Consider the following 58,872-nt stretch of genomic DNA (forward strand, 5'->3'; position numbering starts at 1 on the left):
GTCAGTTGGACGTGCACCCCATACTGAACTGTCAAAAGCCACCCACACTCGTTTTCCGGATGAGCGCACACACAGCATTGCTAGATCATTAATAATATATCTACTCACATGTTCAGGGTTTCTTTTATATTCCAGTATTGCGTGACTGTCCTGGTCAGTAAAAGTTAAAATCTCAAATTGTATCCATCACCTTTGTTGGTGGCATATGTAATTAGTACAACAAGCTTTGACATACCAAACGTGTGCTCAATGTGTCTGCTTCAGTGCCATCATTACATGAATGCGGAAAAAACTGTTTTGCATGACTTCCACCAACCCCCGTGGTCTAGATGATTAGTATCTATGCGGATCAAAGTTGCCATGTGAGGGTGTATTAGGACAGTACAACCACGTCAACACTAGATCTTATTCCTGTCAATGTCCATCCATGCAATTTTTTTGTATTTGTAAGTAAATGACAGTGAAAATGATTATGATAATGTTTGCACAAGATAAAATCAACATTGATTATATCCTATATTATAGAATAACTGAAAAGGATTATGATCATATGTTTGAAAATGTCAGTATTAATTATTATCATCCATGACAGAATAGAATCATTAGGATGCAGGTCCCTGATTATTTGATCTGTTTATTTCAGTTGAGTTTGAGGGCCACATTCCAACAAAGATTCCTGATCTACCCCCTTTAACTGAAGTCACAGTGTCAACACTATCTGAAGAAATAGAGAACCAGTGGGTGGTCTCTGACAGGTAATAATTTAATGTAATTCAAACAATTTCAGTGCTGCATTTCACATTTATTCTTATAACAAGACATAGGCTACTTGTCAAACAGTATGTAATGTGACTGATGCAGAACCTACATCTCTATGTAAATGCAACTGGTATCTTAGTGGAAGACACACAAAGGATGCAGTTTCAACTTTGTTACACTGTCAGTAATTACACTGCTCTTGAGTCTGATTGGTTAGATCAACTAGAAAGACATGGATAAGAAACATTTCAAACAAGTTTTTAAACAATGGGACCTGTTGGCAGGTCTAAAACTACTGTTCTATAGTCAGCTGATATTGATTTCCTTAATAATAAATTGAACTACAATGCAAGAATTCAGGGACACCTACTCTTCAATCAAATGTTTCAGGCCTAGATAATTACACATCCAGCACATCTTATTTCACTACCAGCATGCGAACCGTGAAGATCCCTCAACTACAACAGCTCTAGTTGTTTTAACTGATCAATGGCTCAGGTCACTTGACCAAAATAAACTTATGGTTGAGCTGCTTCTTGATTTTAGTGCAACATTTGACCTTGTTGATCATATGGCTAATAGCTGAGGCCATTGAGGAGAGATGTTTTCTTGAACACTCACTGAGGTGTCACAGTCTACAGAAGACCTGTTTTACTGTATGTAGTAAGGTAGCCTATATATTTTATTAATGATGAAGATTTTGATGAGCAACACTGACATTAGCGGAAGGCTAAGGTCAAACAAATAACCTAAGTAAACCTGGATGCTAGTTGTGAAATCTAAAACATATCGACTTGGAATTAGGCAAAACACCTGTACTATGAATGGTCAACAATTTGATAAGAGGTAGAGCATTTTATTTTAATAAAACATTTGGTTACATGGATTCAATGTAACTATTACATATGACTGTGCTCAACAGGTAAAAAAAAGTGAATTGTTCCAGCATTTGATTACACATGAGAGCTTCTGTGGGTAGTCATAGCAATGGGGCCTTCATTGTGACATCACAAGATTCTGATTCTGGGAGGTTAGCTGTTGCACAGACAAACAGAACAGTGTAAAGAGACTGATTCAACTAACCACTGACAGATTATTCATGTCCTATTTTATTAGCAAGAGAACACGCTGCTTACTTGAGAGGTAGGTTGTAATATAACTTACTGTTTAACTATGTTTCTGAAGAATAACTACTTTTTAAATGACTTGTGTACTAACATGACCCTTTAAGTAGGCCTGACATGCAACCATGGTGAAAAGTGAAACTATTGACTAGAGACAGTTTGCTTGAATCCATTTTTTGTGAGAAAATTGTTCATCCTGACAACTGAGATGGCATGTTACAGTTGTTGTAGTCAGCCAGCCTAAAGGCAAATACATTCTATTGATGAAAGAAAACCGCATCTCTGTGTTAATCCCCAACATACATTGTAATCAATTATCTCTATAAATATGTAACACAAGGGTAGGTTGTGTAAAAAACAAGTAGGCGAACTTGGCTAACTTGTAGTTGCTCATTTAAAAATCTAATTTAAAAATCTGATTTTCTTGAATGAATGGTTATCCATTTCAAATGGTTGAATTGATAAACCTCATTAAATTGAGTTGCACTCAGAGGCACTCAAAGAGAAGACTAGAGAGATTAAAATAGATGAAACTGTACAACAAGTTAGGTCCATGATGGATATAGAGTCACTTTCTTCCCCCAAAACCTTTTTGAGTGATATTATATAAGTGATTAGTGTGGTTTGTGAGAACCAGGACCAATATGGAGTGGCGTTACATGAGGGGGTTGAATAAGGCTCAATAGTAAGGTACAGAGAGAGCCTGAAGTTTGATTTTTTAAAGTCTATGATGTGCTTTGTCATCTCCAATGGCAACGCCTTGCATCACAATGAAGATGTCATAAAGGATATTGTGCACATAATGATAGGAACAGCCAAAATCGATTCATTTGAACTTGGTCGCTTTTCTAGTAGCCAACAATTTACTAGTAATTTAGATAGGCCTATTGCGTAATCATCTCTGGATTGGGATCGTCACTTGCTTAATTGTAAGTAAAGGGGAAGAAATGTGAGCACATCGTAAAGAGATGTATTATTCTTTGGTTAGCAACACACCACTTACTACAACGTTATGTATTTTCCAGACTTATTGTTAGCTAGGAGGAAGACATGGACGGTTCAACGCTGACACAGAGGAGGGCTGAGTGTCAGTTGAAGGAAAGGGAGATCCAGACAGACTACATGATGGAGCTGGGAGCCAGGTTGGCTCTGGTGAGACAGATCCAGAGGGAGCAGGAGAAGGAGATAAAGAGGATTTGGTTTGAGACAAGGATAATGCCAAGCCTGATTGAGGAGGTAACAAGACCAACTTTGACAAAGTCAACTAGAGTTCTGTTGAACAATATTGATTAAATCAATATACGGGCAAAATGTGTCATATGCCATGGAATGTAAGCTAACAGTATTTTGTCTGATAACTTTTATTGTGTTGTATTCTGTCTGTCTCTGAGTATTGTTATGTACACAGTCCTCAGTTCTTATGGTTGCCTTGTCTTTAAAAATAAATAAATAAATAACAAGACCAAGCGATCTCTCGTAGACCTTCATATCAGGATAATGTAGTTGTCCCACCTAGTTACCTTAAGTTGAATGCACTAACTGTAAATCATTCTGGACAAAAGCGTCTGCTAAATGTCTAAAATATCAAATGTTATGCTGGGTGTAGTGCATGTATTTTTACACTTAGTTGACCCGTTAGCTAGAAGACCCAGGGTTGGTACAGACTGGTGCAGAGCATCTGAGAGGACACTAGATATATACAGTGTCTTAGGAAAGTATTCAGACACCTTTACTTATTCCACCTGTTGTTACGTTACATCCTCATTCCAAAATGGATTAAATCAAATTAAAATTCTCTGCAATTTACACACAAAACCCCATAATGACAAAGTGAGCAAACTGTTTTACATGTTTTTGTTGCTTATGTATTAAACTTAAAAACAGAAATACCTTATTTACATAAGAATTGCTATGAGTCTCGAAATTGAGCTCAGGTGCATCCTGTTTCCATTGATCGTCCTTGAGATGTTCCTAAAACTTGATTGGACATGTGGAAAGGCACACACCTGTCTATGTAAGGTCCCACAGTTGACAGTGCATGTCAGAGCAAATACCAAACCATGAGGTCGAAGGAATTGTCCGTAGAGTTCCCGAGACAAGATTGTGTCGAGAAACAGATCTAGGGAAGGGTACCAAAAAAATCTCTGCACCATTGAAGGTCCCCAAGAACACAGTGGTCTCCATCATACTTAAATGGAAGAAATTTGGAACCACCAAGACTCTTCCTAGAGCTGGCCGCCCGGCCAAGCTGAGCATTCAGAGAAGAAGGGTCTTGGTCAGGGAGGTGACCAAGAACTTGATGGTGACTCTGACAGCGCTCAAGAGTTCCTCTGTGGAGATAGGAGAACCTTCCAGAAGGACAACCATCTCTGCAGCACTTCACCAATCAGGCCTTTAGGGTAGGGTGACCAGATGGAAGCCACTCATCAGTAAAAGGCGAATGACAGCCCGCTTGGAGTTTGCCAACAGGCACCTAAAGACTCTCAGACCATGAGAAACAAGATGCTCTGGTCTGATGAAACCAAGATTGAACTCTTTGGCCTGATTGCAAAGCGTCAAGTCTGGAGGAAATCTGGCAGCTATGGCACAGTGAAGCACGGTGGTGTCAGCGTCATGCTGTGGGGATGTTTTTCAGTGGCGTGGACTAGGAGACTAGTCAGGATCGAGGCAAAGATGAACGGAGCACAGAGAGATCCTTGATGAAAATCTGCTCCAGAGCGCCCAGGACCTCAGACTGGGGGCGATGGGTCACCTTACAACAGAACAACGACCCTAAGCACAAAGACAAGACACCGCAGGAGTGACTTTGGGACAAGTCTCTGAATGTCCTTGAATGGCCTTGCCAGAGCCCGGACTTGAACCAGATCGAACATCTCTGGAGAGACCTGAAAATAGCTGTGCAACAACTCTCTCCATCCAACCTAACAGAGCTTGAGAGGATCTGCAGAGAAGAATGGGAGAAACTCCCCAAACACAAGCATGCCAAGCTTGTAGAGTAAAACCCAAGAAGATTCTATGCTGTAATCGCTGCCAAAGGTGCTTCAACAAAGTACTGAATACTTATGTAAATACCCATTATTTATATTTGAAATGAATTTGGAACGATTCTGTTGTTGCTTTGTCAATATGGGGTATTGTGTGTAGATTGATGAGCGAAAAAAATTATTTAATCCATTTTAGAAGAAGGCTGTGAGGTAACAAAATGTGGAAAAAGTGAAATGGTCTGAATACTTTCCGAAGGCATTGTATCTGTGATGTATAAGTACATAGTGTTCACTCATAAAGAATGTATGTACTGGATGTGATCACTTTCATCATGTCTGTTTCTTTTCTCCTGCAGAATGTGAGAGATGTGATCAACCGTCCACTCACTGAGTTCATGGCTCCCTGTATTGACTCCCTCCCACCACTGGCTTTCACCAATCGGAGGCCTATACCAACCATGTTGCATCCCCCCTCTCCATTGGCCATACGCACTCAGGATGCACAGCGGTTCATTGTATTTTCCTACTTTGTCCCTGCTGAGTGCCCAGTTTCCACAGAGGCCACTGCAGATGTTTCTACTGGTAAAAGAGAGGAATTATCGACAGATACACATCTATCCCCAATGCTGCATCGATACCTGCCACACTTCTTTAACGATGACTCCATTCCACCACAGCAGACAGTAGAGGGAACCACTGAGGACTCAGATGCTCCAGTGGCAATATCTAATATCAAGGTAGAGGACAGATTCTATCCTTTCTCCCTCCCACCACTGGCTCAGCGGGTCAGCGGCAATTCATTCAATGTCCCGGAAACATCCCAGCCTGCTGTTTCAGCCACGGAGTGCCGAGTTGCCACAGTGGACACTGCAGGTACAGCAACTGTCAAGAGAGAGAACCGATGGGCAGCTAGAATTCTTCCTTCAGTGCTGCCTCCATGCCTGCCACCAGTCGTTGACGATGACTTCATGCCTCCAGAGCACACAGTAGAGGATGCCTATGAGGTCTCATTTGCTACAGAGGCCACTTCAGGCACAGCTACTGTTGATGGAGTGGACAGATCAGCAGCTAAATGCCCTGTCCCAATGCTGCCTCCAAGTCTGCCACGTGTCTTTGACATGGACTACAAACTGCCAGGGGCGGCAGTAGAGGGAACCAACAAGTGTCCAGTTGCCAGTGAAACAACCAATGATGTGTCCACTCACCTCAAAGAGGACATGGCAGCTGATCAAAGCCCTCCTGACCCTGCAGCACTGCCTCCAAGCTCACCATGTATCTGTGACTCTGACCACAAACTGACCAAGGAGGAAAAAGAGGATGTACCCGAGTCCTACGTTGCCACAGAGATCACTGTAGGCACATCCTTTGTCCAGGGAGAGGACCTGGATAAAAGCCTTGCTCCAAGGCTGGCATGCATCCATGACAAGGACCACAAGCAGCCAGATCAGAAAGGAAGGGGCACTACTGTGGAGGTGGATATCTGCCCTCATGCTCAACAGCTGGTCCCAAATGCTAAATTAACTCTGGCAACCCGCAATGATGAGCTGCCCACCCCTCTGATCTGCGTGGTCACTAAGATGCCTGTTAGAGTTGGAGCATCCACATGCAGTTCAGAGGATGAGGAACCCAGGCCCTGGACCCTGGAAGAGGCAAAGGTAGGTGTCGTATTTCACCCTGCTACTTTACAGGGATGGTGGTCAGTTCCATTTCAATTCAATGCGTTGAAGAGAATTTGAATTTTAGAGAACTTCCTGAATTGATCGGAATTGAAATGGAATTGACCCCAACCCTGCTGCTCTTTGCTCATAGTATAAAACATCACCCCTCACTAGGGTTATTAGGCCATCATTGTATGTTGATCACTCAATTGTGTATTGAATGTGCCACATTGGAACAATTTTACATCTAGAGTCAATGTCTTCCTGTTAGGATTATTGGATAGGCATTGAAATTGAGAGTGAAGAGAGGAGCGTCACTGAGGAGGTGAGCCCGAGGGAGGGATTGAAGAGTGAGGCGGATTGTGCCCATTCCAAGTGCTCCAATGGGATGGTTTCATCAGAGAGAGCAGAGACCATCCTGGGAAGAGTGGGCTTTCTGCTCATGAACCACATGCAGAAAATCCCGTGTTTGAAGATGGAGGAAAAAGAGAAAAATAAGAAACTGAATAAGAAGTTGAAAGATGAAGAGAGAAAGGAGATGAAACAGAAGGAGGAGGAGCAAAAAAAGAGGGAGAAGAAAGAGATGAAGGAGAGAGAGAAAGAGCAGAAGAAAGTCATGAAGGCTGAGAAGAAGAGGGAGAAGTTAGAACAGAAAATGAGAGAGAAGGAAAGAAAAGAGAAGGAAAAGGCAGAGAAAAGGAGGTTAGAGGGGCTGATGAAGATACATAATGACATGATGAAAGACAGGATTAAGAAAGAGAAGAAGTGTTATGAGCAGCTGAAACTGAGAGAGAAAGCTCAAGCTGCATTATTGGAGATGGAGAGAAAGATTCAAGAAAAGGAGGAGAAGAAGAGAGAAAAGATGAGGAAAGAGGAGAGGAAGAGACTGGAGAAGAAGAGGAAGAGGGAGCCAGCTGGAGGTGGAACTGAGACGGTGATAGAAGAGCGGGGAAGGGATGAAAGCTTGAAGATGGATGAGTAGACTGGGTAATAGAGAGTAGGGAGGGAGGAATATGGTATTTTTGCATGCAATGAAAGAACTAAGCATTTAAAAATAAAATAAAAAATGTTTTCTCTGTTTGATTTTTGTTAAGGCATACTGTACAACACTGTATAAACACAAAATGTTGACTTTTCACAAACCTGGGGAGTGTTTAAATGTTCGACACGATGTAGAGGGGCTACGCTGAGATGAGATGAGGAGGATGAAAAGGGAGGGTGGAGAGGAATATGATAGAAAGGAATATGATAGAGAGGAATATGATAGAGAGGAACATGATAGAAAGGAATATGATAGAGAGGAATATGATGGAGAGGAATGGAGAGGAATATGATGGAGAGGAATATGATAGAGAGGAATATGATGGAGAGGAATATGATAGAGAGGAATATGATAGAGAGGAATATGATAGAAAGGAATATGATGGAGAGGAATATGATGGAGAGGAATATGATAGAGAGGAATATGATAGAAAGAAAATGATAGAGAGGAATATGATAGAAAGGAATATGATGGAGAGGAATATGATAGAGAGGAATATGATAGAGAGGAACATGATAGAAAGGAATATGATAGAGAGGAATATGATAGAAAGGAATATGATGGAGAGGAATATGATAGAGAGGAATATGATAGAGAGGAATATGATGGAGAGGAATATGATAGAGAGGAATATGATAGAGAGGAATATGATAGAGAGGAATATGATAGAAAGAAAATTATATTTTCTTTTATTTATTTTATTTTATTTAACTAGGCAAGTCAGTTCAGTACAAATTCTTATTTCCAATGACGGCCTACCAAAAGGCAAAAGGCCTCCTGCGGGGATGGGGGCTGGGATTGAAAATAAATTAATCAAATTAAAATATAGGACAAAACACACATCACGACAAGAGAGACAACACAACACTTTAACCAGGTAGGCCAGTTGAGAACAAGTTCTCACTTACAAATGTGACCTGGCCAAGATAAAGCAAAGAGGTGTGACAAAAACATCAACACATGGGATAAACAAACGTACAGTCTTTAACACAATAGAAAAATCTATGTACAGTGTATGCAAATGTAGTAAGACTAGGGAGGTAAGGCAATTAATAGTCCATAGAGGCGAAATAGCTACAATTTAGCATTAACACAGGAGTGATAGATGTGCAGAAGATGATGTGCAAGTAGAAATACTGGGGTGCAAATTAGCAAAAATAAATAAATAATATGTGGATGAGGTTGGGTGAGTTGGGTGTGCGATGAGTTGGGTGTGCGATTTACAGATGGGCTGTGTACAGGTAGAGTAAGCTGCTCTGACAGCTGATGCTTAAAGTTAGAGAGGGAGATATTAGTCTCCAGCTTCAGTGATTTTTGCAATTTGTTCCAGTTATTGCCAGCAGAGAACTCTTCACTCTCAATTTCAACTGGCCAAAGGAGGTGTTGGCTTTGGGGATGAACAGTGAAATATACCTGGTTGTAACGTGTCCCATGGGTGGGTGTTGTTATGGTGACCAGTGAGCTGAAATAAGGCGGAGCTTTACCTAGCAAAGACTTATAGATGACCTGGAGCCAGTGAGTTTGGCCACGAATATGTAGCGAGGGCCAGCCAAAGAGAGCACACAGGTCGCAGTGGTGGGTAGTATATGGGGCTTTGGTGACAAAATGGATGGTACTGTGATAGACTGCATCCAATTTGCTGAGTAGACTGTCGGAGGCTAATTTGTAAATGACATCGCCGAAGTCAAGGATCGGTAGGATAGTCAGTTTTACGAGGGTATGTTGGCAGAATGAGTGAAGGAGGCTTTGTTGCGAATTAGGAAGCCAATTCTAGATTTTGTTTGGATAGGAGATGCTTAATGTGAGTCTGGAAGGAAAGTTTAGGTTTGTTAACACAGTGTCCAAAGAAGAGCCAGATGTATACAGAATGGTGCCGTCTGCGTAGAGGTGGATCAGAGAATCACCCGCAGCAAGAGCGACATCATTGATATGTACAGAGAAAAGAGTTGGCCCGAGAGTTGAACCCTGTGGCACCCCCATAGAGACTGCCAGAGGTCCTTACAACAGAACCTCCGATTTGACACACTGAACTCTATCTGAGAAGTAGTTGGTGAACCAGACGAGGCAGTCATTTGAGAAACCAAGGCTATTGAGTCTGCCAATGAGAATGTGGTGATTGACAAAGTCGAAAGCCTTGGCCAGGTCGATGAAGATGGCTGCACAGTACTGTCTTTTATCGATGATATCGTTTAGGACCTTGAGCGTGGCTGAGGTGCACCAATGACCAGCTCGGAAATTAGATTGCGTAGTGGAGAAGGTACGATGGGACTCGAAATGGTCGTTGATGTGTTTGTTAACTTGGCTTTCAAAGATATTAGAAAGGCAGGGCAGGATGGATATAGGTCTATAACAGTTTGGGTCTAGAGTGTCTCCCCCTTTGAAGAGGGGGATGACCGCGGCGGCAGCTTTCCAATCTATGGGGATCTCAGACGATACGAAAGAGATGTTGAACAGGCTTGTAATAGTTGCAACAATTTCGGCAGATAATTTTAGAAAGAGAGGGTCCAGATTGTCTAACCCCGCTGATTTGTAGGGATCCAGATTTTGCAGCTTTTTCAGAACATCAGCTGTCTGGATTTGGGTGAAGGAGAAGCGGGGGAAGGGGGCTTGAGCCCGTTGCTGCGGGGGGTGCAGAGCTGTTGGCCGGTGGTAGGGGTAAACAGGTGGAAACCATGGCCAGATGTAGAAAAATGCTTCTTGAAATGATTGGTTATCGTTGATTTATCGGTGGTGACAGTGTTTCCTAGCCTCAGTGCAGTGGGCAGCTGGGAGGAGATGCTTTTATTCTCCATGGAATTTACAGTATCCCAAATCTTTTGGAAATAGTGCTACAGGATTCACATTTCTGTTTGAAAAAGCTAGCCTTAGCTCTCCGAACTGACTGTGTATATTGGTTCCTGATTTCCCTGAAAAGTTGCATATCTCAGGGGCTTTCGATGCTAATGCTGTACATCACAGGATGTTTTTGTGCTATCAAGGACAGTCAAGTCTGGGGTGAACCAAGGCCTATATCTGTTATTAGTTGTACATTTTTTGAATGGGGCATGCTTATTTAAGATGGTGAGGAAAGCACTTTTAAAGAACAACCAGGCATCCTCTACTGACGGGATGAGGTCAATATCCTTCCAGGATACCCGGGCCAGGTCGATTAGAAAGGCCTGCTCGCTGAAGTGTTTTACGGAGTGTTTGACAGTGATGAGGGGTGGTAGTTTCATCATGGACCCATTACGGACGCAGGCAATGAGGCAGTGATCGCTGAGTTCCTGGTTGAAGACAGCAGAGGTGTATTTAGAGGGCTAGTTGGTCAGGATGATATCTATGAGGGTGCCCATGGTTAAGAATTTAGGGTTGTACCTGGTAGGTTTCTTGATCATTTGTGTTAGATTGAGGGCATCAGCTTAAATTGTAGGATGGCTGGGGTGTTAAGCATATCCCAGTTTACGTCTAATAACAGTATGAACTCTGACGATAGATAGTGTAACGAATCTCTTCGTCATCTGAGGAGGAGTAGGAAGGATCGGACCAATATGCAGCGTGGTAAGTGTCCATGTTAATTTATTAGACTGAACACATAAAACAAAATAACAAAGCGAATGGAAGAAACAAAACAGTTCTGTAAGGTGACATACACTAAACAGAAAACAACTACTCACAACTCAAGGGGGAAACCAGGCTGCCTAAGTATGGTTCTCAATCAGAGACAACGATTGACAGCTTCAATCCATGCACATATGGTGTCCAGGGGTATTGCTGGGGGCTGAGGGGGGTTTTAAAAGTAGAAGCTTGAATTGTTTGGGGGTCAGACCTGGATAGTATGACAGAACTCTGCAGGCTATCTCTGCAGTAGATTGCAACTCCTCCCCCTTTGGCAGGTCTATCTTGTCGGAAAATGTTGTAGTTGGGGAATTTTTGGTGGCCTTCCTAAGCAAGGGTTCAGACGCGGCAAGGACCTCAGGGTTGGTGGAGTGTGCTAAAGCAGTGAATAAAACAAACTTAAGAGGAGACTTCTGATGTTAACATGCATTAAACCAAGGCTTTTACGGTTACGGAAGTCAACAAATAAGAGCGCCTGGGGAATAGGTGTAGTGCTGGGGACTACATGGCCTGGATTAACCTGTTCATCACCAGAGGAACAGAGGAGGAGTAGGATAAGGGTACGGCTAAAGGCTATAAGAACTGGTCGTTCTAGTGCGTTGGGAACAGAGAATAAAAGGAGCAGATTTCTGGGCGTGGTATAAAAGATTCAGCGAATAATGTACAGACAAGGGCATGGTAGGATGTGAGTACAGTGGGGGTAAACCTAGGCATTGAGTGACAATGAGATAGGTATGTCTCTGGAGGCACCAGTTAAGCCAGGTGAGGTCTCTGCATGTGTGGGGTGTGGGACAAAAGAGCTATCTAAGGCATGTAGGGCAGGGCTGGTGGGTTCTACAGTGAAATAAAACAATAATAACAAACCCGGTCCTTACAATATGATAGAGGAAATATGATAGAGGGGAAAATGATAGAGGAAATGTGACAGAATATGACAGCAACTCATCCCAAACCATCTCAATTGGGTTGAGGTCGGGTGATTGTGGAGGCCAGGTCATCTGATGCAGAACTCCATCACTCTCCTTCTTGTTCAAATCGCCCTTACACAGCCTGTAGGTGTGTTGGGTCATTGTCCAGTTGAAAAACGATTTATAGTTCCACTAAGTGCAAACCAGATGGGATGGAGGATAGCTGCAGAATGCTGTGGTAGCCATGCTGGTTAAGTGTGCTTGAATTCTAAATAAATCACAGACAGTGTCACCAACAAAGCAACCCCACACCATCACATCACCTCCTCCATGATTCCCGCTGGGAACTACACACTCTTGGCGTTCTCTTAACCAGCTTCATGAGGTAGTCATCTGGAATGCATTTGAATTAACAGGTGTTTCTTGTTGAAAGTTAATTTGTGGAATTTCCTTCCTTCTTAATGCGTTTGAGTCAATCAATTGTGTTGTGACAAGGTAGGGGTTGTTTACAGAATATAGCCCTATTTGGAGAAAATTAACAAGTCCATATAATGGCAAGAACAGCTCAAATAAAGCAAAGAGAAACGACAGTCCATCATTACCTTAAGACATGAAGATTAGTCAATCAGGAAAGTTTCAAGAACTTTGAAAGTTTCCTCAAGTGCAGTCGCAAGAACCATCAAGCGCTATGATGAAACTGGCTCTCATGAGGACCGCCACAGGAAAGGAAGACCCAGAGTTACCTCTGCTGCAGAGGATAGGTTCATTAGAGTTACCAGCCTCAAAAATTGCAGCCCAAATAAATGCTTCACAGAGTTCAAGTAACAGACACATCTCAACATCAACTTGCGTGAATCAGGCCTTCATGGTCAAAATTCTGCAAAGAAACCACTACTAAAGGACCCCAATAATAAGAAAAGACTTGCTTGGGCCAAGAAACACAAGAAATAGACATTAGACTGGTGGAAATCTGTGCTTTGGTCTGATCAGTCCAAATTTGAGATGTTGGTTCCAACCTCCGTGTCTTTGTGAGATGCAGAGTAGGTGAACGGATGAGCTCCGCATATGTAGTTCCCAGCGTGAATCATGGAGGAGGAGGAGCGAGGAGAGGGATGGAAGCTATACTGTTACACTGGCAATACTAAAGTGCCTATAAGAACATCCAATAGTCAAAGGTTAATGAAATACAAATGGTATAGAAGGAAATAGTCCTATAATTCCTATAATAACTACATCCTAAAACGTCTTACCTGGGAATATTGAAGACTCATGTTAAAAAAGGAACCACCAGCTATCATATGTTCTCATGTTCTGAGCAAGGAACTGAAACGTTAGCTTTCTTACATAGCACATATTGCACTTTTTCTTTCTTCTCCAACACTTTGTTTTTGCATTATTTAAACCAAATTGAAGATGTTTCATTATTTATTTTGAGGCTAAATTGATTTTATTTATGTATTATATTAAGTTAAAATAAGTGTTCATTCAGTATTGTTGTAATTGTCATTATTACAAAAAAACAAAAAAACAATTGGCCGATTAATCGGCATCGGCTTTTTTGGCCCTCCAATAATCGGTATCGGTGTTGAAAAATCATAATCGGTCGACCTCTATTCTGTATACATCTGGCCCTTCTTTGGACACTGTGTTATCAAACCTAAACTCTCCTTCCAGACTCACATTAAGCATCTCTAATCCAAAATTAAATCTAGAATCGGCTTCCTATTTCGCACAAGGCCTCCTTCACTCATGCTACATTGACTTCGGCGATGTGATTTACAAAATTGCCTCCAACACTCTCTTCAGCAAATTGGATGTAGTCTATCACAGTGCCATCCGTTTTGTCACCAAAGCCCCATATAATAACCACCTCTGCGACCTGTATGCTCTCGTTTGGCTGGCCCTCACTACATATCCGTTGCCAAAACCACTGGCTCATCTGTAAATAGCACACCCAACTACCTCATCCCCATATTGTTATTTTTTTATTTTTTCACTTCACTTTTGTACCCCAGTATCGCTTACCTTTGATGATCTTTGGATGTTTTCACTCACGGGACTCCCAGTTACACAATAAATGTTCCTTTTGTTCCATAAAGATAATTTTTATATCCAAAATACCTCCGTTTGTTTGGCGCATTGTGTTCAGAAATCCGCAGGCTCGAGCGGTCACAACAACGCAGACAAATCCCAAATCAAATCAAATCAAATTTTATTTGTCACATACACATGGTTAGCAGATGTTAATGCGAGTGTAGCGAAATGCTTGTGCTTCTAGTTCCGACAATGCAGTAATAACCAACAAGTAATCTAACTAACAATTTCAAAACTACTGTCTTATACACAGTGTAAGGGGATAAAGAATATGTACATAAAGATATATGAATGAGTGATGGTACAGAGCAGCATAGGCAAGATACAGTAGATGGTATCGAGTACAGTATATACATATGAGATGAGTATGTAAACAAAGTGGCATAGTTAAAGTGGCTAGTGATACATGTATTACATAAGGATGCAGTAGATGATATAGAGTACAGTATAGACGTATGCATATGAGATTAATAATGTAGGGTATGTAACATTATATTAGGTAGCATTGTTTAAAGTGGCTAGTGATATATTTTACATCATTTCCCATCAATTCCCATCATTAAAGTGGCTGGAGTTGAGTCAGTGTCAGTGTGTTGGCAGCAGCCACTCAATGTTAGTGGTGGCTGTTTAACAGTCTGATGGCCTTGAGATAGAAGCTGTTTTTCAGTCTCTCGGTCCCAGCTTTGATGCACCTGTACTGACCTCGCCTTCTGGATGATAGCGGGGTGAACAGGCAGTGGCTTGGGTGGTTGTTGTCCTTGATGATCTTTATGGCCTTCCTGTGACATCGGGTGGTGTAGGTGTCCTGGAGGGCAGGTAGTTTGCCCCCGGTGATGCGTTGTGCAGACCTCACTACCCTCTGGAGAGCCTTAAGGTTGTGGGCGGAGCAGTTGCCGTACCAGGCGGTGATGCAGCCCGCCAGGATGCTCTCGATTGTGCATCTGTAGAAGTTTGTGAGTGCTTTTGGTGGCAAGCCGAATTTCTTCAGCCTCCTGAGGTTGAAGAGGCGCTGCTGCGCCTTCTTCACGATGCTGTCTGTGTGAGTGGACCAATTCAGTTTGTCTGTGATGTGTATGCCGAGGAACTTAAAACTTGCTACCCTCTCCACTACTGTTCCATCGATGTGGATAGGGGGGTGTTCCCTCTGCTGTTTCCTGAAGTCCACAATCATCTCCTTAGTTTTGTTGACGTTGAGTGTGAGGTTATTTTCCTGACACCACACTCCAAGGGCCCTCACCTCCTCCCTGTCTTTCTTTGCTCCTTGTCTTTCATCTCCTTTCTCTTCATCTTTCAACTTCTTATTCAGTTTCTTATTTTTCTCTTTTTCCTCCATCTTCAAAAATGGGATTTTCTGCATTTGGTTCATGAGCAGAAAGCCCACTCTTCCCAGGATGGTCTCTGCTCTCTCTGATGAAACCATCCCATTGGAGCACTTGGAATGGGCACAATCCGCCTCACTCTTCAATCCCTCCCTCGGGCTCACCTCCTCAGTGACGCTCCTCTCTTCACTCTCATTTTCAATGCCTATCCAATAATCCTAACAGGAAGACATTGACTTAAGATGTAATATTGTTCCAATGTGGCAAATTCAATAAACATTTGAGTTATCAACATACAATGATGGCCAATTAACCCTAGTGAGGGGTGATGTTTTATACTATGAGCAAAGAGCAGCAGGGTTGGGGTCAATTCCATTTCAATTCCGATCAAAAGACTCTAAGATTCCAATTCTCTTCAAGGCTTTGAGTTGAAATGGAACTGACCACCATCCCTGTGAAGTTTTAGTGTGAAATATGACACCTACCGTTACCTCTTCCAGGGTCCAGGGCCTGGGTTCCTCATCCTCTGACCTGCATATGAGGCTCCAACTCTAACAGGCATCTTAGTGACCACGCAGATCAGAGGGGTGGGCGGCTCATCATTGCAGGTTGCCAGAGTTAATTTATCATCTGGGACCAGCTGGTGAGCGTGAGGGCAGATATCCACCTCCTCAGTAGTGCCCCTCCCTTTCTGATCTGGCTGCTTGTGGTCCTTGTCATGGATGCATGCCAGGCTTGGAGGAAGTGCATGGACAGGGCTTTTATCACCCATGAGTTCCTCGCTCTTGACAGTGGATGCAACTGCACATGCCTCTATGTCAACTGAGCACTCTGTGGTGTTTTCAACTGTCTCCTCTGGCTGTTTGTGGTCAATATTGTGGGTGCAGGGCTTCCTTAGAGGCAGTGCTGTGGGTGCAGGAGGACTTTTATCAGCCAAAAACTCCTCTTGGAGGACAGTGGACACGGAAGCGGCTGCTTCACTGGCAACTGGACACTTGCAGGTGCCCTCTACTGCCTCCTCTGTCCGTTTGTAGTCATTGTCAAAGACAAGTTTTAGGCTTGAAGGCAGCACTGAGGGAAGACCTGTAGCTGCTGATGGATCCTCTTTATTAGCAACTGATGCCTCTGCGGCGACTGAGCACTCAGTGGCGCCCTCTATCGTCTCCTCTGGCTGCTTATGGTCATTGTCCAAAACGTGTAACAAGCTTGGAGGCAGCCTTGGAGCAGGGCTTTTATCCAAGTCCTCTCCCTGGGCAAGGGATGTGCCTACAGTGATCTCTGTGGCAACGTAGGACTCGGGTACATCCTCTTTTTCCCCCTTGGTCAGTTTGTGGTCAGAGTCACAGATACATGGTGAGCTTGGGGGCAGTGCTGCAGGGTCAGGAGGGCTTTGATCAGCTGCTATGTCCTCTTTGAGGTGAGTGGACACATCATTGGTCGTTTCACTGGCAACTGGACACTTGTTGGTTCCCTCTACTGCCGCCCCTGGCAGTTTGTAGTCAATGTCAAAGACACGTGGCAGACTTGGAGGCAGCACTGAAGGAAGAATTCTAGCTGCCCATCGGTTCTCTCTCTTGACAGTTGCTATACCTGCAGTGGCCACTTTGGCAACTCGACACTCCGTGGCTGAAACAGTAGGCTGGGAGGTTTCCGGGATATTGAATGAATTGCCAATGAACCGCTGAGCCAGTGGTGGGAGGGAGAAAGGATAGAATCTGTCCTCTTCCTTGATATTAGATATTGCCACTGGAGCAACTGAGACCTCAGTGGTTCCCTCTACTCTCTGCTGTGGTGGAATGGAGTCATCGTTAAAGAAGTGTGGCAGGTATCGATGCAGCAGGGTACATATTTGGTACATATTTATTGAGATAATTGATTGCAATGTATGTTGGGGATTAACACAGAGATGCGGTTTTCTTTCATCAATAGAATGTATTTGCCTTTAGGCTGGCTGACTACAACAACTGTAACATGCCATCTCAGTTGTCAGGATGAACATTTTTCTCACAAAAAACTGATTCAAGCAAACTGTCTCTCGTCAATAGTTTCACTTGTCACCATGATTGCATGTCAGGCCTACTTAAAGGGTCATGTTAGTACACAAGTCATTTGAAAAGTAGTTATTCTTCAGAATCATAGTTAAACAGTAAGTTATATTACAACCTACCTCTGAAGTAAGCAGCGTGTTCTCTTGCTAATAAAATAGGACATGAATAATCTGTCAGTGGTTAGTTGAATCAGTCTCTTTGCACTGTTCTGTTTGTCTGTGCAACAGCTAACCTCCCAGAATCAGAATCTTGTGATGTCACAATGAAGGCCCCATTGCTATGACTACCCACAGAAGCTCTCATGTGTAATCAAATGCTGGAACAATTCACTTTTTAAACCTGTTGAGCACAGTCACATGTAATATTTACATTGAATCCATGTAACCAAATGTTTTATTAAAATAAAATGCTCTACCTCTTATCAAATTGTTGACCATTCATAGTACAGGTGTTTTGCTTAATTCAAATATGTTTTAGATTTCACAACTAGCATCCAGGTTTACTTAGGTTATTTGTTTGATCTCAGCCTACCACTAATGTCCATTTTTTTCATCATCCTCATCATTATTAATTAAATACATGCTGTAAGTTACCTTACTACACTAAAACAAGTCTTCCATAGTCTATGCCACCTCAGTATCACAGTCCCAAGAAATGAGGTTTCAAGAAAACATCTCTCCTCAATGGCCTCAGCTATTAGCCATATGATCAACAAGGTCAAATGTTGCACTAAAATCAAGAAGCAGCTCAACCATAAGTTTATTTTGGTCAAGTGACCTGAGCCATTGATCAGTTAAATCAACTAGAGCTGTTGCAGTCGAGGGATTTTCACGGTTCGCATGCTGGTAGAGAAATAAGATGTGCTGGGTGTGTAATTATCTAGGCCTGAAACATTTGATTGAAGAGTAGGTGTCCCTGAAGTCTTGCATTGTAGTTCAATATATTATTAATTAAAGAAATCAATATCAACTGACTATAGAACAGTAGTTTTAGACCTGCCAACAGGTCCCATAGTTTAAAAACGTGTTTGAAATGTTTCTTATCCATGTCTTTCCAGTTGATCTAACCAATCAGACGCAAGAGCATAACACATTCCTCCATTCATTCTCGATCATATTCCTATCTATCATATCAAACAGATACAATTACATTCAAAGCAGAAAATATATACAGATTGAACACATACATTTCACAATGAACAGTTGATCTGACCCCCATTTTGCACTGTTTCACTATGGCTTTAGTCATCAGTCAAGAGGGAAACATTTTATTAAGGTAGTAGTGTTTCAGGGACTGTCAGTTTAAGAGGTTTTAAATCTTAAAGTGATCTAATCAAACAAATCCTCTCTGTTACATTCCTCTCTATAATATTTCTCTGCCATATTCCCCTCCATCTTATTCCTTTCCATCATATTCCTCTTTATCATATTCCCCTCTATCAGGTTCTTCTCCACCCTCCATCCACTGCCCCTCCTTCCTCCTCACCCTCATCTAAATGCAGCCCCTCTCCATCCACCAGAGCACGATTACTGTCTTGTCAACCAGGCAACCTTCCTTTTCCACATATTTGATTGCCTCCTCTTTAACTCTAAGTTGCTCTTTATTGATCCTCAAAATCCCCCCTGACCTGGGCTTTGAGATTTTATTTTATTTATTTATTTTACCTTTATTTAACCAGGTAGGCAAGTTGAGAACAAGTTCTCATTTACAATTGCGACCTGGCCAAGATAAAGCAAAGCAGTTCGACAGATAAAACGACACAGAGTTACACATGGAGTAAAAACAAACATACAGTCAATAATGCAGTATAAACAAGTCTATATACAATGTGAGCAAATGAGGTGAGAAGGGAGGTAAAGGCAAAAAAGGCCATGATGGCAAAGTAAATACAATATAGCAAGTAAAATACTGGAATGGTAGTTTTGCAATGGAAGAATGTGCAAAGTAGAAATAAAAAAATAATGGGGTGCAAAGGAGCAAAATAAATAAATAAATAAAAATTAAATACAGTTGGGAAAGAGGTAGTTGTTTGGGCTAAATTTTAGGTGGGCTATGTACAGGTGCAGTAATCTGTGAGCTGCTCTGACAGTTGGTGCTTAAAGCTAGTGAGGGAGATAAGTGTTTCCAGTTTCAGAGATTTTTGTAGTTCGTTCCAGTCATTGGCAGCAGAGAACTGGAAGGAGAGGCGGCCAAAGAAAGAATTGGTCTTGGGGGTGACTAGAGAGATATACCTGCTGGAGCGTGTGCTACAGGTGGGAGATGCTATGGTGACCAGCGAGCTGAGATAAGGGGGGACTTTACCTAGCAGGGTCTTGTAGATGACATGGAGCCAGTGGGTTTGGCGACGAGTATGAAGCGAGGGCCAGCCAACGAGAGCGTACAGGTCGCAATGGTGGGTAGTATATGGGGCTTTGGTGATAAAACGGATTGCACTGTGATAGACTGCATCCAATTTGTTGAGTAGGGTATTGGAGGCTATTTTGTAAATGACATCGCCAAAGTCGAGGATTGGTAGGATGGTCAGTTTTACAAGGGTATGTTTGGCAGCATGAGTGAAGGATGCTTTGTTGCGAAATAGGAAGCCAATTCTAGATTTAACTTTGGATTGGAGATGTTTGATATGGGTCTGGAAGGAGAGTTTACAGTCTAACCAGACACCTAAGTATTTGTAGTTGTCCACGTATTCTAAGTCAGAGCCGTCCAGAGTAGTGATGTTGGACAGGCGGGTAGGTGCAGGTAGCGATCGGTTGAAGAGCATGCATTTAGTTTTACTTGTATTTAAGAGCAATTGGAGGCCACGGAAGGAGAGTTGTATGGCATTGAAGCTTGCCTGGAGGGTTGTTAACACAGTGTCCAAAGAAGGGCCGGAAGTATACAGAATGGTGTCGTCTGCGTAGAGGTGGATCAGGGACTCACCAGCAGCAAGAGCGACCTCATTGATGTATACAGAGAAGAGAGTCGGTCCAAGAATTGAACCCTGTGGCACCCCCATAGAGACTGCCAGAGGTCCGGACAGCAGACCCTCCGACTTGACACACTGAACTCTATCAGAGAAGTAGTTGGTGAACCAGGCGAGGCAATCATTTGAGAAACCAAGGCTGTCGAGTCTGCCGATGAGGATATGGTGATTGACAGAGTCGAAAGCCTTGGCCAGATCAATGAATACGGCTGCACAGTAATGTTTCTTATCGATGGCGGTTAAGATATCGTTTAGGACCTTGAGCGTGGCTGAGGTGCACCCATGACCAGCTCTGAAACCAGATTGCATAGCAGAGAAGGTATGGTGAGATTCGAAATGGTCGGTAATCTGTTTGTTGACTTGGCTTTCGAAGACCTTAGAAAGGCACGGTAGGATAGATATAGGTCTGTAGCAGTTTGGGTCAAGAGTGTCCCCCCCTTTGAAGAGGGGGATGACCGCAGCTGCTTTCCAATCTTTGGGAATCTCAGACGACACGAAAGAGAGGTTGAACAGGCTAGTAATAGGGGTGGCAACAATTTCGGCAGATAATTTTAGAAAGAAAGGGTCCAGATTGTCTAGCCCGGCTGATTTGTAGGGGTCCAGATTTTGCAGCTCTTTCAGAACATCAGCTGAATGGATTTGGGAGAAGGAGAAATGGGGAAGGCTTGGGCGAGTTGCTGTTGGGGGTGCAGTGCTGTTGTCCGGGGTAGGAGTAGCCAGGTGGAAAGCATGGCCAGCCGTAGAAAAATGCTTATTGAAATTCTCAATTATGGTGGATTTATCAGTGGTGACAGTGTTTCCTATCTTCAGTGCAGTGGGCAGCTGGGAGGAGGTGTTCTTATTCTCCATGGACTTTACAGTGTCCCAGAACTTTTTTGAGTTAGTGTTGCAGGAAGCAAATTTCTGCTTGAAAAAGCTAGCCTTGGCTTTTCTAACTGCCTGTGTATAATGATTTCTAGCTTCCCTGAACAGCTGCATATCACGGGGGCTGTTCGATGCTAATGCAGAACGCCATAGGATGTTTTTGTGTTGGTTAAGGGCAGTCAGGTCTGGGGAGAACCAAGGGCTATATCTGTTCCTGGTTCTAAATTTCTTGAATGGGGCATGTTTATTTAAGATGGTTAGGAAGGCATTTTTAAAAAATATCCAGGCATCCTCTACTGACGGGATGAGATCAATATCCTTCCAGGATACCCCGGCCAGGTCGATTAGAAAGGCCTGCTCGCAGAAGTGTTTCAGGGAGCGTTTTACAGTGATGAGTGGAGGTCGTTTGACCGCTGACCCATTACGGATGCAGGCAATGAGGCAGTGATCGCTGAGATCTTGGTTGAAGACAGCAGAGGTGTATTTAGAGGGGAAGTTGGTTAGGATGATATCTATGAGGGTGCCCGTGTTTAAGGTTTTGGGGAGGTACCTGGTAGGTTCATTGATTATTTGTGTGAGATTGAGGGCATCAAGTTTAGATTGTAGGATGGCTGGGGTGTTAAGCATGTTCCAGTTTAGGTCGCCTAGCAGCACGAACTCTGAAGATAGATGGGGGGCAATCAGTTCACATATGGTGTCCAGAGCACAGCTGGGGGCAGATGGTGGTCTATAGCAGGCGGCAACGGTGAGAGACTTGTTTTTAGAGAGGTGGATTTTTAAAAGTAGAAGTTCAAATTGTTTGGGTACAGACCTGGATAGTAGGACAGAACTCTGCAGGCTATCTTTGCAGTAGATTGCAACACCGCCCCCTTTGGCAGTTCTATCTTGTCTGAAAATGTTGTAGTTTGGAATTAAAACTTCAGAATTTTTGGTGGTCTTCCTAAGCCAGGATTCAGACACAGCTAGAACATCCGGGTTGGCAGAGTGTGCTAAAGCAGTGAATAGAACAAACTTAGGGAGGAGGCTTCTAATGTTAACATGCATGAAACCAAGGCTATTACGGTTACAGAAGTCGTCAAAAGAGAGCGCCTGGGGAATAGGAGTGGAGCTAGGCACTGCAGGGCCTGGATTCACCTCTACATCGCCAGAGGAACATAGGAGGAGTAGAATAAGGGTACGGCTAAAAGCTATGAGAATTGGTCGTCTAGAACGTCTGGAACATAGAGTAAAAGGAGGTTTCTGGGGGCGATAAAATAGCATCAAGGTATAATGTACAGACAGATGTATGGCAGGATGTGAATACAGTGGAGGTAAACCTAGGTATTGAGTGATGAAGAGAGAGATATTGTCTCTAGAAACATCGTTGAAACCAGGAGATGTCATTGCATGTGTGGGTGGTGGAACTAATAGGTTGGATAAGGTATAGTGAGCAGGACTAGAGGCTCTACAGTGAAATAAGCCAATAAACACTAACCAGAACAGAAATGGACAAGACATATTGACATTAAGGATAGGCATGCTTAGTCGAGTGATCAAAAGGGTCCGGTGAGTGGAGAGGTTGGTTGGTGATTTAGACAGCTAGCCAGGGCATCGGTAGCAAGCTAGCATAGGATGGAGGTCTGTTAGCCACCCCTTACGTTCCGTCAGTAGATTAGTGGGGTTCCGTGTGGTAGAGGGGATTAATCCAAATCACACAACAACAACAAAAATAAAAACAATAGATATAGTTATAGAGGCCCAAGAAGAAAATATAATAATAATAATTTAAAAAATAATTTAAAAAAAATAATAATAAAAAAATTGTCCGATTGTCTATTCAGATAGCAGCCGGTAAGACAGCTAACGGTTAGCAGGCCGCAGATGGGCGTTCAGGTAACGTCGCGACGGAGGAGCCGGCCGAATAACTCCTTCGGGTAGATAACGTCGGCAGTCCAGTTGTGAAGGCCCGGTGGGGCTCCGCGAAGGCAGTAAAACGGGTCCGGATAGGTGACTGCAGCCCAGGTGTGATTGATGGAACTCAGGAGTGATTGACGGAGCTTGCTAGCTCCGATGGTCACACGGATAGCAGCTAGCTAGCTGTGAGATCCGGGTATGAATGTCCAGGGACATGGAGAGAAAAATTGGTCCGGTATGTTCCGTTCCGAGCCGCGCTGCGCCGTACAGAACTGGCGATAGATTTTCGAGCTAAAGGATAGCTGATGACCACAAAACGATTTGCCAGTAAAGGAGCTAACTAGCTTCTGAACTAGCTTCTGGATTAGCTTCTGGCTAGTTTCAGGCTAGCTTCTTGGAGTTTCTGGCTAGCTTCTTGGAGGATTACAGATCTGAGGTAAATAATACTTTTTTATAAATATACATTGGTGAGGCGGGTTGCAGGAGAGTGTTTTGAAGATGAGTTGATGGAAAATAAAAATAAAATGTATGTGAAAAAGTTGTAAATATATATATATACAGGACACGACAAGACGAGGACAAAAGACGTCTGAACTGCTATGCCACCTTGGAGATGATCTGACGTCTCGTTTGTTTGAGACATTTCTCGTTGCTGCTCATCCTATTCCAGCACACTAATGTCCTTCTTGAAGTAGCATACATCTGAGGCTACCTCTTTTTTTCCAGATCCTTATGTGCTTCTCTTCTAGGTTGGAATGTGTGTCCTCTGTCGTCTCTCCCATCTCCGCAGATCCCAGAGATCAGATTACTGTCCGTCTCCCGGGCCTCTCCATGTTCACCACGTTCATCTTCTCTGCTGTTTCCTCTCTCGGCTGTGGCGCTCTATCTTTTAGGATCTTCCTCCAGTTTCAGCTGGTAGGCCACATTCCTGAGGCTGGGCAACTCCAGTCCTCGGGTGCCTGATTGATGTCACACTTTTTCTCCATCCCTAGCAAACACAGCTGATTCATCAAATTGCATTCTAAAATGAAGATCATGATTAGGTGATTATTGGAGTCAGGTGTGTGAGCTGGGGCAAAACTGTGACACCAATCAGGCCCTCATGGACTGGAATTGCCCACCCCTGTTACGAGATCAAATGCCAAAATTAGTACATACCCTAATCTAACTGCATGTAGCTCAGGATCTAAAGCAAGGATATGTATATTCTTGATACCATTTGAAAGGAAACACTTTGAAGTTTGTGTTAATGTGAAATTAATGTAGGAGAATATAACACATTAAATCTGGTGAAAGACAAAAACAACCGTTTTTTTGTACCATCATCTTTGAAATGCAAGAGAAAGACCAAAATGAATTATTCTAGCCCAGGTGCAATTTAGACTTTGGCCACTAAATGACAGCAGTGTATGTGCAAAGTTTTAAAGTGATCCAATGAACTATTGCATATCTATTTAAAATGTTTTATCAAGACTGCCCAAATGTGCCTAATTGGTTAATTCATACATTTTCAAGTTCATAATTATGCACTCTCCTCAAATAGCATGGTATTCCTTCACTGTAATATAGCTACTGCAAATTGGACAGTGCAGTTAGATTAGCAAGAATTTAAGCTTTCTGCCCATATCAGATATGTCCTGCGATTTGTTTTTGTTTCTTACAACCTCATGCTAATCACATTAGCCTACATTAGCTCAACCATCCCGTTGACAAAGTACACAGTCAAATTAACATTTGCTTTAAAGCCCTCACTAAGAATACTGACTAACTTCTTGTAAAGGTAGGGGCATGTGACTATCATAAAGCAAGACAGACTAAAGTTCAGTGACAGCTTTCAGTGTGGGGAAAAGGCTACAACACAAGTGAATAAAGGATGGATTTTATATCCATTCAGTATAAATAGGAAATATCTAATAAACAAATGATTCCAACTAATTCTTTGGATTGGAGATTACTGCTTTAGACTGTTGATATGAAAGCACACATTCAGGTCAGCAAGCACTAAATAAGTGTCCAGCATGCTCTAGAGGTTATTACAAGTAACTACACATATCACACCACAACAGCTAACATAGGGTCTCACTCCCGCTCCTCCTTTCCTCCTCTCCCTCTTATCTCCTCTGTTCTTCCTCTATTCCTCCTCCTCTCCTCCTCTCCTCTCAGCGGCTCCAGCTGGATAGAGTGACGTCGAGGTGGCCTCTCACTGGAGGGAGGGGGAACAAAGGAGGACGAGGAGGTGGAGGAGAGGGGTAGAGGAGGCAGAAAGCCCGGTCTAAATATTGTTTTAAAGGGAAGAGCGGTGGAGGAGGAGAGAGTGCGAGAAAGGGGCGGAGTGAGAGAAAGAGGGGAGGAGGGGGAGGGCAGCTGCGTCCGACACACCATGCCTACACCTGCAACAGGTAGGCCAAGGGGCGGGACCTGTAGGTGAGACTCATAACACGATAGGGGAGGCAGGTGAAGAAGGGGTGGAGCTGGAGTCAAGGAAGGGAGGGTGTTCCTACGAGCTCCCTGCCAGCGAGAGGGAGAGCAGGGAGGTAGTCTGTCCACAGAGCACTTCCGGGTCATTGGGTCGCCTCCGATGACATTAGATCCCCCTCTACAATGTAAAGCAGTTTGAGTACTGGGGTGTTCTCTGTATAAATCCAAGGTGGAACCTCCAGGGGCTAGCCTCCTCTCAGGGGACAGTCTGCTCTGGGCTGCCTGGGAAAGGTGCTCCTCTGTGGGAAAGAGGAGAGAACAAGAGGCCCCGGAAGAGATCTCCTTATGGTAGAGATGGACAGATCGACTCTCCTTGTCATCTCCCACCTCTTCCTCTAGCTCGGCCTTCTCCCTCCTTTCCTTCTTAAAGTCGTGATGAAGAGAACCTTTTTCTCCCTTTCCTTCTTCCTCTCCTCCCTCTACCTTCCTTTCCCTCCGTCCCTCTTGGTAGACCTTGTTAAGTCGAGCCAGATTGTGAATAGCTAGCCATGGTTCAGACCACTGTCGCTGTCTGGGAGGGGTGACACAGGACTGGTCCACTGGACTCAGCTCACATGGGGAGAATCTGCTGCTGCTTCCACTCCCCCTCTTACCTGGGATGAGATAAGAAAGTATGAGACAGGTTCCTGAGATGTTTAACACCTTCCCTCCCTCGCTCTAACCTGATCCTCTGAAATTGAACACGTTCTCTCCCTCAAGTGAGTTGGGTGAGCCCGTCTTGATGATGATGTCAGAGGGTGACATGCAGGTGACAGGTGATGCATCGGGAGACGGCAGAACGTTCAGGTAGCGCCTCGTCACCGGTCCTCCGCTCACACCCATCTCCGTGGTGATGATGATGATGTCACGGCCTTTAGCGCGGCATGCGTCCAGTAGCACCTGGGGTATGTAATGGTCAGTTATAATCATTTCACCACACACACGTTCTTGTATAACTAACCTTTTGGGGACACACTATTCAATCCCATTCAAAACACTATTTTCCCTAACCCATACCCTTAACTGAACCTTAACCCAAAAATCTAACCCTAAACCCCCTAGAAATAGCGTTTGACCTTGTGGGGACCAACAAAATGTCCCCAGTTGGTCAAATGTTTGTTTGTTTACTATTCTTGTGGGGACTACTGGTCCCCACAAGTATAGTTAACCACACACACCCTCCTCCTCCCTCCTGACCTGTAGTGTAGGCTGGTGCTGTGCGTTGATAGCGTAGACCATAGCTGAAGCTCCAGAGTAGTCCTCCATACTGGGGTCAGCTCCAGCTGAGAGGAGAGTAGAGGCTAGCTGAGCTCCAGCCCTCTCCATACAGGAATACATCAGAGCTGTACGGCCTGACCGGTCCTGGGCATTAGGGTCTGCCTGGGTCAGGAAAGATAGGATGGGGTTAGGATGTAGGTAGGCACACACACACACACACACACAGTGGGCCTGTTTAGAATAGAATAGGATAGAATCCCACAAGGGAAAATTAAACCTACAGAGCTCTCCTTTAAAAGCAGACACAGACCTGGTTGTCTAGTAGGTATCTGAGCAGTTTCAGGGTTCCAGGTCCAGTAGGTTCCCCTCTCAGGGCTTTACACGCTGCCAGGAGAGGAGTCTCTCCTCCTGGGTTTCTCTCGTTGACCTGGGCACCCCCCTCCAGGAGCAGCCTAACGAGTCGAAGCTTCCCCAGCCTCGCTGCTCCAATCAGGGGACTGCCGTCTGGCAGGAGGTCCTGAGGGACCGACATGGTCTGGAGGAGAGGAAAAGGTAGAGATGGTAAGAAAAAGAGAGAGGCAGTCAAACAGGCGAAAGTCAAATAGTGAGTTAGCATCCAAACGTACCTGGGTTGTCTGAGGTCCTGGGTTGTTAAGGTTTCACTCCAGACCAAGTGGAGATCCACACATCACATATTGGCAGCAGACAATATATCAGTGTTCAGCCGACTGGACACTGATACACATCCTCTTCGCTCAATCTCCCTCCATTCTACCTCTCTCCTGTACGAGGAGCGTGGGTCCTGTCTCAGGTGAAGGGCAGGCGTGGGTAGCGGTGAGCGTTCAAAGTTGTCAATGGTTTTCAGCTCTAAAGGTCACCTGTTGCTGAGTCTCCACACTACAAAAGGCTCTGGGAAGGACTGATAGAAGTCAGCTTTGAACAGCCTTCATCTGGCAGACCACCGCCTGAGTTCAAACAGCCTAGAGGGGTGTGTGTGCAGAAACTGCACTCTAAAACACATTTCATTGGTCATATACACATTTAGCAGATGTTATTGCGGGTGCAGCGAAATGCTTGTCACAAAAACCAAAAAATAAATACTGCAAAGTTGCTTAGGAGCTAGAAGCAGAGCTGCCATGTCTGCCAACGCCATCTTGTCAGAACACAGAATGGTGATAAGAAAGACCTGTGGATAAGGAGGAATGTTTTCTGGCTGTTCCGCCTATAGATAGGCCTGTAAACACACACACACACACACACACGCATCCTTTGCCCTCATCGTCAGCAGTGCAAGAGAGCACAAACTAATTGAGGTGATGGGAACTAGAAGCCTCTAAAAGGTGTTGAAAGAACTAAACGTCTTGGCAAAAGTAGTGAATTCACTTTATTCGTTTTTTGATGAATCTACAACAACGAGAAGGACACAGGGGTGAAATAAACAGATGACTCTGAAAAACCCAAAACAACTGACATTTATTGTTGATGCAAGATCTCCCCCTTTTTTCTCCCCAATAAGCAACTTTATCAGTCTCTAAAGAAACTTTATTACAACAAAGAAAACGTACAAATAGGAAACGTTTTATTACTACACAAGACATTTAGGAGTAGAAACTAGCCTATCAGGAAATACAAAGCAAACCCAGGAAGCAGTTCTTCACCATGTTTAATCCAGATTGGCATGATACCATGTTGGCCCCTTAGATTATGTTCACGCTGCTTTCGAAAAGAACCTGAATATGGCAATATTCCAACCAAATGTCATGGGATCATGTATATTACACAGCACTGCAAGAGATGGGTAAAAGTTCTTTCAGTTGGATCTTCAAATCAAGGTGGCACCCAATCTAAAAAAGGGGTTAACAGAATTTAAAAACACAGGATCATTGTAATGGACTAAATGTTCTGGAAAAACAAACTGCCTCGTATCCAATGCTGCTTTGTCGTCAGAGAAAAACATGGACTGTGGCTCAAATGTAAAGTGTTTTCCTCTCCTCACGTCATCTCCTTCGTCTGCACAGATCCATCTTCCACGTCAGTGCAGGTGAAGGGAGAGGAGGACGCTACTTAAACTAGAGAGATAGACAAACCCAAGGAACAGTCAAATGTGTCCTCACCCGCTGTCCCCTCCTTTCAACCAAGAATGAAACAGTATTATACGTCACCACAGAAAGACAGAAATGACCAACAATGTGACAAACGTTGATTTTTCATACAGGAGAGGCATTTGCACCGGTGCAGAGTTTGACACCACTAGGGCCAGGAGGTTTCCCTGAACAGGTCACAGTCAGGAAACAACTTGAAAAAAGGTAGAGCCATAGAGAATAATAGTGGCCAAAATGCCGTTTTAGCCTGGGCAGCTCCATTGAGGACTTCCGCCATTTTAAAGTAGTCAACCGGATGGGGGTTACTATGGGTTGTAGCCTCAATGGTAGTGCCCATGTGGTCACAGATAAGAGGCATCCTCTTCCGTATGGGTAGAGTGGAAAGGTCAAAAGAAGGTCACGAGTAGGGCCATGAGTTTTTCCAGAGCACATGAAATGACAAGGACCACAGGAGGTCGGTGCACCTTAATTGGGGACGGAGGCTTGTGCTAATGGCTGGAGCCCGAATCAATGAAATGTTACATACAAACATGGTTCCACGCTCCAGTCCAGACATTATGAGCCATCCTCCCCTCAGCAGCCTCCACTGACAAGGGCACATAAAACACTCCTAGCCCTAGTTATGGTAAGTAAATATATCTCACATTTTAAAAACTAAACAGTTTCACGGTTCGTTTCCCAATAATTATCCTCTTCCAACAATAAACACTTTGCACTGGTGCAAACTAGGGCACGTTCCAAATGGCACCCAATTTCCCTATGTAGTGCACTACTTTTGGCTTCAGTAGGGCACTATATATAGGGAATTGGGTGCATTTCCGATTTGCCCTTCGTGAATATGGTTCAGAGTTGAATCTATACAGCAGTATCTCAAACTACACCAGAAGCCTCCCCCCCTTAACTCTCTCCATATTATTAAGAACCTGTGATTTAACATCTTTTCTCAATTAAAATACAGAAAAATCCTTAATAGAAAACAATCATTTTCTTTTCATCTATCGTTACGAGAGACAGGAGATATCCCTAACAGCTTGACCTGGCCAGGAAACACTCTGGACTCTAACGTTAGTTGTAGTTCCTAACTACATAATGATCCAATAAAGAGGGTCCCTCCTGGCCCTAGTTGTGTCTGAGTTGAACAGTGAGGTACTGTAAAAACACACACCGTCTCTTTTCAAACCAAGTTGGTCTGAATCAACTCATTTCGCAGGTCATCGGTTGTGACAGAAATATCAAAACATGTCATGATATCAAAATTCACTTTACAGTATTTACAAAACAAACCAAAGACAGATGGAGACGTCACAAAAGGAGAGAGGTGGTTGGGGAGGGGGAGGGTGTAGGTGTAGGTAGGCCGATTGGTTGGTTGTGTGTGAGTAAGGACAAATGTTGTCCTCTTGGGGGGGGGGGGGGGGTGTCTTGCCAGTTACCATGGCAATTGCCACACCACCTCCTGATTGGCTCAGCTCTGTTACAAGAGTCCTTTAAGCATCCAAGCAGAATCATTTCACAGAAGGTCAGAAGAACTGCCCTCTGGGTAAAAAAAATTGATAAAAACAAAAACCAGACACTTCCAAGATGTCTTCCTCTAGGTGGATGCTGATTGGTGCAGAGTGATTCCGGAGTGTGCAGATAGAACAGGTTGACAATAAGTCTGTCTCAAAGGAAGATTAAACAAATAAATACAACTGTGCATCCTCTGCATGTTCAGGGTCACTTAGTCTACTACAGAGAAAACGCCTTCTCGGGGGGGATGGAGAGGGACATTACAATTTAAAGTACCATGATGGACCAAGGTGCTGTTCTCTGACTGGGCAGTAGATTGTGTATATCCTGTGGGTTTTCCTTAAGGAGACTAGTGAAGGTTCACCGTCCTGTGACGTTACTAACGAAGAGGTCATCAGTGGGTGCATGCCCTTTCAACAACAACAAAAAAAACTCCAGAAATTAAATCCTACATTTTAAAATAAACAGAATCATAATATTATTAAATCATAACAATAAAATATTATAAAAGAATAGCAATAATACATTACATACAGAGTAATGGAAAACATCACAACACTTGTTTTTTAAATGTATACACAGAGTGAACGAGGGGGGAGGGGGAGCTAGAGGACACTTCCATGTCTAGGTCCCAAATGACACCCTATTCCTCTAAAGTAGTGCACTACATAGGGAAAAGGGGATCATTCGAGATTCGTTCCCTGTATCCATTAGAAACAATCAAATCCATTAGAAACAATAAAAACATCAAAATAAAAGTGAATGCCAATGTAAATGTTTGTCGAGCTTCCAGACAGTTACTGACAGAACCCTACCATGCTGTGTCCTGAAGGGTGTCCATGTTATCCAGTCTCTCCATCATCCCCTCTCTCATTGTCCAGACCCTGACAAGAAGTCAGAGAGGCAGGGGGCAGGGTTAGAGAGTAGGGATTTCCTGTGTCTCTGTTTCCTGTCTAGGCCACAGACAGCGTCGGGAAGCTCCGCCTTCACTAGAGGCCCAGCATGCCCCAGGGCTGTCCTAGAAGCCTGGGTAGCGGCGAGAGTTCAGGGGGTGGAGGTGAGGTGGGAAAGGCAGAATGAGTCCGATCCAAGGTGAGGGGTTGGAAAATCCAGGTGGAAAGGTACAAAAACAAAATAACCAAAAGAAAATACAAAAATAAAGAAATTAAAATTACACACTCATCGTCATGTTGGGTGAATACTGTGAAGAGAGAAGGGGGGGGGGGGGGGGGGGGGGGGGGGGGGGGAGTGGTAGACATGAGTGAAAAATGTAAACGCTACAACAGTACATACCAGGTCACCCACCCTGGTTCTTGAGGGGTCAAGGTATAAGGGTCAGGGGGTCATCGGCCAGCAGTACTCACACTTTCACTTTGGAATGGGTTGAGGAAGTTTCCACCCATCTCTCCATCGTCCCGCGGCGTCCCGGGAGGGTTGCTCATACCCCCCATGTTGTTAGGAGAGTTCTGGATAGATAGAGAGTAAGATAACTCTATAAATATGTTGTACCACAAGTTATTTGACCAGCAGCTCCAAGACATGTCCCTCTGTCTGTTTGAGAGATTGAAGGGGATTTATATTCACCTTTGGCAACCCGTCCATGTCCCCAGAGCCTGAGAGACCATGAGAGAAAGATGAGATTCAAAACAGTTCATCTGAACATTTTGTCACCCTTACGACTGCATTAATAACAGGTTTCATAACCCTGTCATAGCACCCACCTAGTGAGCCGTTCATGTGGTGAGGTTCCATGGCTCCCATAGCTCCCATCGGTCCATCAGGCCCCGGGCCCATAGGGAACTGGGAGAGAACACACACACACAACATAAAGATGTCTCAGTGAAACTGGACCTTCGGACTAGTTTTATTGCCCTCTCTAATCAGCAGGGGGATAAAGTCCTACTGTATCGTGGTGTCACCCTGCGTGACGTCACGCGGTGGAATACGACGTGTAATGTGACTCACGTTGGGTCTGTTTCCTCCTGGTCCTATAGGGTTCATCATAGTGTAGATGTTTTCACTGGAGTTGTTGGAGTCTGGGGGAGACGAACACAATAGTACAACATTAGTCCACAGAGAGAGAGAGGCAACACACAGTGTCTAAATATAGTACTGGTGCTGGGGGGACATATTTAAGAGACGCACCACCTGGGCTGGGCATGATGGGAGTTCCGGGCGGCCCCCCTCCTCCTGGAGGACCCTGGGAAACAGATCAAAAGGGGTCAATAAGAACAGTGCACACAATTTCCCCATTTCTACAGCTAAGGAACAGTTTTAGAACTGACAAGTTATTGAAAACACTGACGGTTGGCTACTCACCACATAGTGGCCGGGAGATGAGGAAGAGTATTGTATCTGTGATGAGAGAAGGGAAACTAGAGGTTAGGGGGGGGGGGGGTTCATAGTTACTGCCGGGAGAGATTCTCAACTAACCAGTAGTTCTTTCCTCCAGCAACAAGAGGGCAGTATTGTAAATACATCTTAAATAATAATAATTGTAATGAATCATCTAATCTATGGCAAATTGAGCGAGGAAACAACTTACTGAGTTCGCATTGGGACCAGGCCATGGTCCTCTACCACCAGGTCCCCTGAGAGACAAAGACAGACTTTAAGTATAGGGAAACACTGCCATAAACCAAGAGAACAACAGTTCAACATTCATGATGTCGGGGCCTTCGATATTCAACCATGAAGCTGGTGCTATGGGATAGACTGTATTTCTCCCTATGGAGGGAACACTTACATGTTCATCCCAGGCATAGGACCACCCATGGAGTTAGGAGGGGGTCTCATACCCCCGTAGTTCTACATAGAGAGAAGAGATACACGGTGTCAAAATGAGAGTGTGTGTGTGTGTGTGTGTGTGTGTGTGTGTGTGTGTGTGTGTGTGTGTGTGCGCGCGCGCACACGCTTACACTTACCTGTGGACCCATTGGCCCCATTCCTCGTGGAGCGTTCATTCTCATTGGCCCGCCCATATTAGGATGTCCTATAGGAGAAAAGATGACAAGAACACAGTCTTAACACCAACACACACTGGTAGTTAAAGACACTATGTGATGGTCTAATATGGATAATTCGATTCACTTAGCAAACACTTTTATCCAATGAGACGGTCACCTCCACACCTAATCCACATATGGTCAGTCTGAACCTGGAAGGCAGGGTTTATGGCAGGCAACAGACTAAACTCTCCTCTAACCTCATTAACTGGGACCCCTGTTGGGTTAAACAGTACTCTATAATCTGAAGCTGTAATCTCAAGCCAAAACTCAGAGACCCACACTATCCTATCTTCTACCCAGATGACCCCTAGATCTGTGAGGTCCTGGGGGCACCAGCGTTCTCAGAGAGGAACGCCACTTGAAAAACTGCAAGCTTACATAAACACAAGCATGAATAATGTACACACACACACACACACCTTGTGGTCTGGTGGGGTCCATGCTGTTTGGCAGGAGAGGCTGAGAACCAGGGATTCCCCCGGGAGGCTGAGGGAAACAGATGGACGATAGAAGGGGCGATGGTGAGTATGGACCACCAGCACATACCTACCTGGAAGTGCATGTTCAGCTGTATAGGTGAGCGTGTGGTCCATACCTGATTTGGCATTCGGAGAGAGGGGCGGGGTCCACCTGGAAACCGTGGCGACATGAAAGGCTGAGAGAGACAGAGAGAGAGTTTGTCATTCCCACTGAAAAGGAGTTGAGCAGACAGATGGACAGAGTGTGAATGGAGGAAGGGACTGAGAACACAGAAAAATAAAACAATGAGCCGGCTAATTAACGAGATATTTTACAGAGGAAGCTTGTCTTCAAGGATGCAGGCGTCTCTCTCATCCCTTAGCCTTACATGTAGTGGTACATGTAGAGCATTGTGTGTGTTCTGTCTGTCCCGTCCACTCAGTGTGTAGGTCCACAGTGGCTCCTCTTTAGTTTTATTGATGAGGGGTTGGTGGAGTGTGTCTGTGTGGAGGCTAAAGCTTCAACCCCCCCCAGAACAGCTCCAGAGGAGAGTCAATTATTTATGTGTGTTTGTTACCTGTCCGTGTGGTCCCATGCCGTGGGGGGGCTGTGCGTGAGGAGACTGCTGGGAGCCTGGCGGACCCTGAGAGAAGAGAAGAGTGACATCAGAGAGGAGCTAACAACTACAGCTGCAGGAGCAAGCCAATCAGGGATGTGGAAGAGAAGCTAGGCAGTAGCCAATCAGAACACAGAGGGGGAGAGGAGGGCATTTTTCCTAATCCATGGTAAGAGGGTGTCTTCACCACTAGAGGGCAATGTTGACACAACTATAAAACACAGCTCAGAACAACAGTGGATCAGAGGAGCCTACAGCATGTTTGGTCACCGTCCACCCCACACAGTTCTACATCAGGACATGCAACAAGACTGAGGAACTGCTTGAATGTGCATGAATGGCTTCAGGTTTGTTTTGTGAATTGTGTGGGTCTTCAATTTTTTATTAGCGAACAAACACCAAGCACACACATGATAATAGCAACACAGGCATAATTGCAGCAAGCAGCTCTTGCTAATGATAAGGCCACTTGTACAAAAAGGACAACAAGCACAGACACCCTCCTCCCTCACTTGTGTTATAAATAGCACTTCCGTGCCTCTCCTCTTTTCTCGCTCCCTCACTATTCTCTTGCCATCTCCCACTTTCACCGACTTCCTCCCTCCCTCCCATTCTTTCATTTCAGCTCTCTCCAGTTCTCTCTTCCACTCTCGACAGACAATGAAGTGATAGCCACAGAAACAAACACATTGAGGCCCATCTCTCTCCGTTCCACCTTATCATCGCCGCTGCCAAATGCCAGGGCTGTCCATCACGCTGTCTGGCTTTGTGTGTGTGTGTGTGTGTGTGTGATCTATATATGAGAGGAGAGAGGGATTATTGGAGGTGGAGAGAAAGAGGGGGGTGGAGAGAAAGAGAGAGATGTGAAAAAGAAGTGTGAGGAGATCTAGGAAGAGAGGGAATAAAGTAATGGATGATGAAGATGATTGGTGGAGTGGAGGGAGGGAGTTTTACCATGCGTAAAGTGAGAGGCGAGGGAGGTAGCAAAAGAGATGGATGAAGAGGTGTATTACCTGGAAGAATCCAGGCGGCATGGGTCCTCCTGGCATACCATCATTAGGAGGCATATTCCCCATCACAGGACTGGGGGCTGCTGCCGCACTCTGCAACACACACACACACACACACACACACACACACACACACACACACACACACATTAAAAGATGAAGCACAGAGTGACACAGACACAGACCATCCTAAACCCTGCCCTTTCCACTTTGTTAAACTGACACACACCTTGTCTTTATACATTTATGCTAATTCTGCCCGTGAACAGGCCACTGAGTCCCTGGGGACAACATTAGGGTCACCCTCCCCTCCCACAGCCCTAACCTCACCTCCCCCTCCCCCAGCCCTAACCTCACCTCTCCTGGCCCTAACTTCACCTCCCCCAACCTCACCTGGCCCTCCCACGGCCCTAATCTCACCTCTCCTCCCCCGGCCCTAACCTGGCCCTAACCTCACCTCTCCTCCCCCGGCCCTAACCTCACCTGGCCCTCCCACGGCCCTAATCTCACCTCTCCTCCCCCGGCCCTAACCTGGCCCTAACCTCACCTCTCCTCCCCCGGCCCTAACCTCACCTGGCCCTCAAACGGCCCTAACCTCACCTGGCCCTAACTTCACCTCCCCCTCCCACAGCCCTAACTTCACCTCTCCTCCCCTGGCCCTAACTTCACCTCCCCCGGCCCTAACCTCACCTCACCTGGCCCTAACTTCACCTCCCCCAACCTCACCTGGCCCTAACTTCACCACCCCCAACCTCACCTGGCCCTCCCCCGGCCCTAACCTCACCTCTCCTCCTCCCCCGGCCCTAACCTCACCTCTCCTCTCCTCTCCTCCCCCGGCCCTAACCTCACCTCTCCTCCCCCGGCCCTAACCTCACCTCTCCTCCCCCGGCCCTAACCTCTCTTCCCCGTCGCTCTCACTTCCATTTGCTCACTCCCCCTCTCTCATCTCTTGCAGTAGCTAGTCGAAGCTGTTGCTATGGAGACTGGTCCTTTGCTCCCCGTGCCTCTAGCATCCCCCTCTCAGAGAGAGGGGGAGAAGAGGGAGGTAAGAGAAAGAGACCGAGAGAGAGACAGAGTGACGGATTTTCAGTAACAACCTCTAGCCAGGCCCTAACCACTTGTGTGGATATGAAATAATTGGATAGATATAGGCAATATGGTGAAAACTCCACCTATCATACCAGATGGCAAGGTTCGTATAGAAACACCATTAACCAGGCTACTGGCATCATGCTTGACATATCGACAAAACACAGACAAATCCTAAATCCTACACATCAATGACAAATAACTGTACATCAATAAAGCTACATGGTGGACTATCACTCACCCACACAAACAGAAATAAATGTCAACACACAGTGACAGGAAGCACCACAGGGGAAGGTTAATGTCTGGCTCAGCCTATAGGAATCCACCACCATGAATAATTAATCAACAAATCAAAATTGATGATTTGATTGGGCGATGTGGTATGTGGCTCACCGATACTGAATGGAATTGATCTATCCAGCCCACACACACAGAGAGAAAATGGACAGATCAATGGTGCTCAACACATTGACCTTTTCAATGGTAAGACAAACAAACACTGGAAGATGGAGAGAGGGAGAGAGAAAGAAAAAGGGGGAGAGAAGAGTGGTAAATCCCCCCCCCCTCCCACAAAAAAAGAGATGAGTGTAAAGGGGGCAACATGAGAGAGGGAAGGCGGCAAAGAGAGTTACAGGAGAACTAAATCATTCGTTTTCTATGGACTCTGAGGCCACACACACACAGAGACAGAGACGCACACCCCCCCCCCCGCCAGAATGCTCTACATGGATATAGACACACACCTTGTGTGTTTGAGTGACCATCTGGTCCTCGAGACTGGCAAACTGGCACTTCACTCAAACAGTTGCCAGCCACGGCAGACAAAACAGAGCACACAAAGCATGCACACACACTGTTAACCAGCTCTCTCTGGCACCGAGGATGTGAAAGCCCCCCTTGCTCTGGGCCAGATGCCAGGGCTGCAACACACACAAACCCACCCACAAATCCCTGGCTTAACCCCGGCCCAATGCTGGGCTTACTGGATTAAGACCTCCATTCCATTATCTCCACACACTGACGATAGCCACACACACACACACACGGGAAGAGGCGGGACGAAGACACACACACACACACACACACACACGTGGGCCGGTCACTCACGTAATCATGGAAGGCCTTGGCCTCGCTGGAGTGTTCGCAGTTTTCCCGTCTGTCCGGCGCAGCGCAATACAAATCCCAGAATACACTGCAACAGGAAATAGAGGAAGAGGGTTCATGTCAGGGAGCACCTGATGAGCCAATCGAGGCGATAAAGAGGTCAAGCGAACTCCACCAAAGCAATTGAATTGCCATGGAGACGCATGAAGGACCGTGGGGGAAAGATCCCGACTCTTCTCATTGCCCCCCAGCAAAATCAGCCGACATTTAGGCTATTGTTGACATGTGTATTTCACACTATGTTGAGGTAGAAATCTCAATATAATACTTGTATGGATGTCAACCCCAACACGTGTTCATGTCATCATTACAATTAGAGGTCAGCTGATTAATCGGAATGGCCGATTAACTTGAAAATCGGCCCTAATTTTCCTAACAATCGGAAATCACTATTTTGGGACACCGATTTGGCAGATGTAAAAAAATATATATATTTTACACACCTTTATTTAACTATGCAAGTCAGTTAAGAACACATTCTTATTTTCAATGACGGCCTAGGAACGGTGGGTTAACTGCCTTGTTCTGTGGCAGAACGACAGATTTTTACCTTGTCAGCTCGGGGGATTCAATCTCCAACCTTACTAGTTAACTAGTCCAACGCTCGAACCACCTGCCTCTCATTGCACTCCACGAGGAGCCTGCCTGTTACACGAATGCAGTAAGAAGCCAAGGTAAGTTGCTAGCTAGCATTAAACGTATCTTATAAAAATCAATCATAATCACTAGTTAACTACACATGGTTGATGATATTACTAGTTTATCTAGCTTGTCCTGCGTTGCATATAATCGATGCGGTGCGCATTCGTGAAAAAGGACTGCCGTTGCTCCAATGTGTACCTAACCATAAACATCAAAGCCTTTCTTAAAATCAATACACAAGTATATATTTTTAAACCTGCATATTTAGTTAATATTGCCTGCTAACAAGAATTTATTTTAACTGGGTAAATTGTGTCACTTCTCTTGCAGAGTCAGGCTATAATGCAGCAGTTTGGGCCGCCTGGCTCGTTGAACTGTTTGAAGACTATTTCTTCCTAACAAAGACAGCCAACGTCGCCAAACGGGGGATGATTTAACAAAAGCGCATTTGCGAAAAAAGCACAATCGTTACACGACTGTACCTAACCATAAACACCAATGCCTTTCTTAAAATCAATACACAGAAGTATATATGTTTAAACCTGCATATTTAGCTAAAAGAAATCCAGGTTAGCAGGCAATATTAACTAGGTGAAATTGTGTCACTTCTCTTGCGTGCATTGCACGAAGAGTCAGGGTATATGCAACAGTTTGGGCCACCTGGCTCGTTGCGAACTAATTTGCCAGAATTTTACGTAATTATGACATAACATTGAAGGTTGTACAATGTAACAGCAATATTTAGACTTAGGGATGCCACCCGTTAGATAAAAATACGGAACGGTTCCGTATTTCACTGAAAGAATAAACGTCTTTTCGAGATGATAGTTTCTGGATTCGACCATATTAATTACCTAAGGCTCGTATTTCTGTGTGTTATTATGTTATAATTAAGTCTATGATTTGATAGAGCAGTCTGACTGAGCGATGGTAGGCACCAGCAGGCTAGTAAAAATTCATTCAAACAGCACTTTTGCACGTTTTGCCAGCAGCTCTTCACAATGCTTCAAGCATTGAGCTGTTTATGACTTCAAGCCTATCAACTCCTGAGATTAGGCTGGTGTAACCGATGTGAAATGGCTAGCTAGTTAGCGGGGTGCGCACTAATAGTGTTTCAATCGGTGACGTCACTCGCTCTGAGACTTGGAGTGGTTGTTCCCCTTGATCTGCAAGGGCCGCGGATTTTGTGGAGCGATGGGTAACGATGCTTCGAGGGTGGCTGTTGTCGATGTGTTCCTGGTTCGAGCCCAGGAAGTGGGGAAGAGAGGGACGGAAGCTATACTGTTACACTGGCAATACTAAAGTGCCTATAAGAACATCCAATAGTCAAAGGTATATGAAATACAAATGGTAGAGAAAAATAGTCCTATAAATACTATATTAACTACAACCTAAAACCTTACCTTGGAATATTGAAGTCTCATGTTAAAAGGAACCACCAGCTTTCATATGTTCTCATGTTCTCAGCAAGGAACTTAAACGTTAGCTTTTTTACATAGCACATATTGCACTTTTACTTTCTCCTCCAACACCGTTTTTGCATTATTTAAACCAAATTAAACAAGTTTCATTATTTATTAGAGGCTAAATAGATTTTTATTGATGTATTATATTAAGTTAAAATAAGTGTTAATTCAGTATTGTTGTAATTGTCATTATTACAAACAAAAAAATAATAAATGTATATATTTTTTTAAAACATTTATTATTATTTTTTTGTTTGTAATAATGACAATTACAACAATACTGAATTATATATATATATTTAATACCGATTATTTGAGGACCATAAAAAGCCGACACCGATTAATCGGCCGGTAAACATTTTTTTTAATCGGTATCGGCTTTTTATGGTCCTCAAATAAATCGGTATTAAAATCATATTCGGCCAACCTCTATTACAAATCGATCGCATTATATAGTTAAAAACAACTGACCACCAGCAATTTCTGTATGCTAGCTAGGCTAACCAGCTTAATACGAACAGCAGTTAGCATTTAGCAGTCACTTCTAAACGTTACTTGGAGAAAACAGCTAACATATATCCAAATGGGACTTAAGTAACCACATTGTGGGCCTGTTACAGTCGATAAATGGCAACTTTGTTAGAACGTGTGTCACTGCCTCCTTTACCACATCTATGTACAGTACATATGTTATTCACCACACACACACGTATCTGAATGTAAATGGTACGTTGTGGTGATATTCTAATGGAATACAAACGCGTGAACACAAGAAGATGTGCACGCAAGGGGCCGAGATACTCACCACCACCACGAGTGCAGGAATCCAGGAGGCTCCCCTAACGTAATATTCTTTTCCCATCGTATCTGAAAGAGAGAGAGCAACATGATGTCTAGTTCTAAACTCATTCCACTGAGGGCTGAGTGTCTGCAGGTTTTCACTCCCTTTGTACTTGATTGATGAATTAAGGTCACTGATTAGTAAAGAACTCCCCTCACCTGGTTGTCTAGGTCTTAATTGAAAGGAAAAACCAAAAACCTGCAGACACTTGGCCCTCCGTGGAATGAGTTTGACACCCCTGGCCTAGAGGTTAAGAACACATAATCAGTCTGTCTCAGCCAGTCAACGCTGTCCCTCTTCGCGACCGCACTCTCCCTTATGCTCCTTCTTTCCTTACCTCTCAGTCAATGCCCTGTCACACCTCGTTCTAACCCTTTGTCAACGCCGTCCATTCCCCTTCGCTCTATCGGTCTCCCTCTACCACCATCTAGGCTACCGCTACCTGTCCACATCTCTCTACCTCAGTGTCTCCGTCTTTTCCTTTCAGTCATTCTGCACCTCACTCTAGTCCCTTACTTATTGGGAAGGACCAAAGTTGGCGACCACCAGGCTAGAGGTATGACGACATCGGACAGAAAGGTGTGCGTCTTACCTCTGACAAGAAGGTCTGTGCAGACTTCTGTGCTCCTACATGCAGCAGGTACTCATATACGTACAGCGCTAACCTGCAACAGAGGAGAACAGGACCTTGCATTAGCAAAACTGTAGAAAAAGCCATAGGAGTTAGCATTAGCAAAGATCTGGTTGAGGATTACAGAAACCTACTAGAACAACAAGGCTGACTGTGTGTGCACGGCAAGCTGCAGGCATAAGAGGTCGCTTAGGGCCCCAGGCCGCTAGGCTGTTTTTAGGAACTCAGTTCGGGGCCTCAACTTACTGTTGCGAATAGTAGAATACACAAGGTGCAAGTTCGAAATTTGGTAATGCATCAGCAATTTCTCTTATGTCAGTCACTAAATTACCCACACCAGCGAACAATTTTTTGATTAATTTACCAATCTAAACTTGTCGTAATCATGGCCAAATACCAAATACCCTTTCCAGCCGGAGCATTCTAATTTTGTAATAATAGTTAAACAATGGTTTAAAGCCATAATAACACCACCGTCCAATCACCAAATGTATTTCTGTAAACTGCCATTTACACATGATCTACAAGTAGATATATTAATGGTTTAGGGCTTTATGGGTGGGAACTTGTTTTTTTACTTCAATGAAAGGTCACAGAGCAAATCCTCCATTTGCCTCAGTGCCCTGGTAGATGACTGGAAGGAGAGTGGATCGAGTGCCATTTCGACCGCTTCAAAGCAGAAACAACCATGTGGATCAGATGAGGTAAGAAAGTTGCTTCTCCCTCCATTTCTGACATTTTTGGGGCAATTTCTTTCTGGCTGGAAAAACAAGAGAGCTAGATTTTCTGTGTACTGTCAAACATAGCTAAGTTTGTCGCTAGTATGGCCTAGTAAAAATCAGCAGGTAAACTAGCAGTTAAGAGCGTTGGGCCAGTAACCGAAAGGTCGCTGGTTCGAATCCCTGAGCTGACTACGTGACAAAAATATATATTTTGATCTGCCCTTGAGCAAGGCAATTAACCCCAACTGCTCCTGTAAGTCGGTCTGGATAAGAGGGTCTGCTAAATGACTCAAATGTCAATTAAACCAGATTGACCACTGTGCTCACACTGGTTTCACTTCACTTGCAGAGAAACCTAATGTGAGCTTGCCAGATCAGCCTGGTTTGGGAGGTTAAGGAAATACAGTATGCTTGATGCATGTCCCCCTGCCACCACAGGCTCCCCTTCCTTCCAACACCCCTCACCAGACCGCTTCATCCCTAGCCTCTCCCCTTCTGGTCCCCCCTCTTACCCCCCACTGGCCTTGCTTCCTAGTCCTACCAGACACCGGCTGCATACCAGCCTCCAGGTCCACCGCAGCTACTCTGAGATAGCCGACTCCTCTGCCCACCAGAGGCCCCCACCGTGGCTCCTCCATAACTCTCTCGTGCATGTTGTCCTTTCCTGTTCCCATATATCCTGCATGCCAGCCTGCCTACATGTTTGACACATGACTCATGGCCTTGGAGATGTAAAGGACATGTAAAGACTAAAATAATGTTGGGCTTTTAAATGGTTCCCGTTCTGACTCCTCATGTGATATTCTCTACATTATTACCCCAGGCCTGAGACAATGCACTCCTTAACGTTATTCTTTCAATAAAGTAGTCTTATTAATATTATATTATTACTTGTTTATGTCTTTGCTTATCACGTCAGACTAAATGCTATTTGTAATTTGTTTTGGAGCAGATGTGTTGAATATACTACGCAGATAAGTGTCTGATCAAGGAACATTCCATAGAATTCTTTTTAAATACCATTGGTCACTAAAACAACTTGTTCACAGTAAAAGGTATTTATATTCTGATTTCATATTATCAATCCTTACAAAACAAGAGACTCAATATGCTCTAAGTGTTTTTGATCTTCATTAGAAATGGTTGTAAATTGCAGTTTTTTTTTTGGGGGGGGGGGCATAGATTTTCATGTAAGATACATTTTCACAGGTGTTCTTTCTTGACTGATTGTCATTTGAGAGAGCAGTTTCTCAACATTCAAAATAGGTATGATGTCTTCATTATGCTCATTAATGCACACAGAGGTCATGATCCAGTGGAACAATCCGCTCAGGCTGGAAAGGGTTAACATGGCATACGTCATAAAGTGTAGAACTGCTGGAAATTCGCTTCAAAAAGCTAAAATATGTAACTTTTTGGGCGACCCGGCAAAAGTCATAGAAACGTGAGTTACAGATCTGTCACTCATTGAAAGCCTAAGAAGTAGTATCTCTTCTATGTGCGCTATTTCGATGCTTCCCATTTAAATTGTATTGTACTTTTGTTTTTGTACACCAGTTTTCAAACAGCTAAAAATGAAATATTTTTGGTTATGGAAACAATTTCACAGCAGTCTAGATGGTACAAATGATTCTCTACACTATGCTCACTTTTTTTGTCCAACAGAAATTTGGCGAACTATTAGAATTAAGAGAAATTTCTGCATAGTGCCTCTTTAAAAATGCAAACATTTCACCCCATGTAAAAATGGGTAGAATTGCAGAAAACTGTAAATCTTTTTCCCCCATACATATTGAACCATGACCTAAATGGTCCGAAAGTGGCTTCTTACACCTCAATACCAAAACATCCGGAAGATTAAGGTGCTCAAAGTTGACCCATTTCACATACCATGAGACAGCCATGTCTTCACCACTATAAAAGATAAAACAGTTGAGTTTGATATCATTTTTTTAAACTTACAAAAACAAGTTTGTCAAATTATATTATAATTTCATGAAAAACTTTTTTTTTTTATATTCGCATATGTTGTAGTTTAGACCTTTCATCATCTGAGGTTCGTGTTGTGCCTGCCATCAGTTGAGACGCAACAGCTTGCGAATACAATAGAAGTAGTTGATTCGGCCCATGTAATTTGAAAGTATTTAAATACTTATTTTCTGTGTATTTGAGTAACAAAATATACATGTATTTGAATCCAGGTCTGGTGTGCGTGTACAGTCGTAAGGGCCGTCTCACAGGACAGGACCGTAAATAGCTGAGGGGTGTTCCCACCCTGTGATCACAGATAAAACAACTGGTGAGACAGGACAAACACACTGCCAGAGAAGAGTACGAACCCTCTTAAGAGTAGGAGGTAATTGTGAGGTTGCAGCTCTTCAGACAGGCCAGCCTGTGATTTATGAGCCAGGCTGTCAGAGGTAGTGGTTCTAACACACAATTGTCTGTGGCTGCCTGGTGGTGTAGTAAAGTTTACTGTCAGTCTTGGGTCAGTTAAGCCTCTCACACACACCTGACCAATGCACAGGGCAGTCAATGATTTGAAAGTCACTTAGCTCTGAGACTGCTGGTTTAGAGTGTGGGTCTCTCAGCACACACACACACAAACTGATCAGTGTTCACAGTGAATAAAGTAACGCTGCCTATACTTTCAATGCATTTTCTCCCAAAAGGTGGGGAAATGTAGCCAGGCCACTGGGGGTTAACATCCCTTCTCTTATGATACGTGCCATGGGATCTTTAACATCCCATCTGAAAGACGGCACTCTACACAGGGAAACGTCCCCAATCACTGCCCTGGGGCACTGGGATATTTATTTTTTTAGATCACAGGAAAGAGTGCCTCTGCTTAGCTTCAGAGGCAAGCCAGAAGTGGGATGCATGGTAGGTAAACTGCCTTTACCCTCCACTACACCACTGACTTTGGTTAGTGTAGGTCTACTCTCTCACATACACACCATGTCTTCTCCTGACCGTTTACAGAAGGCTATGGTTAACGATCAAACTACCGATCTCCCCCACAAGGGCACTGATGAAATGTTTATGTGTGATGAGAGGCCTGTGTGTGTGTGTGCACGGGGTGGGGGGCTATGTGCACCTGGTCTGCTGCATTATTTAAGCTCACACATTGAGAGGAAGAGTTTCTTGAGCTGCAACATTGGGGAGATGTTTTGATGGGAAGGTAGTGTCTCTGCACACATGCACAATTACTCAGCAAAGGGACAGCTCATCTCCTCCCTCAGTCCCTTTCTCTCTCACACAAACTTCCCTCCTGATGTTCACCACCAGCACACCTGACATCCTGCCTGCGGCTGCAGACAAAACCCCTCTTTAAACATGGATAAGACAGCCCACCAGCAAACACTCTCCTTCTCACAGAAAAGAAACACAGACATTGCTCCATCTCAGAGCGACCGCACACACACACACCGCTCCGACTCACAGCACAGAGCAACCGCTTCAGTCAGACACTCAATAATTCAACACAGAAGAGATGAGGACTTGGAAGAGAGGAAGGGAGAACTGAGCATTGCAGAGGAGGGGAAGAAAGGAGAGGAGACAGAGGAGGAGAGGGAAGGGAGGTGAGGAGGCAGAAGAATAGAGACAGAGGGGAGGAAAATCAACAAAAGTTTGCCTTCTGAGCTAAGCTATGGTCTGCCCAGAGCTCAAGTTCTGAGGTTGATTCATAAAATCAATTAGGCTAGATTGTAGATGAACATAATCATATCAAGCACAGCAGCGACATACACAGAAGGAGCAGACAAATGTGTTGACAATTTATTTGCACATCCAAGGGACAGGGCTTAGAACAGCTTTAATTTAAATATGGACTGAAATGTGTGGGGGAAAGTATGGGCAAATAATAAGGCATCGGTTTTGTTGACATTTGGCAAGACAATGGCAAAAGAGAGCCATCTACAGCTTGTCAGTAAAGCTCAAATAAATCAGTACGAATAGCCTAGTAGTTGTGCATACTTATGAGTATCTGGTTCTGCAGGTTATACCATACACATTTGAAATCTCTTTAGAACCCAAATGACACATGTTGTGACAAACATGTTTAGGAAAGAAACATAAATGCAACACAGTAGCACTGGGTGGATACGATAAAGTTACTGTCGTACTAGCAGCCAGTTCAGCGGAACATCATCCTGTACGGACAAAACGGCATCCGTAGCTAGCAGACAAAGGGATAGGTAAGCTACCGCTATCTGAGCTAGCACACTACCTCGTTTGTAACTCCAACTATTCGGCTAAATGCTCAGCGTATTGGCCAATTTTAAATGATAGAAAAACTATTTTATAAAGGACACTTATTTTACTCTTTAATAAGGGCTAAATAAACTGTTTGGACACAGTTATCATACTTACCGCTAGCTAGCTCCTAGCCTACCTAGCAGTAACTCGCGTATGAAGGTACACATTCATACAATGTAGAGTGAGTTCGAATAGTTCCTTTTTGGAACGTTGGACACTCCTTTGTTACATTGAAACCAAACCGGTTACATTGGTTTCAACTTTGTAAAAGCTATCAATCGGCTACGTTATTTCACCATAAACTAATCCCAGGCTTCCTGAAACACACAAGCATCTTCACGAATGCATTGTTCCCAATACCCAGAGAAGTAGGGATGCTCTTTTCCACTCAATTCTAAAAATGCAACATATTGCAGACAGTTTTAAAACAAAGGATTTTTCCAATGTTGTTTAATATCGCCAATGTCATACATGAAGTTAATAATATACTGTACCGGATGAGAATGAAACTAGTAGGAATGGATACCTTGGTAGTAAGCTAACGTTTAGCTAGGCTAGCAATCAACCCCCAATAACTATTTGCTTGTTAGGGAGGGCTACAAGAATTCACCGATGCAAGGAAAACTTGAAAAACAATGACCCTAAACAACTACGGAGAGCATATCGTATCCTAATCTGCACCCTTTCTATGACAACAAGCGAGGTGGTGTATGTGAGCGTTGGAGATAACAGTAGATATCCTAGCACTAGTGTCTCTAGCTGGTGTTTGTGACATTGCACTATTCCCACTTACTTTTCTCTTGCTTGGTTATCTGAGGGCACAACAGCACCTTTCCCCTTGGCGTACATCCTTGAAGCTGGTTTCGATACTTTTTATTCAGTCCGGTTCCGACACCTGTCAAAGAAAGCGACCACGTACGATCTCCATAGCTACACAGCAGTAGTGTTCTCTCTCTCTCTCACTGTGCCCCGGTGTCTTTTTTTCTAGCAGGCTACATCCATCCTCAACATTGCCGATCCGAACAGGGGCTGCTGCCGTCGCGGGGAGCTTGAAACCGTCTGTTGGTGATCTTTTTTTTTTCAGTCGCTGTTCCAGGGTTTTACCCACGCTCCCCCTGTTATAGAATGGTGGGGGCTTCTTAAAGGGATAGATCCCTTTTTTTTGTTTATTTGCCAAACTAAATTATGATAGACTAGTCAGTGTTCTTCATTCCTGGGCTTGGAGTCCCACATGGATGTGTGCAGGGTTTTGATCACTAACATGCCTCTTTTAACAGTACCCTACATGCCTCTTAACAGTACCCTACTGTGCCCACATGGAACTGTGTGCTCTGTAAGGTATGTTCCGGCCAGGAATGGTATATAACAGCTCTGTGTGTCCTGTTTAGATATAGTTCTATGGCTGTGTTTACACAGTAAGCCAAATTCTGATAATTTTGCCACTAATTGGTCGTTTTACGAATCACATCAGACCTTTTCACGTCAGATCTTTTCACATCAGATCTTTTCCAGAGCTGATCTGTTTGGTGAAAGGACCAATTTAGTGAAGAAAAAAAGATCAGAATTGGGGTGCCTGTCTAAACACAGCCTATGTGCCGTGTGAGGGAATCATTAATCAAATGTGTACATGTATACCAAGTATGAAGTTGAGGGATGTGTGTGTGGCCTGTCCCTTTAAGAATGTGTGTGAGTGTGGGTGCAGTGCAGTGGCTGGGTGTGTGTGTGTGTGTGTGTGTGCAGGAGCGAAGTGATCTGCTTAAATGTTGCTCATCTGTGGGAAGGACACACTGACTGCATGTATGTGTCATTCTTGGGGTTAGCCACCTCCACTGTTTTCTACAGGACACACAGAAGCAAACACATTGTCCAAAAAAGGGGTAAAGAGAAGAGAGAGTGCAGAGCTAGGACACACAAACACTGTCTAGCTAGGCAGAGCTGTCAGTGTGCTTGTGTTGCTCCAATAGGGTAGAGAGTGAGGGAGAGTGTGTTTGTATCTACTCAGCTCTAGACCTCAAACTCTATCACTGTCTCATCATAGCATCAGTATCGATTGGCCTGAGCCCCCATACCTCTCAGAACACACATACTGTTGAGGGAATGTGCCTGTGTATGTGTGTATATTTCTGATAGGGTAGGATGATTCGTTAGGGTAATTATAAATCAACTCCACTCCTGGAATTCAGAGGTATTCACCCTAATGTACACACGCACACACACACATCTCACACACACTCCAAACAGGTTGTGTTCAATCGAGCCAGACCTGTATTTTCAATCACTCCAGAAGAGGACCTCTCAGAATATTACATTCACATGTTTCATTGCTAATTGAATGAGGCCATTTGACTCACCAATTAGGCTGTTTGTTGGATTTCTGGATCAGTATTCACTAGATTCCTATAGATGGCTTCGTCTCAAAGACTTGGGCCCCGTTTCAATGCTCTAAGAAAGAAAGAGGTTACTGGAACAGGGCTCTAACATGAGCATGTCAATACCACAATCTAGCTAGTAGAGAGTGTGTGAGTTTAAGTAGTAGCACATTGAATCAATGTGGTTAACTATTTTGCTTCTCACACTTCCTGATAGTTCTACTATCTCTCAGAATAGCTGTTACCTCTAACTACAGATCTAGGATCAGGTTACCCAACCTCACATTCTGATCATAACCATTAACAGGACTGAACAAGTGTCTGACCTGGGACCAGCTAGGCTGCGTTTACACATGCAACCCAATTCTATTCTGATTATTTTTCCACTAATTGGTATTTTGAGCAATCAGAAGAATTGGCCTGCCTGTGTAAACACAGCCTTAGAGTTAAGGGAAATGTCTACCTTCTCCTGTATCTCTCTAATCTCTGTTTTCTCTCAATACTTTCTATTTCTTTAGAATGTAATCTCTCTAAAGATCATACTGCCTGGTTTCTCTACGCCCCTATTTTCACTCTGTCTGAGGGGAAAACCACAGACAACCACTGCCTCGGTATGACGCTGCCTCTCCTTGCTTTTTCAGCCTCTTTTTCTCTCCTCTCCTTTCCTCTCCCCTTGTCTCCCATTCCACCCATCTTCTCCATCTTCTCCATCCTCCCCACTCCTTGTGCAAGCTGCAAACAGGTATATCAGTTGTAGGTGTTTTGCAACAATGTGTACCTGGACTGTATTTACACCTTACCTGCTCATGCTAATTACTCGCTAATGATTACCTGCTAATTACCATGTAAGTACATGGGTTTTAGCACCACAACATATAGGTGGACCATATTTCCAGAAACTAAATCAAATCAAATCCAATTTTATTTGTCACATACACATGGTTAGCAGATGTTAATGCGAGTGTAGCGAAATGCTTGTGCTTCTAGTTCCGACCATGCAGTAATAACCAACGAGTAATCTAGCTAACAATTCCAAAACTTATACACAGTGTAAAGGGATAAAGAATATGTACATAAAGATATATGAATGAGTGATGGTACAGAGCAGCATAGGCAAGATGCAGTAGATGGTGTCGAGTACAGTATATACATATGAGATGAGTAATGTAGGGTATGTAAACAAAGTGGCATAGTTTAAAGTGGCTAGTGATACATGTATTACATAAAGATGCAGTAGATGATATAGAGTACAGTATATACGTATTCATATGAGATAAATAATGTAGGGTATGTAAACATTATATTAAGTAGCATTGTTTAAAGTGGCTAGTGATATATTTTACATCAATTCCCATTATTAAAGTGGCTGGAGTTGAGTCAGTGTGTTGGCAGCAGCCACTCAATGTTAGTGGTGGCTGTTTAACGGTGGCTGATGGCCTTGAGATAGAAGCTGTTTTTCAGTCTCTCGGTCCCAGCTTTGATGCACCTGTACTGACTCGCCTTCTGGACGTTAGCGGGGTGAACAGGCAGTGGCTCGGGTGGTTGCTGTCCTTGATGATCTTTATGGCCTTCCTGTGACATCGGGTGGTGTAGGTGTCCTGGAGGGCAGGTAGTTTGCCCCCGGTGATGCGTTGTGCAGACCTCACTACCCTCTGGAGAGCCTTACGGTTGTGGGCGGAGCAGTTGCCATACCAGGCGGTGATACAGCCCGACAGGATGCTCTCGATTGTGCATCTGTAGAAGTTTGTGAGTGCTTTTGGTGGCAAGCCGAATTTCTTCAGCCTCCTGAGGTTGAAGAGGCGCTGCTGCGCCTTCTTCACGATGCTGTCTGTGTGGGTGGACCAAATCAGTTTGTCTGTGATGTGTACGCCGAGGAACTTAAAACTTACTACCCTCTCCACTACTGTTCCATCGATGTGGATGGGGGGTGTTCCCTCTGCTGTTTCCTGAAGTCCACAATCATCTCCTTAGTTTTGTTGACGTTGAGTGTGAGGTTATTTTCCTGACACCACACTCCGAGGGCCCTCACCTCCTCCCTGTAGGCCGTCTCGTCGTTGTTGGTAATCAAGCCTACCACTGTTGTGTCGTCCGCAAACTTGATGATTGAGTTGGAGGCGTGCGTGGCCACGCAGTCGTGGGTGAACAGGGAGTACAGGAGAGGGCTCAGAACGCACCCTTGTGGGGCCCCAGTGTTGAGGATCAGCGGGGTGGAGATGTTGTTACCTACCCTCACTAACTAAAATGGCAGGTTGCTGTTTTATAATGAACAAAAATATAAATCTCAACATGCAACAATTTCAAAGATTTTGCTGAGTTACTGTTCTTATAAGGAAATCAGTCATTTGAAATAAATGAATTAGGCCCAAATCGATAGATTTCACATGACTGGGCAAGGGCGCTGCCATGTGTGGGCCTTGGAGGGCATAGGCCCATCCACTTGGGTGCCAGGCCCACCTAATGGGAAGCCAGGCCCAGCCAATCAGAATGAGTTTTTCCCCACAAAAAGGGCTTTATTACAGACAGAAATACTCCTCAGCTCCCCCTCCCCTCAGACAATCCCGCAGGTGAAGAAGCCGGATGTGGAGGTCCTGGGCTGGTGTGGTTACACGTGGTCTGTGGTTGTGAGGCCGGTTTAACATACTGTCAAATTCTCTAAAACAAATGAACGTTGAATTCTCTTGCAACAGCTCTGGTGGACATTCCTGCAATCTGCATGCCAATTGCGGGCTCTTTCAAAACTTGAGACATCTGTGGCAATGTGTTGTGTGACAAAACTGCACATTTTAGAATGGCCTTTTATTGTCCCCAGCACAAGGTGCACTTGTGTACTGATAATCCTGTTTAATCAGCTTCTTGATATGCCACACCTGTCAGATGGATGGATTATCTTGGCAAAGGAGAAATGCTCACTAACAGGGATGTAAACAAATTTGTGCACAACTTGAGAGAAATACATTTATGTGCGTATGGAATATTTCTGGGATCTTTTATTTCATCTCATGAAACATGGCACCAACACTTTACATGTTCCGTTTATATTTTTGTTAAGTGTAGATATGAATCGTATCAGCGTGGTTGTAATCAGCCAGTGGAAAACAAAGGGGATCCAGAGGGAGAGAAAGAGAGAGATGTGGGAATTTGAGAGAGTTTACTAATATTCCGAGAGATTAAAGGAGAGAAAGAAAAAGAGAGGGAGAGAGAGATTGTGTGTGTGTCTGTATAAAGAGGTCAGACTGGGCTTATGAAACTGTCTATGACCTAACCTGCCCTATTTCTGACAGAACACAACTCTGTACAGTCATATCGTAGGCATACAAGCACACACACATGCACAGGCTTTGGGATCAGAATGTCAAATATCACCTCTTCAATCTAAGTAAAGTTTTGATACTGTGTGTCAATAATGGCAAACTTTTAAACAGTTGGAGCAGAGTCAAGTACATCTGACCTAAGAGTCCTGAAATAAAAACACATGGATGTTAAATAGGATCCAGATTGCATGTCCTCTTAAAGAAGGGTTTTAACAGTGGCACGCACTCACACATACATACACATGCTCACACACACACAGATTTTTCATTAAAGGAACACAGACTGTGGTGTGATCTGCTACTACACAGACAGTACACTGATGTTCTCGGCTTTTAACACTATTTCATTTAAATGTTGAATTCAATCAAACTCTTACTGCAATGGTTATCTGGTAATGTCTTTAGTGCTTTATTCCCAAAATGTCTAAATGGTTTTAGGTAAAATGACCACATAACTACTTTCCCAGGTATGTTTGCTGACTGAATAAATAATGCTCTATTCTATCCCACCTCCCAATCTCTCTCTAAATATTCTCTCTCTTTATCGCTTTCCCTCTCTCTCCCCTCCCCCTCTCTCCTCCCTCTCCCGTCTTTCCCATTCTTCCTCCCCCTCTCTCTCTCCTACTCCCTCCCCCTCTCTACCCTTCTCCCCCCTCTCTCCTTCTCCCTCCCCCTCTCACTCCTTCTCCCTCCCCCTTTCTCACCTTCTCCCTTTGCTCTCTCTCCCCTTCTCCCTCTCCCATCTTTCCCATTCCCCCCCACTCTCTCCTTCTCCCTTCTCCCTTCCCCTCTCCCCCCTCTCTCCTGCTGCCTCCCTCACGCTCTCTCTCCTTCACCCTCTCCCATCTTTCCCATTCTCTCTCTCCTTCTCCCTTCCTCTCTCTCCCCTTCTCCCCCCCTCTCTCCTGCTCCCTCCCTTGCGCTCTCTCTCCTTCACCCTCTCTCATCTTTCAACTTCTTCCTCCCCCTTTCTCTCCTTCTCCCTCACCCCCCTATCCCCTTCTCCATCCCCCTTTCTCTCCTTCTCCCCCACCCCTCTGTCTCCTTCTCCCTCACCCCTCTGTCTCCTTCTCCCTCCCCCCTCTCTCCAGTAGAGAAGGTTCTGCTTGGCATTATGTTTGTCTTACCTCTGCTCTTGGTGTCACATGCAGTGTTATGTATGTACACACACCAAAAACAGGGGCTGTGTGTTTGTGTGTATATGGAGTGTGTTGTCTGGGGGTTTTGATACATGCGTTGTTGACAGTCTCGCCCCTCTGCCAGAACTACAGGGCCCCTCTACCCCTCTGTGGGCCTCTAAACCTCTCTTTCTTTTCTCTCTCCGTCTTTCTCGTTCTATACCGCTGTCCCTCTCCCTCTGAGCACACCATACCTCCTGCTCTCTCTCCCTCTCTCCCTGTCCCTTCTCGCCTCTCCCTCCATTCACCTATCTCTAACACACACGGTGGCAGGGCTGTACTCTACCTCCCCAAGGAGTAGTGTTTAACTCACTGACGAGGGGTTTAAGGCCGAGGATGTTTGTGAGTGTGGTGGGGGTGGGGAAAGTAAATTGTTTAGTGTTTCTGTGCTGACTCCACATATGATCCCCATTAGCTAACGGGGGTACATACACACACTCACGGTGAAGGATGACGTTAATCCAGTGTTAGCCATAATGGGTCCATTCTAGCTGTTCAGCAGTATCTACTGCAGACATCACAAAGCACTTGTACATACCTGCTCTATTCTATTATGTTCTATCCAGATGTGGTGAATGAAACATTCATCTTTCTATTTTGCTTTAAATGTTTATCAATTGCTTGTCAAAATCTGATGTAGATTTAAAAGGTTCTAAAGATTATTAGTTGTCGAAAGAGGTGAAAGCAACATATGAACCATTTTTTTTAATTAAAAAAGTCAAATGTTAATGCACATTCTTCTAGTCAATGTCTCCGTACCAAGTCCAGAGTGTCATGTTTCAGATGTAAGTAGAACTGAGTTGACAGCCCGTAGCGTTCCAGAGTTAGGGCTCAAAGTCTGATGGCACAAGTGACCATATCGTTGGCCATTTTAAATCGTGTCAGTATGTCAGATTAGCTCAATCGCCAATTTCTCAGCCTCTGAGTATCACAGAAACGCAACACTTTGAATGAATAGCAGACAAATGTTCATAACAAGTGGCTGGATGAAATGTGTCAAAATATCTGTTCAAAACAGGAAAAACATTCAAATATATATTTGAAAGATCAAATTTGACTATAAATGTGTGCATTTCTTTATTTAAACATTTTACAGCAGTGAGCTAAATCAAGGTATTGGTAGTCTTAAACAAATCTACTTTGAAACAAGTATTCACCTTCACACACATGGTTGTGGGCTTAAAAAGAAGAAGACACCTGCACCATGTCAGATATAGAGTTGAAATGTATTTCATTTTGAGTTTGCATCCCAATATTACACTTCATATACATCACAGAAGACTGAAATATAGCAAAACCGTTTGACATAGAAAACTGGATTTTAGGGTTAACAGTGTAGCAACATGAAAAACATAATCAACAACAACCACAGAAGCACCATAGGGGATAATCAGATCTTAAATACACTAATGCTTGATTGGTCCTGGGGATTCACTGTATTCTTTTAATACACACACACACACACACACACACACAGTGAGTATGCATGCTATCGTCCAGGTCTTGAGCTGTCTTGAGCTGTGGCTACATAGGACCTGTGGAGTCAAGTGTCACTAGTCCTTCTCCCTTAACTGCTACCACTGTTCATTTACCAGCCATATGTACAGTACAGGATATGGGGAGAGAGAGAGAGTTTACTGTTATTGAGAATAATTGTCCAACATGTTATTATTCTATCTCTTCTGTTTGTCTTTTCTTTTTTTTATTCTGGAGAAAATAAAACGACAACATGACAATCATAGTTCCCATCACTAAGATGTGCACTGGCATGGAATACACTGGCATTACTCTATTATAATGTCATCATTTACGATAAATGTGTTATAGCATAGGCAGGCCTACATTTTCACATGAAATGATATAAGAAAGGTGGATGTGGTAGACTAGAGAAACAAACAAGAAAACATTAAAGCCTTTTAATAAAGATGACAAAATACTTTTCATTCGGTAGAAATGGGCAGACATGTCAACATGCTTTCTCCCTCAGTCCACTAACCTTTTCGTTATCATAAATGTACTAATTCCTTATTATGGCGGGGGGAGGGTAAACTGGTGACTTCAACAGCCGTTCTGTGACCCAAAAAACTGTCAGTCTTTGCCTGGAATAAATTGTGGAATATACTATTTCCAAGAACAAGGGGGGGGCATATTTGACAAAACATTGAATTCTTAACCAATGACTGCCCAACTTGAATTCGGACTACTTTAAAGTCTAAAATAAACAACAAAGAAGACGAATAGGCTTACTTTTTATTTCGACGAGTTTTGTGTATTTAAAGGGGTTGGTTAAAGAAGGACGTAACATCGCAGACCCCCGCCATACGGTGCTGCGTTTCGAGCGGCCTCATAGTAGAATCAATTCAGCTAGGGGGAGCTTGAAACTGTCAACTGATGCTTTCCTCGGAGCTCTGGAGAAACACAGTCAAACTGAATACCGTCAGCTAGTGGGATATCAGCAGCACCACACAAATTGCACACACTGTCGATCACACTCATCAATCTTTGCTTTTCCTTGACCGATTATCAAATGAAGAATTATGTGAAGTTAAATAACAGTGTAATACAATAACTACATGAAGGCTATACTTAAACTCTAGTCATTATGTTTTGAGCACTGAAATGAACTGCATAACGCTCAACACTTCATTCATATACACTAAAAGAGGGTTTAAAAACATGTCTTCATATGCTAGGATGCTAAATGAATATGCCCACACATTCAGAAGATCTCTCACAACAAAAATGGATAAAAATTCCAATTCAACTTGAAAAGAATATCTGAAATGATCCCTGATCATAATCCATATAACCTGTAGCCTCTTTCTCTATTGTGTGAAGTTGAAGGTATTGTAACAGTTGGGGGGGGGGGGGGGGGCGATACACAGCAACCATCACATCTACATGGGGCCTTGTGATGAGTGCGATTTCTAGTAATCGCCGTCCCAAATGGCACCCTATTCCCTACCATACTGTAGTGCACTACTTTTGACCAGGGCCCATACACTATGAAGGGAATAGGATGCCATTTGGGACAGGCCGTCATGGATGGTCTTACCTGGTCACTGTGTCCAGGCCACCACCACACCTGGAGCAGGTTGAACTGGACAGGTAACAAACTAGATGCTTTGGAGCTTTGAGCACATACACACTCACACAACACCCGCGCGCTGTACTTATGTCACTCATGTACGTACATTACTTTGCGTCACAGGGAACATGGCTTGGGGGAAAATCAGGCACACTATTCCATTTGTGTGTGTGTGTGTATCACCCATATGCATCAATGTAATATGTGTGTGCCTGTGTGTGTGTAGTGTGTATATATGTGTATGTGTGTGTCTTTGTGTGTGTGCGTTACCACCAATGTCACCTTCATGGAACACTAAACATGGAGCATCCTTCAGAATGTAACAGATAAGGTTTGTAGGCAGGGAGGGATGTTGATGTGTGTGTGCCGTTGGAGCTTCAGAAGGCAACACAATGTTTGCAGGCAGAGATATTGATAAGGTCATCCCTTCCCAAGGTCACTTCCACAGGTATGCGCATTCCATTTCAACCTCTATATATCACACAGAACTATATACATTCTATATGATCTGTTTCTATGTGTTTAAGACGGGTTGAAACCTAGCTCTGCTTTCTTTAAGGACACACTGCATAGACTGAAGCAAGAGCCAGTCAGATCAGGAACAGTCAGTGTGTGTTGCGTGTCAGCGTGTGCCATGTGTTTGCCATGTGAGTAAGATCCTCTCCTCCTACTCTCCACTCTCCTCCTTCCAACTCCTCTCTCTCCTATTTCCACCTCCCCTCTCATTCTTCCAACTCCTTCCCTCTCCTCCTCTCTCCTCTCCTTCCACCTCCTCCCTCTCTACTCCTTCCACCTCCTCTCTCTCCTCCTTCCACCTTCTCTGCCTCCTCCTTCCACCTCCTCTCTCTCTCTACCTCCTTCCACCTCCTCCCTCCCTCCACCTCCTCCCCCTCTCCTCCTTTCACCTCCTCTCTTATCCTTCCACCTCCTCCCTCTCTACTCCTTCCACCTCCTCACTCCTCCTTCCATCTCCCCTTTCTCCTTCTTCCACCTCCCCTTTCTCCTCCTTCAACCTCCTCCTTCCACCTCCTCCCTCTCCTTCTACCTCCTCTCTCTCTACTCCTTCCACCTCCTCTTTCTCGTCCTTCCACCTCCTCCCACCTCCTCTCTCTCCTACCTCCTGTCTCTCCTCCTTCCACCTCCCCTCACTCCTCCTTCCACCTCCTCCCTCTCTTCTCCTTCCACCTCCTCCCTCTCTTCTCCTTCCACCTCCTCCCTCACTCCTTGTTCCACCTGCTCCCTCTCTCCTCCTTCCAACTACTCCCTATCTACTCCTTCCACCTCCTCTCTCTCCTCCTTCCACCTCCTCTCTCTCCTCCTTCCACCTCCTTTCTCTCCACCTTCCACCTCCCATCTCTCCTCCTTCCGACTCCTCCCTCTCTACTCCATCCACCTCCCCCTCTCTACTCCCTCCACCTCCCCCTCTCTCCACCTTCCACCTCCCCTCTCTACTCCTTCCACCTCCTCCCTCTCTTCTCCTTCCACCTCCTCTCTCTCTCCACTTTCCACCTCCCCTCTCTACTCCTTCCACCTCCTCTCTCTCTCCACCTTCCACCTCCCCTCTCTCCTCCTCCCTCTCTACTCCCTCCACCTCCTCCCTCTCTTCTCCTTCCACCTCCTCACTCACTCCTTGTTCCACCTGCTCCCTCTCTCCTCCTTCCAACTACTCCCTATCTACTTCTTGCACCTCCTCTCGCTCCTCCTTCCACCTCCCCTCTCTCCTCCTTCTACCTCCTCCCTCTCTCCACCTTCCAACTCCTCTCTCTCCTCCTCCCTCTCTCCTCCTTCCACCTCCCCTTTCTCCTTCCAACTCCTCCCTCTCTCCTCCTTCCACCGCCCGTCTCTACTCCTTCCACCTCCTCTCTCTCCTCCTTCCACCTCCTCCATCTCTCCTCCTTCCAACTCCTCCTTCCATATTCTCTCTCTCCTCTCCTTCCACCTCCTCTCTCTCCTCCATCTCTCCTCCTTCCATAATCTCTCTCTCCTCTCCTTCCACCTCCTCTCTCCTCCTTCCACCTCCTCTCTTTCCTCCTTCCATTTCCACTCTCTTTCAGTCAAATATACACACTTTTAGTGCTCATCGTTCCCCTCTTATCAGGGGCTGATTCAGATCTCAGGTGTGAGACCTGGGACACCAGGTGAACGCTGCCCTGGCTTGTCAGTCAGTGAGGAATGAAAACCAGCAGTACTAGAGACCTGGAGGTTTGGCTGTGAATATGCCTGACCCTAAAGACTCCTACTGAACACACACAGAGATAACATCAGCTAGCACAGAGGGGGAGGGGTCGCACAGGCACACACACACACAGAGATAAGTAAACAGTAGTCTGACGTAAACCAGTGGTGACTAATGCTGTGACGTCTCCTAAACAGTCCTATGACCATGGTTAGAATACAGAATGAACAATACGCTTGAATGTGTCCTGTTGTTATGAGTGACTGTTATGTGCTTTCTGTTATGTGCCCTGTTGTGTTCTCATCCCTCTAGT

The 58,872-nt window shown here is 44.4% G+C and overlaps 2 protein-coding genes and 1 long non-coding RNA gene across 6 annotated transcripts; all 3 read right to left on the minus strand.

Annotated features, from left to right (window-relative positions):
- Window positions 1-18,781: 18,781 nt before the first annotated feature.
- Window positions 18,782-24,281, minus strand: LOC109879718 (uncharacterized). Its single transcript, XR_004203458.1, has 2 exons — window positions 23,853-24,281; window positions 18,782-19,162 (listed from the first exon to the last, which is right to left on the minus strand). It is a non-coding gene; the product is annotated as an uncharacterized LOC109879718 (long non-coding RNA).
- Window positions 24,282-24,561: 280 nt separating this feature from the next.
- LOC109879720 (ankyrin repeat domain-containing protein 34B-like) lies at window positions 24,562-27,160 on the minus strand. The gene is made up of 2 exons (XM_031792604.1): window positions 26,901-27,160; window positions 24,562-26,603 (listed from the first exon to the last, which is right to left on the minus strand). Exons 1-2 carry the CDS (start codon window positions 27,039-27,041, stop codon window positions 26,382-26,384), a joined length of 363 nt encoding a protein of 120 aa, XP_031648464.1. The 5' UTR covers window positions 27,042-27,160; the 3' UTR covers window positions 24,562-26,381.
- Window positions 27,161-28,291: 1,131 nt separating this feature from the next.
- LOC109879719 (single-stranded DNA-binding protein 3) lies at window positions 28,292-47,531 on the minus strand. 4 transcript variants are annotated; one of them, XM_020471882.2, is made up of 18 exons: window positions 47,231-47,529; window positions 41,420-41,492; window positions 40,792-40,853; window positions 37,822-37,906; window positions 35,626-35,715; window positions 34,574-34,639; window positions 34,133-34,192; window positions 33,957-34,023; window positions 33,454-33,521; window positions 33,276-33,337; window positions 33,075-33,120; window positions 32,849-32,884; window positions 32,675-32,729; window positions 32,495-32,565; window positions 32,251-32,329; window positions 32,114-32,142; window positions 31,894-31,995; window positions 28,292-31,555 (listed from the first exon to the last, which is right to left on the minus strand). In XM_020471882.2, the coding sequence occupies exons 1-18, from the start codon at window positions 47,284-47,286 to the stop codon at window positions 31,400-31,402; spliced, it is 1,263 nt and encodes a 420-aa protein (XP_020327471.1). In that variant the 5' UTR covers window positions 47,287-47,529; the 3' UTR covers window positions 28,292-31,399. The 4 variants fall into 4 exon arrangements, with proteins under 4 accessions (XP_020327471.1, XP_031648466.1, XP_031648465.1 ...); XM_031792606.1 differs by having other exon boundaries at window positions 28,293-31,730; window positions 32,678-32,729; window positions 47,231-47,531; XM_031792605.1 differs by having other exon boundaries at window positions 28,293-31,730; window positions 47,231-47,531.
- Between the last annotated feature and the right edge of the window lie 11,341 nt (window positions 47,532-58,872).

This window comes from Oncorhynchus kisutch, linkage group LG16 (genome assembly GCF_002021735.2).
Source record: "Oncorhynchus kisutch isolate 150728-3 linkage group LG16, Okis_V2, whole genome shotgun sequence".
NCBI classification, from domain to species: domain Eukaryota; kingdom Metazoa; phylum Chordata; class Actinopteri; order Salmoniformes; family Salmonidae; genus Oncorhynchus; species Oncorhynchus kisutch.

Coding starts and splice junctions, on each gene's coding strand:
- LOC109879719 (XM_020471882.2), bottom strand. CDS start 47,286: ATGTACGCCAAGGGGAAAGGTGCTGTTGTGCCCTCAGATAACCAAGCA. Junction 32,330..32,494: donor CAGGAGGAAACAGACCCAAC/GTGAGTCACATT, acceptor GTTCTCTCCCAG/TTCCCTATGGGCCCGGGGCC. Junction 32,143..32,250: donor CCACATGAACGGCTCACTAG/GTGGGTGCTATG, acceptor ATGGTCTCTCAG/GCTCTGGGGACATGGACGGG.
- LOC109879720 (XM_031792604.1), bottom strand. CDS start 27,041: ATGTATTCCTGTATGGAGAGGGCTGGAGCTCAGCTAGCCTCTACTCTC. Junction 26,604..26,900: donor AGCACCAGCCTACACTACAG/GTCAGGAGGGAG, acceptor TACATACCCCAG/GTGCTACTGGACGCATGCCG.